This window comes from Gopherus flavomarginatus, chromosome 12 (genome assembly GCF_025201925.1).
Source record: "Gopherus flavomarginatus isolate rGopFla2 chromosome 12, rGopFla2.mat.asm, whole genome shotgun sequence".
In the NCBI taxonomy this organism is placed as follows: Eukaryota; Metazoa; Chordata; order Testudines; family Testudinidae; genus Gopherus; species Gopherus flavomarginatus.
In genome coordinates, this window is record NC_066628.1 from 22,433,185 (window position 1) to 22,505,273 (window position 72,089).

The window sequence follows — 72,089 nt, forward strand, 5'->3', positions numbered from 1 at the left end:
AATTACTTCTCGTGTCTCACATACATCACTCCTACTAATACATTCCAGAATGATGCTTTTTTTTTCCAACAGTGTTACACTGTTGACTCATATTTTGCTTCTGATTCACTATGAGCTCTAGATCCCATTCAGCAGTACTCCTTCCTTGGGAGTCATTTCCCATTTCGTATATGTGCAACTGATTGTTCCTTCCTAAGTTTAGTACTTTGCATTTACCCTTATTTAATTTCATCCTGTTTACTTCAGACCATTTCTCCAGTTTGTCCAGATCATTTTGAATTATAATCCTATCCTCCAATGCACTTGCAGCAGCTCCCAGCTTGGAATTATCCTCAATTATCCTCAAGCTTGATAGGTGTACTCTCTTTACATTATCCAAACCGGACCAAGAACCGATCCCTGAGGGACCTCACTAGTTATGCCCTTCCAACATGATTGTGAACCACTGATAACTACTCTCTGGGAACTGTTTCCCAGCCAGCTATGTACACACTTTATGCGAGTTCCATCTAGGTTGTATTTCTCTAGTTTGTTTATGAGAAGGTTAGGAGAGACACTATCAAGAAGAAATGAACGTGACCATCAAAAACTATATTGATATAGTGACATGATTTTGAAAAGAGCGACCTGATAGAAAATCAATGGAACTTTTGCTCCTAAGTCACTTAAACTCCAGCTCAATGGGATTTTTGACTCAATATTCTGCATGTCTGAGTATCAGGCTGTACATATAGTAGAGAAGTTATCCTGCCCTCCTGGAAGTGAATGGCTATTTTAACATAAGTTTTTAATGGAAAAGGCAATGAAATCAATGTTCTGTCCAATATCAAAATGATGTTTGTCCCCATACAATCCTAGAGAGAAACTGAACCTTTCCTCCATTATCAGCTCATGAGACAAATGCCTAAGCAGAGAGATGGACCTTGTACTAGAACCAGAATGTCAACACAGGCAGATTCTGTGCACAGGGAAATTCAGTTCCAAGGGCATTTTCCAGAGACTGCCCTTCCCCTGACCTCACACACACACACACACACACCCCTGCTCTCAGCTATTTCAGTGCTGCCTTGAGAAACAGAGAGAAAGAGAGAGCTGGGCGATTCAAGTAAATCAGTTTTGCCTACAATGGTCCCTCTGCTGTAACCAAGTCTGTGTGAGCAGACTGCTTCAGTCAGGCAGAAGTTAACAGAACTGAAGAGACTCACCCCTAGATAAGAGGGGCAGAATCTGGTCCTTTGAAATGAAAAGGATACAAAAATTTAAAACGAATAAAAATATGAATCAACTCACCTGCTTTTAAGCACAGATCATATTTATGGTGAGATCATTCTGACCTGTGATTTTCTCTTTGCTTAGTCTATCTACCTCCTTATCGACTTGTCTATCTAGTCTGTCTGTCTCTGGAATACAGCATCCAAGGAGATCCAATATTTTTTACCTGGATCAGTGAAACCCTTCAAGGTGTGTTGGGTTATCAGTGAGAGTGAAGCAAAGAACTTTTCCTTAGCTGACTCCAAGGCTAGGAGCTGATTCTCGAGAGTTGTTTAAATACTGTCTTGCTCCTCCTGGGACAATCCCTGGAGTTCACTCTCTGTAACAAGCTTCCAGTAACATTGTGCTGTGTCAGCCCTTGAGCAATAATATATTGTACCTTAGAATGAGAGCACTGAGGCTTGGGTTATTGTATGCATCCAAGTGACAGTCAATTTAGGCTCAGATTCATAAAGCAGCTGGAAGAGTTAGATGCACAGATAGCAGCACATTTCCTCTCCCTTAGACTCCTTTGAAGGTCCTAGTCTTAATGTATAATTACCATAAGAGCTCAGTGGAGGAAAATGAATGGGGACTGGCCAGTCATCCTTAAAAAATCACCAATAGCTGGATACACAGGTTAAGGAATGAGAAAGGAGCAAATAGACTGTATAAGATGGCAGGAAAGAACAGGAGATGAGACAAAGAAGATTTCCTGAATACATCTGGATAAAATTTTTCAGAGAAGTAGTTTAGTCACTGAAAAATGCAGTTTGGTTGACCCAATACTATTTGTGAATTAGAAAAAAAAGCCAAATTGTTTCATCCAGGGCAAAACAAACAAACAAAAAAACTAAGTAAAGTTACAAAGCAGCACAGGGCACCGTAGTGCCTCCACAGTACCTTTAACCTAGTGGTTAGGGAACTCATTTGGGTCATGGGAGATCCTCATGCAATTCCTTCTCGATCTGATATAGAGCAGAGATTTGAAGGGAGGTCTCTTATCTCTCAGGAAAGTGCTTTAATCTGTTTACTGTAGGCCTTGCTGGAAACCTAAGCATAAGTAACTTTTAACCAAAGGCTGGGAACCAGAGTAGACCGAGCTTTGACAGAATAGTAATGCATCAGATAGGCCCATTCCTGACCACAGAGGATGATACAAAAACATATAGATCTCTCAAGTAAGTATGTAAACACATTCGTAAGAGATGGTACAAGAGCACATTGACCTCTCATAAAATAAGGATGGGATGACAGGATAATGGGTGAGGATATTTTGTTCTATCTAGCAGGTACCAGGATAAAGGTGGTAACTAACAGCATCTAGAGTGTAATACGTCACTTGTTTGTATCAATGGATTAAAGAGGTCCTATGAGGGACATATTTGTATCGGCCGAGGGGACAGGACCCTGGTGTCCCATCTTGTCACAGAAATACACGTGTTAGTGTCCCTGTGACCCCTTGGACAGGACACAAATGCCATACTTTGCTGACAATAAACCTGGCCGAGGGCCTTCACCACCAAATAGAGCATGTGGTCTTTCTTTAGGAATAAAATCGAGGTCTGCTGAATTGGTAAGCTGCATTTCGTGCTCATGCAGCTCGCACCAGAGCTTCAAGAACAGCAGCACCGAGCAGCCTTAACAACTTAGCAGCCTTAACAAATCTCCTCAGCACTAAGAACTTGGTCAATAAGTTATTCTGAGGAAGGGCTTCCTAAGCGTCTCTGAAGTTGGTTTGCTTTGTAAAGTCTTCAGCACACCATAGCAGCAGAAACACATGGCTCTAACGCAGCCATGGTGGCACGTGGAATGGGTTTCCATCTTGAATGGTCCTTTGCAAGTCTTCTTCCTTTCACAAGAATCAAGATAGGATGATTTAGGTTTCTTAGATCCCACAAAATTGCATCTTTCAGTCTCATGCATGGTTGCACTGGTGCTCTACTTCCTTCTTCCTCATCTCTATAAACCTTCTGTAAAAGCATACTGTCTCCTGAACATTGCACATACCCCCACCATTGCAGTCGTCTTCTTCTCAACTAATGCAAGACTGCAACTTGCTGGGATCATTTAAGTATCTTCCTGCTTGTGATAAAATCAGATCAATGGATGTCAAGGATATGTCATAACTTTTCACACTGAAAACTGTTTAATTTCCTCTCCTGAGCTGTTGTTAATAAATACGTTTCTGTTCCATATAACAGAGTTGTCATCATTACCATATTGAATACTTGTCTCTTAGTTTTCACATAGACATTCTGCCTCCCAAACAGAGGCCCTTGAAGATGCTGAAATGTCATTGGCACGACCCATCAGATATGTGATTTCTTCAGATACAGAAACTCATTCCGTCAAACAACTACCCAGATAGAAAAATCTATTCACCCATTGTATGTGGTTGCCATCTATATGCACTATCAGCAGGTCATGAGTAAGCCCATGGCAAAAGAAATGGCCCATCCAAATTGCTATGTTTATAAGTTACCACATGTCTCTTTTTAAGCAAGTATGTTTTATTAATAAGGTAAAAGCACTACCAAGAAAACATATTAAAAATAATAAAAGAATCTATACATATGCTAATAAGATTACCAGTGATCACCCCCAACTGCAGCCTCGGCTCTGGCAGAAGCTCTCATTCAGTCTCCACTCAGAATTTTTCCTGCTGTTTCAAGAATATCACACCCTCTGCTCAGAACAAGAACAACTCCTGACTCTGTGAGTGACTCATTTATACACTTTAGCTCTTTGATGAGACCTTGAAAATGTAATCAGCCAGGCAATAGGTCTCTGCTCAAAATGCAGTTTCAAAATGCAGGATTCCAGAGGAGTCAGTCACATACCCTTCCTCCCTCCCTTAGAATTTCCTTGAAAATCCGCTTTACATGCCTTGTCCCCAAATGTCCTTTGAAGTTCCTAATGTATCCCAGAGATTGCACTAATCAGAACTTCCTCCTAAATGAGCTCCATAAAATACTGTAATAGTACATAAATATTCACATTTTAATACAACCAACTTCAAAGATATTTACCTTAATTCAACAAGGTTTAATTTAATTCATTAAAGTTTGTGCAGGATGTTACAGGACACTTTCATATCTGTCACAGTGACAATCTTGAAATATAATATCTCAACCTTTTACCGCACTTACTGGACTCAATCCTTTTTCCAGCCTTACTCCCTTCTATATGGGATTGGCTCTTTGTGCCCTTTTAATCCATTCCAGTCTGTCTTGAATGCTATTCCTCGGAAACTCTGCAGCTAATCAAATAATTTACTATGACATCCATTAACCTAGTTCTGGGTTTACCTACCCTCCCCTGTTATCTGATACTCTTTCTACATGGCCAAACCCTCTAAGCCTGGACTCCCTCAGCTTTTCTATAACTGGTACCACCTTCACACTTCCCCTACTTTGTTCATTCCAAACATGGTCAATCCTTGTAACTTCAATCACCCATCTTAATGTTTTTTTTTCCCCAATGTATTCAAGATCTGCTCCTGTCTCTTGCTCAGTACCCAGCATTCAGAGCCCTACCAAAGTGCAGGCCTAATTACCGACTTGTAGATCTCACTCTTCACTTCCATAGGCTTTGTGAAACCTCAGATGTTCGTATAAATAGTCACATAGTGCCCAGTCTTGCAAAAGGCTTACTTCAGTGAACAGCTAGAACAAGTTAATTGTGAGTATGCACCACTGCCATCACTGTGAATCTGTCTGCAGGATTGGGATGATACACAGTGTTCTTTGGGCTCAAGCCTGTAGGTGGTCTAAAAGTGAAAGTCCTGCTCTGCTCAGATGGATATCTACATGCAGAAAGGCTATGGGAATCTGTGCATTTAGTCTAAACACTTCAGTGCATGCAGTATCATGTCTACAGAGAAGAAGAAATGCACAAACCCCAGAATAGCTGAATGAAAAAAGCCCATTCAGTCAGGTCATCCTTTCTTTCTTTCTTTCTTTCTTTCTTTCTTTCTTTCTTTCTTTCTTTCTTTCTTTCTTTCTTCTTTCTTTCTTTCTTTCTTTCTGTAGAATCTGCATAAGATGATGGGGGTGATTTGGTGCATTAGTGTTGGAATGGTTTTCCATACATGTGCAGATGGTAGAAAGAAGACACATGATTAGATTGTGGAACTCCTTGCCACAGGGATACACTGAGACCATAAATGTAGTAAAATTCAAAAAGAGATAGGGTATGAAAAAACATCCAGATTTATTATGATTAATTATGATAACATTACTGAAAGGGATATTAAATATCAAGTCTATTGTAAGGTTCTTGAATCTTCCTCTGAACATCTGTTCCTGGTCACTATCAGAAATGGGCTAGCGGATTTAGGTGGCACGTCTGTCTCAGCATGGCTATTTTTATGGTTCTGTGACACAGACAATGGCATTATAAGAGTGCAGTGTTCTTCAGTAGCATCCTTGTCCCAGAAATCTCAAAATACTTTATGTGCATTAATATATTAACCTCTGCAATACATCTGCCCATTTATTTTCGTCAAATTACAGAAGATTATTACTATAAAGCATCTGGACTGAGGTGAAGATGGACATAGGAGACGGAAGTGTGGAGAGTCTCTGCGTTAGGCTAAAAGGGGTAAAAAACACGGGTGATGTCGTGCTGGGAGTCTACTACAGGCCACCTAATCAGGTGGAAGAGGTGGATGAGGCTTTTTTCAAACAACTAACAAAAGCATCCAAAGCCCAAGATTTGGTGGTGATGGGGGACTTCAACTATCCAGATATATGTTGGGAAAATAACACCACGGGGCACAGACTATCCAATAAGTTCCTGGACTGCATTGCAGACAACTTTTTATTTCAGAAAGTTGAAAAAGCTACTGGGGGAAGCTGTTCTAGACTTGATTTTAACAAATAGGGAGGAACTTGTTGAGAATTTGAAAGTAGAAGGAAGCTTGGGTGAAAGTGATCATGAAATCATAGAGTTTGCAATTCTAAGGAAGGGTAGAAGGGAGTACAGCAGAATAGAGACAATGGATTTCAGGAAGGCGGATTTTGGTAAGCTCAGAGAGCTGATAGGTAAGGGCCCATGGGAATCAAGACTGAGGGGAAAAACAACTGAGGAGAGTTGGCAGTTTTTCAAAGGGACACTATTAAGGGTCCAAAAGCAAGCTATTCCGATGGTTAGGAAAGATAGAAAATGTGGCAAAAGACCACCTTGGGTTAACCATGAGATCTTGCGTGACCTACAAAATAAAAAGGCGTCATATAAAAAATGGAAACTAGGTCAGATTACAAAGGATGAATATAGGCAAATAACACAGGAATGCAGAGGCAAGATTAGAAAGGCAAAGGCACAAAATGAACTCAAACTAGCTATGGGAATAAAGGGAAACAAGAAGACTTTTTATCAATACATTAGAAGCAAGAGGAAGACCAAGGACAGGGTAGGTCCACTGCTCAGTAAGGAGGGGGAAACAGTAATGGGAGACTAGGAAATGGCAGAGATGCTTAATGACTTCTTTGTTTCAGTCTTCACTGAGAAGTCTGAAGGAATGTCTAATATAGTGAATGCTTACGGGAAGAGGGTAGGTTTAGAAGATAAAATAAAAAAAGAGCAAGTAAAAAATCACTTAGAAAAGTTAGATGCCTGCAAGTCACCAGGGCCTGATTAAATGCATCCTAGAATACTCAAGGAGTTAATAGAGGAGGTATCTGAGCCTCTAGCTATTATCTTTGGGAAATCATGGGAGATGGGGGAGATTCCAGAAGACTGGAAGAGGGCAAATATAGTGCCCATCTATAAAAAGGGAAATAAAAACAACCCAGGAAACTACAGACCAGTTAGTTTAACTTCTGTGCCAGGGAAGATAATGGAGCAGGTAATTAAAGAAATCATCTGCAAACACTTGGAAGGTGGTAAGGTGATAGGGAATAGCCAGCATGGATTTGTAAAGAACAAATTGTGTCAAACTAATCTGATAGCGTTCTTTGATAGGATAATGAGCCTTGTGGATAAGGGAGAAGCGGTGGATGTGATATACCTAGACTTTAGTAAGGCATTTGATATGGTCTCGCATGATATTCTTATAGATAAGCTAGGAAAGTACAATTTAGATGGGGCTACTATAAGGTGGGTGCATAACTGGCTGGATAACCGTACTCAGAGAGTAGTTGTTAATGGCTCCCAATCCTGCTGGAAAGCTATAACAAGTGGGGTTCCGCAGGGGTCTGTTTTGGGACCGGTTCTGTTCAATATCTTCATCAACGATTTAGATGTTGGCATAGAAAGTATGCTTATTAAGTTTGCGGATGATACCAAACTGGGAGGGATTGCAACTGCTTTGGAGGACAGGGTCAAAATTCAAAATGATCTGGACAAATTGGAGAAATGGTCTGAGGTAAACAGGATGAAGTTCAATAAAGATAAATTCAAAGTGCTCCACTTAGGAAGGAACAATCAGTTTCACACATACAGAATGGGAAGAGACTGTCTAGGAAGGAGTATGGCAGAAAGAGATCTAGGGGTCATAGTGGACCACAAGCTTAATATGAGTCAACAGTGTGATACTGTTGCAAAAAAAGCAAACATGATTCTGGGATGCATTAACAGGTGTGTTGTAAACAAGACACGAGAAGTCATTCTTCCGCTTTACTCTGCGCTGGTCAGGCCTCAGCTGGAGTACTGTGTCCAGTTCTGGGCACCGCATTTCAAGCAAGATGTGGAGAAATTGGAGAGGGTCCAGAGAAGAGCAACAAGAATGATTAAAGGTCTTGAGAACATGACCTATGAAGGAAGGCTGAAGGAATTGGGTTTGTTTAGTTTGGAAAAGAGAAGACTGAGAGGGGACATGCTAGCAGTTTTCAGGTATCTAAAAGGGTGTCATCAGGAGGAGGGAGAAAACTTGTTCACCTTAGCCTCCAATGATAGAACAAGAAGCAATGGGCTTAAACTGCAGCAAGGGAGATTTAGGTTGGACATTAGGAAAAAGTTCCTAACTGTCAGGGTAGTTAAACACTGGAATAGATTGCCTAGGGAAGTTGTGGAATCTCCATCTCTGGAGATATTTAAGAGTAGGTTAGATAAATGTCTATTAGGGATGGTCTAGACAATATTTGGTCCTGCCATGAGGGCAGGGGACTGGACTCGATGACCTCTCGAGGTCCCTTCCAGTCCTGGAGTCTATGAGTTAAACACTAACCAACTTCTAGTCTTTGTGCTTCAGATAAAATTAAAGAAAGTCCATGACTCAAAGGAATTAAATATAACAAATAAACAACCTGGAAATACCACTTCTTCTTTTATTATTATTTTTTTTATATTACAATTAGTTGAGATTAAGGCCTTGTCATGCTTGATTCTGTACACATGTTAGAGATGGACAGAAAAAGAAATTTTCATCACCCAGTAAATTCCGTATTTCATCATTTGTTTTAACCCCAAAATAGGACAGGAAGTTGAAATGTCAACGTTTTTGTGAAAGAAAAAATCATAAAATATTGGAATGCAGAAATATCTAAACATTTCATTTTGTCTTTTTTTATTGAAACAAGCCAGCCTTTTGAAGTGTCAATTTCATTATCAATCAATATTTTGATCTAAATTACATTGAGATGAGAAATTTTGTCATTTTAAATCGAAATGCCAACTCAATTTTTTTTTATTTCAGCTTGACATTTTGAAAGAAAATCTGATTTCATTTTCAGAGGTCAAATTGAAATGAAATTTTTGTTTAGATTTTCCGTATGAAAAAATGAAATACTTTACTTCAAAATTCGGATTATCCAGCCTACACAACGAACACTACGTGCGGTACTCATTGCTCCATCTCACAAAAAGATATATTAGAATTGGGAAAAGTACAGTAAAGGGCAACAAAAATGATTATGGGTATGGAACAGCTTCTATATGAGGAGACACTAAAAAGACTGGGAAAGTTTGGCCTGAAAAAGAGATGACTGAGAGGAATTTGACAGAGGCCTATAAAATCAAGCATGGTGTGGAGGAAGTGAATAAGGAAGTGTTATTTACCCCTTCACATAATATACAAATAAGGGGTCCCCTGATGAAATTAATAGGCAGCAGGTTTAAACCAAACATAAGGAAGCACTTCTTCACACAACACACAGTCAACATGTAGAACTCATTGTCACAGGATGTTGTGAAGGCCAAAATAATAACTGTGTTAAAAAAAGAATTAATTGAGTTACTTAGGGTAATTGGCTGTTAGCCAAGATGTCCAAGGACTCATCCCCACTCTCTGAATGTCCCTATACGTCTGACTGCTAGACGCTGAGACTGGATAAAAGAGAATGGATCACTTGATACATTGGTCTCTTCTGTTCACTCCTTCTGAAGCATCTGCCACTGTTGAAAGACAGGATACTGGGCTAGATGGACCAGTATGGCCATTCTTATGTTCTTAATAAAGTTTAGAGCCTTCTCCAGATAATTCCTTACCCCAACATACTCAATCCCTTAAAACAAATACACACACACATACACACTCACTCTCCAAATAAAGAAACTACAGTTAACGTGCGCCAAATGAACTCAATTTTCTCAGTGCTGCCTTGAGAAAGAGAGAGAGAGAGAGAAAGAGAGATGAATGATTCAAGTAGTAGCTATGCTCTCATCCATGGCACCTGTGCTGCAACTCACTCTGTGTGAGCATAGAGTGGAGTTGTAGCTGTCTTGGTCTCAGGATATTCAAGAGACAAGGTGGGTGAGGTAATCTCTTTCATTGGACCTACTTCTGTTTTTGATCCTAACAGAACTCTTCTTTCTCATCAACAGAAGCTGGTCCATTTAAAGAGTTTACCTCACCCCCTATCCAGGCAGAAGTCAATGGGAACTTACTGAGAGACCCACCCCTTGATAAGGAGGGGCAGAATCTGGTCATTTGTAATGGAAAGGATAAAATAAGATTAAAAAGGAAGAACAATAAGAATCAACTCAGCTGACTTTTAAATGTGGATAATAAATACAATGAGTTCATTCTGACCTGTGGTTTTCTCTGTTTACTTTGTCTATTTAGACAGACAAATCAACAAATAGGTAGATAGTCTCTCTATCTGTCTCTGCAATACACCATATCAGGATATCAACTCTTCTTTACTACAAACACTTAAATCTGACAAGGTAGGTAGAGTTGTCCCTGGGAGTGGAGCAAAGAGCCTTTCCTCATCTGACTCCAAGACTAAGAATTTATTTTTAAGAGCTGTTTAAATGCTGTCTTATTCCCCCGGGATGAAATCCCTGCAGTTCACTCTCTGTAACAAGCTACCTGTAACATTGAGTTGGGTCAATCCTTAAGCAGCAATATTCCATGCATAAGAATGAGAGCATAGAGGCTTGGATTATCAAAGGAGCCTAATGGATTTAGGTGTCCAATCTCAGTGACAGGCTGTCAGGTTTCCCTCCTCACTCTGAATGTTAGAGTACAGATGCGGGGTCCCGCATGAAGACCCTCTAAGCTTATTTCTACCATCTTAGGTTAAAAACTTTCCAAGGCACAAATTCTTTTATACTTTGGATTAAGTAATGCTGACACCACCAAGTGATTTAAACAAACATTTAGGGAGGGCCACTTGGAGCCCTACCTTCCCCGAATATCCCCCCAAGTCCCTACACTCCTTTTTCTGGGCAGGCTTGAGAATAATCTCCCAAGCTCTATACCCCCTTTCCTGGGGAGGCTTGAGAATATATTCTCACCAATTGGGGCAGGTGAACACAGACCCAAACCCTTGGACTTAAAACAATGAAAAACCAATCAGGTTCTTAAAAGAAGAATTTTAATTAAAGAAAATGTAAAGGAATTTCCTCTATAACATTGGGATGGTAAGTAATTTACAGAATAACAAAAGACTCAAGATCATAGAGGATCTCCCCTCTAGGGAAAACCTCAACGTTACAAAATCAGGGATAAACCTCCCTCCTTGTACAAAGGAAATCACAAGCCAAAATAAAAGTAAGCTTATGCATTCCTTTGCTGGTACTTACTGTTACTAATGGAGTTGGATTGCTTGCTTTCTTGATCTGTTTCCGGCAAGCACACACAACAGACAGACAAAGCCCCTTCCCCTCCAGATTTGAAAGTATCTTGTTCCCTTATTGGCCCTTTTGGTCAGGTGTCAGTTAGGTTACCTGAGCTTCTTAACCCTTTACAGGTAAAAATTGAGTTAATCCTTTACAGGGTAAAGAGAGATTTTATGCTACCCTTAGCTGTACGTTTACGACACAGACTCAAGATTTTCAAAGTATCCTAGCAGCTAGACACCCAAACAACAACCATTTCATCTCCCACACGCTCCTTTGAAGATGCTAGCCATAATGAGAATGGAGTAAATAGATTGCATGAGGTGGCAGGAAAAAATAAGTGATGAGAGAAAGGAGGAGTTACAGTGTGTAGAGTTGGACAAAATTTTTCAGAACATTTTTTTGTGGACAAACTAAGAGTATTGGTTGAGCTCATATTAGTTGCAAATTTGACACCTATTCACCAAATATTTTCATGGAAGGGGAAAAACAAAGTCTAAATGGACAGCCCAGCATATGGACCCCAGCACTCACCCTAATACCTTGTGTCTATTTGTTGGGGTATTTGGATGTGGAAGAAACTCATTCACTTTCTACTTCTGCTTGCTGTGGAGCAGAGATTTGAAGCTAGGTCTCCCATCTCTAAGGAAAGTGCTTTCTCTTTGGGCTATAATGCAATTTAGGGCAGGGCTTTCTCAGGCTCTCCAGATGAAGCTGTTCACATTGTATAAATCAGTAGCAGTAGATATACATCACAATAATGCAGCCATGGTGGCATGTAGAATGGATTACCATCCTGAGGCATTCCATGTGAGACCGCTTGCTTCCAAAAGACTCAGTATGGGAGGATTAGTTTTCCTAAATGTCTCAGAATTGCATCTTCCAATCTTATTCATGGTCACCCTTATAACCTCAGCTTTCTAAACTTTCAGAAAAGTGTACCTTCTTCAGCGCAGGTCACTCATTTCCGTTTTATAGGCGGCATGGATGGTTTTCATTTTATCATCGTAGATAAAGCACTTTTTCTCAGTGCATGGTCAGTAGTCTCTCCAAGTAAGGCAATATCATCCTCATATTTAAGATCCACTCAAGATGAATCTTTAAATAGTACACCTCTATCTGAGCCACAATCAATCTTGTCATCTGATAGTCTATTATAACATTGAATACCGAGGTTTGGAGAAACATACTTGATGCACCCCTGCTTCTACAGAAAACCAGTCTGTAATACAACCATTGACCCTCGCACAAGTCAGTGTACCATAGTACTCAGGTGCGCTAGCAGCCTTTTTGGCTCCCTCGGAGGTGGAAGGTCCCGCTCCCAAAAAGACGCCCCCAACAGAGGCAGCAGAAGGTCCCACCCCAGAAATACTGCCGACAACTGCGGCGGCCGAACATCCGGACGCTGCGGTTGCTGCACCCCAAATGTCAGTGCCCTTGATGACCACCTAGGTCTCCTAATGGGTTGCACTGGCCCTGGTAGTATTGTTTCTCTATGTGGCACACTAAGACCTCATACATCCCGCAATGGTGAAGCTGTATCCACAGCACTGATTGATGCAGTGAGTCAACACCAGCAACAAAGTCTATAAACATGAAGGTAACGTCCTTTGGTCATTTTAGGAACTTTTCAGTAACATTCTATCAAATGTGACACCTGGGTTTTATCTGTAGAAATTGTAAAGATTGTTTCAGGGTCTGTCACTACAATGGTGCTTTTTGTACTACTTAATGGCATTTGTATTTCACCCAACAGGTTTATCTAGGAACTAGAACCTACCACCCTAGAGAAAGAGAGAGGAAGCCCTTTCCAACAGTTGCCTAACACCTTATACTTAGTGTGTCTACAAGTCATCTAGGGGTGTGATTCCCAGTTTATGCAGACTCACTGATTGTAGCTCTCATTGAGGTCACTCACTCTAAATAGTAATGTAGCTGCTGTAGTACAGGCAGTGGTAAGCGTTGGCATGGACTAGGCATGTCAAATACATACCCATGAGTTTCATACATGTTTCTAGTCAGTGAAAATAGTCTGTGCCTCCACTCACTGCTGTCCATGATACTACTGCTACACTGCTAATTTTGGAGTGCTAGCTTGATGAACTGGGAATCCCATCTTTAACTCATAGTGTAGACGCAGCCTTAATGAACATTGTGAGTCAATGAGTTAAAGGCTGTAGCATGCTGCCTGGGGGACACTGGAAACAGTTTGAACAGGCTGGGTCACACTAAGGGAACCACACTGAGAGTTATATGGGCACACAGGAGAATCTGGGCAGGTCAAGAGAATGCAAATCAGACAGGTTGTGTTCTTCTAATTTAAGAGTGAAGTCAAATTAATTTAGCTTTTAGCGTAGTATGAGATTAGATGAAATTAAGTATGTGTGCAGGGCTCTGGCAGGAGCTGTACTTCAACCCCTACCCAGAGGTTTTCTTGTGGTTTCAAGGTCATTATATCTCAACTCAAACCAAAATCATCTCCTGACCCTCTGTCATTGACTTCTCCGATATGGCTCTTTGAAGAGACCTTGACTAGGTAATCAGACAAACATTGAGTATCTGCTCAAAGTGTAGCTTAAGAAGAATGGATTTTAGGTGAGTCCATCCCGAAGAATTTCCTTGAAAATCCACATCAGGCATATTATCCCAGAAAGTCCTTTGAAGTCCCCAATATCTCCCAGCAATTGCATTATTCATGTCTTCCTCCTAAAGAAGCACCATGCAACCCTACAGAAGTACATAAACATTTGCATGTTTAATACAATGATGTCCAAGGATGTGAAACTTAATTCAATAGCATTTCTTCAAGGATCTTGTTATATCTGCAATACAGTGTTTTGCACGCATGCACTCTATATTGCGCTCTTGTAATACAGTTTCTGAACATCTTGCTGCACTTACTTAACTCAAATCTTCTTCTAACCTTACTCCTATCTATATGGGGGTTGGTTCTTCACATCCTTCTTCCCCATTCCAATCAGTCTTGAACGCTATTCTTTGGAAACTCTGCAGCTAATCCTGTCCTTTAGTATGACACCCATCCATCTAGTTCTGGGTCTGTCAACCCATCTCTTTCGCTCCACTTCTAAGTTTAACTCCCTGTTTCCTATATATTCTTCCAATTTTCTTTTCACATGGCCAAAGCATCTATGCCTTGATTCCCTCAGCTGTTCTATAACTATAACATTTCCCCTACTTCATTAGTTACAAACATGGTCCATCCATGTAACTCCAAGTATCCATCTTTACATTTTCATTTCCATTGTATACAAGATCTGCTCCTATCTCTTCTTCAGTGTCCAGAATTCAGAGCCCTGGGAAAGTTCAGGCCTAATTAACATATTGCAGATCTCACTTTTCAGTGGGGTCAGTTTAGTGAAAATACAAATGATCATATAAATAGGCATACAATGCAAAATCCAGCAAGAACGTTACTCCTATGAAGATGTTGTACACATGAATAATATTATTGAAATTACACGTAAGTACCGACTCCTAGCACAAGGGTGAATGTATCTGCAGGATCGGGATCATGCATAATGTTGATTAGATTCAGTCCTGCCGGCGGTCTGTAAGTGGAAATCTTCTAAACCTCAGTTGGAGGTTTGAAGGCAGACAGGCTGTAGGAATATGTCCATTTAGTCTAAACGTTCAAGGGCATGCAGTATCATGTCTCTAGAGAAGAAGAGATTAACAAAAACATAATAGGGAAATGAAGAAGCCCACTCAGTGGAGACTTCCTCCCTTTCTTCCTGTATGATTTTCATAAGGTGAGGTTGATGGTTTGGTGTACCGCTGTTGGGAGGGTGTTCCATGCATGTGCTGATGGCATGAAGAAGAAACATAATTAGACAGTGGAAATTCTTGCCACATTTACGCTTTGAAGACCAAAAAATGTAGCAATATTCAGATAAGATTTGGATAAGACAAATATTCAAGGTTATTATAATTAATTAGGACAACATATTTTAAGGGATATTAAACGTTATGTTTCAAGGATTAAGCCACATAACCCAGTCATTGTCCCACATTAATCAGTTTTAAACAAGGTTCAGGGTTCACTTTGCAAAGACCTCAGTCTGTTTAGTACCTTAGCAAACACATCATTAAAAATCTTTTTTTATAACTTTTTATTAAAGACAAGAAGTAAAAATTCATTTGAACTGTAAAATATTAAATCAGGCTTTCATTTTAACAACATCTCTTGTTCCCTTTTTTTGATCTGGAAACAGTTTTTAAAAAACAATTACATAAGTTCATGGAGGATAGGTCATCAATGGCTATTAGTCCAGAAGGCCAGAGAGGCAACCTCCTGTTCTGGGTGTCCCTAAACCTTTGACTACCAGAAGCTGGGACTGTGTGACAGAGGATGTATCACTCAATAATTGTCTGTTCTGTTCATTCTCTTTGAAGAATCTGGCACTGGCCATTGGCAGAAAGATGATAGTGGGCTAGATGGACCATTGGTCAGACCTGGAATGGTCTTTCATTTGTTCTTATGTTCTAACATGATAATAGGTGGTTCACTAGGCAATGGGAGATGCTGAGGAGTGGGGTGTGATTTAAGCCCTGCCACTGTCAAAGAGTTCAGTCCCCGTATCCCTGTGAGGGAGACAAATCCTTTTGCTTGTCATTCTCAGCTAGGAACTCTCTAACCCCATCTAAGTTTTTTTGTTTGTTTTTTGGTTTTTGTTTTTTTACACATGAAGCTAGGGATGAAGGAGGAAGAAGAAGGAGGAGACCGCTCATAACTTTAATCTCAATGGTCAGGGTAATCACCTGGAATGTGAGAGAGCCCCACTTCAAGTGCCTGATAAAGAGACGGGATTCAAACAGGGGAACTCTCCCGACTCATGTGGATGCCCTAACCACTGGGATACACTCATTTGGGCCTCTCTCTAACTCTCCTGTTGAAGACTAAGTTCCCCAGGGAGTAAACCCATTGGCTCCAATGATTATTATATTATTCTTATTAATTATTATTGAAAATCCTTGAGATTATAGTAGGATATTAAACTGATATTAAATGGAGTTTCAATAAATTAGTCAAAACAACAAAATAAGAGAGATTAATAGATTAAGAAAGATTATTTTTTTATAGAATTGGCCAGAATCTCAGCTGCCATTAATTTACCATAGATCCCCCGAAGTCAGTGGGCCAGATTAAAGAGATATGGAGATAGAGGAAAGGAAGAAATGTGTGACTGACTGTAAGGGTACGGACTCACCCCTGCGGCGCCTCCTGCTGGTCACTTATGGGAATTAGCTCATTCCAGCTAGGAGGACTCCCTGCAGGCAGGTGATCTGCCTGTCCTCTTGGCCGCCGTGTCCCTCCCTGGACCCCGGTTCCCTTTTAATTGGGGTGCTGCCCCCTGGATCTCCCCTCCCAGGGTAACCCCCAACCCACTATCCCCACTTTGCCTCAATATATTGCTACTGCCCAGTGTCCATATAGCCCCAGTTCACTGGGGCAAACTGCAGTATCAGCCACTCATCATAGGCAAAGGGGTTTGGACCTGCTGCCTTTGCCTACCCCTGGGCTGCCCCCTGTAATCCCTAGTACCTCTTGGCCTTAACCTAGGCCTCAGCCTGTGGCTTTCCAGGCAGGAGCTGCCCAGCTCCTCTGCTTTTCCCCAGCCCTGCTCCTTTCTGGTACCCTATGTCTAGCTCCCTGCAGCCAGGCCCTTCTCCCTCTACAGGCAAAGGGAGACTGACTGGGCTTCTGCCTCTTATAGGAGCCAGCAGGGCCTGACTGGGACCTGGCCACAGCTGAGCCTCCTTTTTCCCAATCAGCCCAGGCTTTCTGCCTTAGCCACAGCCCTCTCCTTGGGTGTTTAAAGACCCGAAAGGCAGGAATGGGTAACCACCCAGCTACACTGACTCTACAGAGCACTCACTCTGGATTTAGGAGACCTAAGATCCAGTCCCCAGTGCTCCAGTGGCTCTTGTACAACTGGGAACCTGGTCTGCTGACTTCAATGCAGCCACACTCATATAGACCAACTGAGATTTTGTCCCAATTTGTCTCAGTTAGCTGAGCTGAGAATTTCCCAAACATCAGTTGTCCAGAGTTCTATGCTCTCTAAGGTAAAAATATGTAATTTAATTTATTTAACATCATCAACATTACTTGAGAAACTTTAATTTCCCCAACATTTTCCTTAGAGCTGTTTTCACCTCCTTGTTTTTCAGGCTGTAGATGTTGGGGTTTAACATGGGGGTCAAGATGCTGTACTGGATGGAGAATATTTCATCCAGCACCACAGAAGAGACTGAGCTGGGTTTTGTGTACTGGAGAAAAGCTGTCAGGTACAACAAGCCAACCACAATCAGGTGGGAGCTGCAGGTGGAGAAGGCTTTATTCCTGCCCTCAGCAGAGCGTATCCTCAGGACGCTGAAGATGATGTGAATGTAGGAGATTAGGGTGAGGAGGAAGGAGATTGAGGCAAATGTCAGAACCGAAGTATGAAGCACCACTTCAGTGGTGAGGGTTTCAGTGCAGGACAGTCGTAAGAGAGGAGGGAGCTCACAGCTGAAATGGCTGATTTGACTGGGTCCACAAAAATGCAGCTTGAGGGCAAAAACAGTGTTTAGCAGGTCATGGAAGAAGCCTATTGCCCATGCTCCATTCACCAGCTGAACACAGATCCTTGTGCTCATTGTTTCCATGTAATGCAACGGGTCACAGATGGCAGCATAGCGGTCATAAGCCATGGCTGAGAGAATGAAAGCTTCAGTAGCAGCTGAGAGGAGCATGAAGAACATCTGAGCAATGCAGCCAATGACAGAAATAGTTTTGCGCTCTGCTAGGAAGTTCATCAGCATATTAGGCACTGTAACTGAGGAATAACAAATATCAACAAAGGATAAATGGAAGAGGAAGAAGTACATAGGGATGTGAAGGTGAGAATCAGCTCTTATCACCACCATGATCACTATGTTACCACCCAGAGTGATTAGGTAAATAACTAAAAACACCGAGAAAAGGAAAATCTGCATCTGTGGGTCACTGGAAAGTCCCAGGAAGATAAATTCGGTCACTGTTGTTTGATTCTTCATTGCCATTTATTCAGGAAATCTCTGGATTGGAAGACCAGACAAAATGAAATTAACACTTATTATGAAAATAAATTGAAATAGTATGTGGAGATTATCTGTTCCAGAGGATGAATGTAAAGATGTAAAATGTGTGTTTTAAGTAGACTAAATTTAGAGAGAGAGAGAGAGAGAGATGCGAGATGGTATTTGTGTGTTTTAAATAGGCAAAATAAGCTGGATACACAAAAGGACTTGGGCACTTAACTACCACTTTAGATGCCTAAATCCAAGAATCATATCCTACTGGTATTCACAAATTCCCTGCTCAGCTCTGACTAAGCGATAGTCTGACGTGAGGCTCCCTCAGTCTCTCCTCTTGAAGCTGGTTCTCTATGGATTAATCATAAAAGAGGCAGTGCAGGGTTACTGAATACCTGGTCTTCTGCCTGCAGGGTGAGTGTACTAACCACTAGGCAATAGAGGAATTTGTTCTCTCTCTGCAATCTGGCCTTATGACTTCAGTAGAGCTACAGCTGTGTCACACCAGTATGGGATCTGGCAGATTGGCTGCAATGAAACTATGGCCAATTGACAATTGCTGGACATCTGGCCAAATCTATATAAATAATCTCCACCTCCATTACAGTCTGTCGGTTGTTCTAGAGTATTTTGTTGAAAACACTATTTAATATCTGCAGTGTGTAATTGGATTCTTACCTATTAAAATTATTAGGATTTTTCAAGAAGAAGAATAATCATAGAATCATAGAACTGGAAGGTCATCCAGTCCAGTCCCGTGAACTCATGGCAGGACTAAATTTTATCTAGATCATCCCTGGCAGGTATTTGTCCAACCTGCTTTTAAAAATCTCCAGTGATGGAGATTCCACTACCTCCCATTTTCCTAATGTTCGAGTCTAAACTGACCTTGCTGCAATTTAAGCCCATTGGTTCTTGTCCTATTCTCAGAAGTTAAGAACAATTTTTTCCATCTTCCCCATAGCAACCTTTCATGTACTTGAAAACTGTTATCCTGTCCCCACTCAGTCTTCTCTTCTCCAGACTAAACAAGCCATTTTTTTCCAATCTTCCCTCATAGATCATGTTTTCTAGACCTTTAATAATTTTTGTTGCTCTTCTCTGCACTTTTTCCAATTTCTTCACATCTTTACTGAAATGTGGCACCCAGAACTGGACACAGCAGTCCAGTTGATGCCTAATCAGCACAGAGTACAGTTCAAGAATTACGTCTCGTATCTGGCTTACAACACTCCTGATAATACATCCCAGAACAATGTTTGCTTTTTTTGCAACAGTGTTACACTGTTGACTCATATTTATCTTGTGGTCCACTTTGACCTCCAGATCCCTGTCTGCAGTTCTCCTTCCTAGGCAGTACTTTCCCATTTTGTATGTGTGCAACTGATTGTTCATTCCGAAGTGGAGTACTTTGCATTTGTCCTTATTGAATTTCATCCTATTTACTTCAGACCATTTCTCCAGTCAGTCCAGATCATTTTGAATTATAATTCTATCCTTCAAAGCACTTCCAACCCCTCCCAGCTTGGTATCATAGACAAATATTATGTGTACTCTCTATGCATTTTCTAAATCACTGATGTAGATATTGAACAGAAACAGACCAAGAACTGATCCCTTCCGGATCCTACTCATTATGCCTTCCAGTATGACTGTGAATCATTGACCAATTCTCTCTGGGAACTGTTTTCCAACCAGCTATGCACCCACCTTATACTAGCTCCATCTACGTTGCGTTTCTCTAGTTTATGAGAAGGCCATGAGACACTATCAAGGAGAAATGAATGGGACCATCAAACATTATCTCGACACAGTGACATAATTTTGAGAAGAGGGGCCTGATAGAAAATTAATGGGACTTTTCCTCCTAAGTCACTTAACTCCGACTCAGTGGGATTTTGTACTCCTTTTTCTGAATGTCTGAATATCAGGCTGCCCTTCTGGAAGTGAATGACATCCTTTATTAATGGAAAAGGGAATAAAATCAATGTGCTGTTCAATGTCAAAATTATGTTTTTCCTCATACAACTCTAGAGAGAAACTAAACTTTTCCTCCATTATCAGTTCATGAGACAAATGTCTAAGCAAAGAGATGGACCTTATACTAGAACCTGAATGTCAACACAGGCAGATTCTGTGCACAGGGAAATTCAATTCCAAAGGCATTTTCCAGAGAATGCACTTCCCCTGACCTCCCCCGCGCACACAGAATACAAACTACTGCACCAGCTGATCTCAGCTATCTCAGTGCTGCCATAAGAAAGAGAGAGCTGGGCGATTCAAGTAAATCGGTTTCACTCGCCATGGTCCCTGTGTTGTAACTGAGTCTGTGTGACTCAGTGCTGCAGCCAGGCAGAAATCAATGGGACTCTTCAGAGACCTACCCCTAGATAGGAGGGACACAATCTGGTCCTTTGAAATGAAAAGGATACAAAAATTAAAAAGGAATAAAAATATGAATCAACTCACCTGCGTTTTAAGCACAGACCATAAATATGGTGAGATCGTTCTGACCAGTGATTTTCTCTTTTCTTAGTCTATCTACTCCTTATTGATTTGTCTATCCAGTATGTCTGTCTCTGGAATACAGCATCCAAACAGATCCAATATTCTTTACCTGGAGCACTAAAACCTAACCCCCCAAGGTGTGTTAGGTTATCAGTGGGAGTGAAGGAAAGAGCTGTTCTTTAGCTGACTCCAAGATGATGCTTGAGAGCTGTTTAAACACTGTCTTGTTCCCCCCGGGACAATCTTTGAGTTCACTCTCTGTAACAAGCTCCTAGTAACATTGTGCTGTGTCAGCCCTTGAGTAAAGATCTATGGTGCCTAAGAATGAGAGCATTGAGACTTAGGTTATCATATGCATCCCAGTGATATAGGTACCCAATCTCAGTGACAGTCTATTAAAAAGGCATGTGTTTAGGCTGAGATTCTCAAACAGCTGAAGGAGTTAGATGCATAAACAGCAGCACATTTCCTCTCCCTTAGACTCCTTTGAAGGTCCTAATCTAATGAATAATTACCAGCGTAGTGGACGAAAATGAATAGGGACTGGCCAGCCATCCTTGAAAATTCACCAATAGCTGGATACACAGGTTAAGGAATGAGAAAGGAGCCAATAGACTGTAAAAGATGGCAAGAAAGAACAGAAGATGAGACAAAGGAGGGCTTTTCTGAATACATCTGAGTAAAATTTTTCTGAATGCATCTGGGTAAAAAAAACCTGAAAAATGCAGTTTGGTTGACCCAATACTATTTATGATTTAGAAAAAAGAAAAGCCAAATTGTTTCATCCAGAGCAAAACAAACAAACAAACAAAAACAGGTAATGTCACAAAGCAGCACAGGACTTCTTAGTGCCTCCCCAGTACCTTTAAGCTAGTGGTTAGGGAACTCACCTGGGTCATGGGAGATCCTCATGCAATTCCTTCTCTGCCTGATGTAGAGCAGAGATTTGAAGTTAAGTCTCTTGTCTCTCAGAAAAGTGCTTTAATCTCTGCGCTGTAAGCCTTGCTGGAAACCTAAGCCTAAGTAACTATATTAACAAAAGCCTTGGAACCAGGGAAGGCCAGGCTTTGACAGAATAGCAATGCACCAGGTAGGCCCATTCCTGACCAGAGAGGACGGTGCAAAACCACACAGTTCTCTCAAGTTAACTTTGTAAATACATTCTTAAGAGATGGTACAAGAGCACACTGACCCCTCGTAAGATAAGACTGGCATCACAGAATAATGGGTAAGGGTGTTTTGTTCTAACTAGCAGGTACCAGGGTAAGGATGATAATTAACAGCATCTGTAGTGTAATACATAAATTTTTAGATCAGTGTATAAAAGGAGAAGTCCAATGAGAGGCATCCTTTTATCGGTCAAGGGGACAGGACCCTGATGTTCCATCTTGTCTCAGAAATACATGTCTTAGTGTCCCTGCGACCCGCTGGACAGGGAGCTAGTACTGTGCTTTGCTGACAATAAACCTGGCTGAGGGCCTTAGCCACCAAACCATGCCATGGTGGCATGTAGAATGTATTTCCATCTTGAATGGTCCATTCCAAGTCTTCTTCCTTTCACAAGAGTCAGGATGGGATGATTTAGGTTTCTTATATCCCACAAATTGCATTTTACAGTCTCATTCATGGTTGCAATGGTGCTCTGCTTCCTTCTACCTCAACTCTTTAAACCTTCTGTAAGAGCATACAGGCTCCTGAACATTGCACATACTCCAACCATTGCAGTCGTCTTCTTCTCAACTAATGCAAGATGGCAACTTGCTGGGATCATTTAAGTATCTCCCTGTTTGTAACAAAATCAAATCTATGGATGTCAAGGATATGTCATAACTTTTGACACTGAAAACTGTTTAATTTCCTCTTCTCAGCTGTTTTTAATGAATATGTTTCTGCTCCATATAACAGAGTTGTCATCACTACCATATTGAATACATGCCTCCTAGTTTTCACATAGACATTTTGCCTCCCAAACAGAGGACTTTTGAAGGTGCTGAAATGTCATTGTCACAAGAGCCATCAGATGTCTGACTTCTTCAGATGCAGAAACTCATTCCATCAAGCAAGTACCCAGACAGGAAAACCTATTTACCCATTCAATGTGGTTGCCATCTACATGCACCATCAGCAGGTCATGAGACACCCCATGGCAAAAGAAATTGTCCATCCAAATTATTTGTCAAAGCATTCAGAGAAATCAGGATGAGTTCACAAATAACTCAAGGCCAACATTCATTGCTAACATTTGGTAGACTAATGCTGTCCAGCAACGTGTCTATGCCATTTTCAAAAGATCAGAAACTGCTCCTGTCTCTTGCTCAGTACCCAGCATTCAGAGCCCTACCAAAGTGCAGGCCTAAGTACCAACTTATTGATTTCACTTTTCACTTCCATAGGCTTTGTGAAACCTGAAATGTTCGTATAAATATTCACATAGTGCCCAGTCTTGCATAAGGCTTACTCCAGTGAACAGGTAGAACAAACAAGTAATTAAAATTAAGTGTGAGTATGGACCACTGCCATCACTGTGAATCTGTCTGCAGGATTGGGATGAGACACAGTGTTGTTTGGGCTCAAGCCTGCAGGTGGTCTAAAAGTGAAAGTCCTGCTCTTCTCAGATGGATATCTACATGCAGAAAGGCTGTGGGGATCTGTTCATTTAGCCTAAAAACCCCAGTACATGCAGTATCATGTCTATAGGAAAGAAGGAATGCACAAAAACCAGAAGAGCTGAAAGGAAAAAGCCCATATAGTCAGGCCTTTCTTTCTTTCTTTCTTTCTTTCTTTCTTTCTTTCTTTCTTTCTTTCTTTCTTTCTTTCTGCATAAGACAATAGGGGTGATTTCATGTAGCACATGATTCAGCTGTGGAATTCTTTGCCACAGGGATACACAGAGACCATAAATGTAGCAAAATTCAAAAAGAGATTGGGTAATAAAAATATCCAATGTTGTTATGATTAATTACAATAACATTACTGGAAGAGATATTAAATATCATGTCTATTCTGAAGTTCTAGAATCTTCCTTGGAACATCTGTTCCTGGTCATTGTCAGAAATGGAATAGTGCATTTAGATGGCAGGTCTGTCTCAGTATGGCTATTTTTATGGCTCTGTGACTCAGAAAATGGCATTATAAGAAGAGAACAGTGTTCTTCAGTAGCACCTTTGTCCCAGAGATCTCAAAATATTTTACGTGCATTAATATATAAAGCTCTGCAATACATCTGCCCATTTATTTTCCTCAAATAACAGAAGATTATTACTATCATGCATATGTTAAACACCAACCAACTACTAGTCTTTCTGCATAAGAGAAAATTAGAGAAAATCTATGGCCCAAATGGCTTAAATATAACAAATAAAGAACCTGGAAATACCATTTCTTTTATTAATATTTATTATATATTACAATTAGATGAGATTAAGGCCTTGTCATGATTGGTTCTGTACAAATGTTAGAGATGGCTAAAAAAAAAAATTTCCATCACCCAGTAAATTCCATATTTCAGCATTTGTTTTAAACCCCAAATAGGCCAGAATGTTGAAATATCAATGTTTTTGTGAAAGAAAAAAATCATAAAATATTTGAATGCAGAAATATCTAAACATTTCCTTTTGTCCTCTTTGATTGAAAGAAGCCAGCCTTTTGAAGTGTCAATTTCATCCTCAATCAATATTTGGATTTAAAATATCATTGAGATGAGTAATTTTGTCATCTTAAATAAAAATGTCAACTCAAGTTTTTAATTTCATTTTGACATTTTGAAAGTAAATCTATGATTTCATTTTGAGAGGTCAAATTGATATGAAATTTTTGTTTAGATTTTCCCAGTGCAAAAATCAAATGTTTATTCAAAACTCAGATATTCCAGGAAAACAGAACAAAACAAAACACATTCTAACATGATGAAACCATATTTTGAAAATGGAAAAACAATCATGGTAAAAATGTTGACCAGAGCTAACAAACTTAAAAGTTCCCATTATTGCTGCCATGAAGAATTGACAGTATAACAGAGAGATGCTTAGTAAGCAGGACACCCTGAAAGAAATGAAGACTAGAGTAGCTAAATAGGGCTACTTTTTATTCAGGAAGCAGATTGAGGAAGTTTTGAATTTGGATAAGAAAGACGAATGTGGTTTTTTGTTTGTTTGTTTTTTTAATGAAAATAGTCCTATTGTTCAACAAGCTCTTTTTATTTTGTGTAAAGAATCTGAAAGAAGAAATTCTCCCTGTGAAAATGAGAGCAGAGGGTGGTGTCTTTCTTAAATGAGGCAGAGAGTGCATGCCATCTGTACTAGGATAGGATGGGAAGAGAGATGGAAGTGAGCACATGTATGGAATTTTGCCTGAACTCACTAGACAGGGAATGAAGAGATCAGGATTCCATATCTTGCTTGCCACAGACTTTCCGGCTGACCTTGGCCATGAGGCTGGGACTAGTTTTTCCCATAGAATAGGAATTGAACACCTGATTCCCCTAAACACTTTTGAATAGCTCAGTCTATTGGTTGACTCTTCATTTACCCCAGACCATAGCTCTATAATTCAAACATTGGCAACGGGTGAATTAAAAGCCAAATCTTTTTTCATTGAGACAAGATCCTCAGCTGGCAGGTATCAGAGTAGCCCTGTTTATTTCAGTGGAGCTATGCTGCTTTTCACCAGCTGGGGTTCTGCATCTGAAGGTGAATTGCACTTGGGTGCAGAGTAGCAGTGCCACTTCCTACTATGTTTATGATGTCCGTGGACACTCTGCGATACACAGGGCTTTCCAACTCGACAGTGAGTGAAATTTGAGGAAAACAAAATCACTTTACAATATGAACACTATGGTCAGAGCCCCATTTGATGTAAATCCATGTACCTACATTGACTTAATGGCACCAAGTCAATTTACACATAGGGGTAGGTTCACAAAGGGACATAGGAGATGTGATGCTGAACATTGCAGTGCTCAACTTTGAAGTGCCTAGAAAATCACGGAGATTCACAAAGCCAGAGTTTGGAACTCCGGCTGCCTCCTCAATGGAAGGGGAGAGATAGGTCATGTCCTAAATAAGCCAATGGGAGATGCTGAGAAGTTGGGTGTGCCCTAACCACCTTACGCTTTCAGGAAGTGCATTGCCTTAACCTTCTGGAGGCAAACACTTTTTCTGCTTGATATTTCCATTTGGGAACCCTTTAACCCCAACTAAGGTATATTTTGCAATAAGCCTGGATGTGGTGGTACAGAGACTACTGAGAAGAAATTAGGAGGTAGAAGTCCCTCCTTAATTTTAGCTCAGTGGTTCTGTTAGTCACCCAATATGGAGAAGACCCCTGGTTCAAGGGCCTGATGAGAAGAGATTTAAATGGGGATTTGCCCCCTCTCATATGCATGACCTAACTACTGGGATATGGGATATCTTGACATGGTTATCTCTCAATCTGTCCTGTTCAAGTCAAAGTCTCTTCATGAATCTAGCCACAGCTCTGGATCTCACCCATTGGCTAAAATGGAGCTCTGCTGATATACATGTGCAGGATATCTAGCTTAAGTATGTGTGCCGGGCTCTGTCCTGGTACTCCTACCAGGGATGTCTGTAGTTTCCAGTTCATCATATCTCACCTCAGACGAAGAACATTTCCTGCTCCGTCAGTCATTAATTTCGCCAGTTTGACTCTTTAAAGAGACCCTGATTAGGTAATCAGACGGACAATGGATATCCACTCAAAGTGTAGCTTCAAAATAATGCAATTTAGGTGGGTCATTTGCATAATCTTCACCCCCAAACAATTTAGTTGAAAATTCAGTTCACAAATATTATCTCCAAAAGTCCTTTGAAGTCCCCAATATCTCCCAGCACTTGCATTATTCACTTCTTCCTCCTAAAAAAAGTGCCATGCAGTCCTACAGAAGTACATAAAGAGTTGCATTTTTAATACAATAAAATGCAAGAATGTGAAACTTAATTCGATAAGATTTGTTCAGGATGTTACAGGATCTTGTCATATCTGCAATATAGTTTTGCACTCTTGTACTCTATATTGCACTCTTGCAATATAGTGTCTGAACCTCTTGCTGCACTTACTTAACTCAAATCTTCTTTTAGGTTTACTCTCATCTATATGGGGTTGGTTCTTCATATCCTTTTATCCATTCCAGGCTCTCTTGAATGCCATTCCTGGGAAACTGTGCAGCTAATCATATCCATTAGTATGATATCCATCTCTCTAGTTCTGGGTCTGCCAACCCTTCTCTTTCCCTCTACTCCAAATTTTAACTCCCTGTTTCCTATATATTCTTCTGATTTTCTTTTCACATGGCCAAACCATCTATTCCTCAATTCTCTCAGCTTTTCTGTAACTGGTACCAACTTCACATTTTCCCTAATAAATTAGTTCCAAACATGGTCCATCCATCTTTCTATTTTCAATTCCACTGTATTCAAGATCTGCTCCTGTCTTTTCCTCACTGCCGAGAAATCAGAGCCCTATGAAAGTGCAGGCCTAATTAAGAATTTGGTAGGTTTAGTGACAATAAAAATGTTCATATAAATAGGAATATAATGCCCAATCCGACAAAACACTTTACTCCTGTGAAGATGTTGTCTACATGAATAATTGTATTGGAATTACGAGTGAATACAGACTCAGAGCATGAGTGTGAATTTGTCTGCAGGATAGCGATCGTGCATAATATTGATTAGATTCTGTCCTGCAGGTGGTCTATAAGTAGAAGTCTTCTAAGCCTCAATTATCAGAGGGGTAGCCGTGTTAGTCTGGATCTGTAAAAGCAGCAAAGAGTCCTGTGGCACCTTATAGACTAACGGACGTTTTGGAGCATGAGCTTTCGTGGGTGAATACCCACTTCGTTGGATGCATGTGAGCCTCAGTTGGAGTTCTGAATGCAGATAGGCTGTAGGGGTATGTCCATTTAGCCTAAACATTCAAGTGCTTGCAGTATCATGTATATTGAGAAGAAGAGATTCACACAGGATTTTCATAAGGTGGGGGTGATGGTTTGGTGAACCACTGTTGGGAGGGTGTTCTATGCATGTGCTGATGGCATGAAGAAGACACATAATTAAACAGTGGATCTTCTTGTCACATTTAGACTTTGAAGACCAAAAATGTAGCAATATTCAGATAAGGCTTGGATAAGACAAATATTCAGATTTATTATAATTAAATTATGAAAACATATTTTGAAGGGATATTAAACAACATGTTTTAGGGATTAAGCCACATAACACAGTAACTGTTCCACATTAAACAGTTTTAAACGAGGTTCAGAGTTCACTTTACAGAGACCTCAGTCTGCATAGTACCTTGGTAAACACGCCATTATTATTATTATTTTTTATAATTTGTCATTAAAGACAAGAAGGAAAAAAGGCATTTGAAATGTAAAATATTAAATCAGGCTTCATTTTCATATTAACAACATCCTTTGTTCCCTTTCTCTTTAGGTAGAGACAGTTTTTAAAGAAGAATTAGGTAAATTCATGGAGGATAGGTCCATCAGTGGCTATTTTAGTCTAGGCCAGGGAGGCAACCCCATATTCTGGGTGTCCCTAAACCTCTAACTGCCAGAAGTTGGGAGCAACAGGGGATATATCACTCGACAATTGTCTGCTCTGTTCATTTCATGTGAAGAGTCTGGCACTAGCCACTGGCAGAAACATGATACGGGGCAAGATGGTCCATTGGTCTGACCTGGGATGGTCTTTCATTTTTTCTTATGTTCTAACATGATGATAGGTGGTTCCCTAGTCAATGGGAGATACCAAGGAGAGGGGTGTGTTTAAACCATGCCGCTGTCAAAGAGTTCAGTCCTCATATCCCCAGTCATGAGGAATATGGGAGGGGCCCACTTCAAAGGCCTGATAAAGAGACAGGAGTTAAAAAGGGGATCTCTCCGCACCCATGTGTGCTCCCTAACCACCGGGATACGCTCATGTGGGTCTCTCGCTAACTCTCCTGTTTAAGCCTAAGTTTCTTTGTGGCTCTAACCCTCCCGGGGGAGTAAACCTATTGGCTCCAATGAGAATTATAATATCATAATTAATTATTATTATTGAAAAATCCTTGAGATTTTAATAGGTTAGAATAAGATAAATGCTATTAAATAGAGTTTCAGCAAATTACTCAAAAAGAAAGAACAGAAATTAATAGATGAAGAGATTCTTTTTATACAATTGGCCAGATCTTCAGCTGGTATAAATTGGCCATAGCTCCCCTGAAGTCAGTGAGCCAGATTAAAGAGTTATGGAGAGAAAGGGAGAAATGTGTGAATGACTCTAAAGCCTACTGCTCAGAGCACTCATTAGGATTTAGGAGACCCAAGATCCAGTGACTCTTATACAGCTAGGAATCAGGCCCGCTGACTTCAGTGGAGCCACACTCATTGAGGCCAACTGAGCTATTGTCCCAACGTGTCCATCTGTTACCTGAGCTCAGAATTTCCCAAACACAGGTTATCTACAGTTCTATGCTCTGATGTAAACATAAGTCATTTATTTAAGATCATTGACATTACTCAAGAAACTTCAATTTCCCCAACATTTGCCCTAGACTGTTTTCACCGCCTTGTTTTTCAAGCTATAGATAATAGGGTTTATCATGGGGGTCAAGACGCTGTACTAGATGGAGAATATTTCACCCAGCACCACAGAAGAGACTGAACTGGATTATGTGTACTAGAGAAAACCTGTCAGGTAAAATAAACCAACCACAATCAGATGGGAGCTGCAGGTGGAGAAGGCTTTATGCCTGCCCTCGGCACAGCGTATCCTCAGGATGGTGGAGATGATGTGAATGTAGGAGATCAGGGTAAGGAGGAAGGAGCTTGATCCAAATATCAGAACAGAAGTAAGAAGCACCACTTGATTGGTGAGGGTGTCAGTGCAGGATAGTTGTAACAGAGGAGGGAGCTCACAGCTGAAATGGCTGATTTGACTGGGCCCACAGAAATGCAACTTGAAGGTAAAAACAGTGTTTAGCAGGCCATGTGTCATAAACAGATAAGAAAAGTTAATAGCACAGAAGTAGTTTATATCTCTGACTGTAAAGGGTTAACACGTTCAGTAAGCCTGGCTGTCACCTGACCAGAGGACCAATCAGAGGACAAGATACTTTCAAATCTTGAGGGAGGGAAGTTTCTGTGTGTGCTGTTAGTTTTTGGTTGTTGTTCACTCTGGGGGCTCAGAGGGATCAGATGTGCAACCAGGTTTCTCTCCAATCTCTCCAATACAGGCTCTTATAAGTTCAGACTAGTGAGTACTAGGTAGATAAAGCGAGTTAGGCTTATGTTTGTTTTCTTTATTTGCAAATGTGTATTTGGTTGGAAGGAGTTCAAACTGGTATTTTGCTGAAAAGATTTTAATTTGTACTTGTATACTGTGGCTGGGAGAGTATTCCCAGTGTCTATAGCTGAAAGACCATGTACCTATTCCATTTTAAATTTACAAAGATAATTTTTACTGTTTTTTCTTTCTTTAATTAAAAGCTTTTCTTGTTTAAGAACCTGATGTTTTTTTTTATTCTGGTGAGACCCCAGGGGACTGCATCTGGATTCACCAGGGAATTGGTGGGGAGAAAGGAGGGAAGAGGGAGAGAGAGGCTTATTTCTCTCTGTGCCAGGATTACTTTCTCTCAGGAAGAGTCTGGGAGGGGGAAAGAGAAGGAGGGAGGAAGGTGAATTGTCCTCTCTGTTTTGTGATTCAAGGAGTTTGAATCACACAGTGATTTTCCAGGGTAACCCAGGGAGGGGAAGTCTGGGAGAGGCAACGGTGAGGGAAAGGGTTTACTTTCCTTGTGCTAAGATCCAGAGAGTCTGGGTCTTGGGAGTCCCCGGGCAAGGTTTTGGGGCGGGGACCAGAGTGTACCAGGCACTGGAATTCCTGGTTGGTGGCAGCACTAAAGGTTCTAAGCTGGTAATTAAGCTTAGAGGAATTCATGCTGGTACCCCATCTTTTGGACGCTAAGGTTCAGAGTGGGGATTATACCATGACATGGTAGGCAGCATATGGGATCAGGATCAATAAGCCAGTGAGGTTTTTATTTCTCTCCCTGCTAGCTATCTGCAGGAAGACTGAGAGGTTTGGGTTTAAAAGCAAAAGTCGGTAAGATTTTTTCTTTCTCTTCCTCTGCTAGCTGTGTGTAAAGCAGGCTAGTGGAGATTGTGTTAAAAGCAAAGGTCTGCAAGTTTTTTTGGTCTCTCCCTTCTGAGTACTCTGAAAGCAGAGGCACTAGGGTTTAACAAGGATCTTTTTTAAACAAAGAGACTCCAGTTGTGAATCACTATATACCAGCAAAACACATTTGCAAATGAATGGTTTTTTTTCTTTCTAACTCTGTCGGGAATAGCTAGGTAGAAGGAGTTTAAAAAAGACTCTGTTGCTAAGCAGCCCTAAGGAGGCAACAGAGAAGCAGCATTTCAGGCAGTAAACAGCAGAGGGCGTCCCAACACAAGAAAGCAGAAACCATGACTACCAAAGACACCCTGAAACAGGAACAAGCAAAACTGGAGGCAGAAGAACAAATCAAAGATGCAGACCACAGGCGAGACATGGAAAAGAAACAACAAGAACTAGAAATAAAACAAAAAGAAATGGAGCTGAGAGAAAAAGAAATGGAGCTGAGAGAAAGAGAAAGAGAGGTTGCCCACAGGAGAGAGCTGGAGATAAAAGACAGAGAGACAGAAGAGAAGGAACGAGAGAGAATGCATGAACTGGAATTAGCGCAGGCTAGGCAGCATGCTTCAGTCAACCCTAACAACCCTTCTCCAGTTATTGTTCCACATCCAAAGAAATTTCCCACCTACAAGGCAGGTGATGACACTGAGGCCTTCCTAGAAAATTTTGAAAGGACCTGCCATGGGTACAGCATCTCTGAAGATCAGTACATGATAGAGCTAAGGCCACTGCTCAGTGGACCCCTAGCAGATGTGGAGGCTGAAATGCCTAAGGAGAACATGAATGATTATAAACTTTTTCAAACCAAGGCCAGAATCAGAATGGGGCTAACACCTGAGCATGCCCGTCAGAGGTTCAGAGCCCTAAGGTGGAAACCAGAGATGTCATTCACCCAACACGCCTGTCACATTGGAAAAAATTATAATGCCTGGATATCAGGAGCCAATGTTAACTCTCTGGATGACATGCACCTCCTAATACAATTGGAGCAGTTCTTAGAGGGTGTTCTTGAAGAAACAGAAAGGTACATCCTAGCTGGGAAGCCCAAAATGGTAACTGAGGCAGGGGAGATTGGAGCCAGATGGGTGGAAATGGCAGAAAAGAAAAAAGCTACTATCAAGGGGAGCGAATATCACAGGGGTCACACCGAAAATAAACCCTATACCTGAGGACAACGCAAGTCACCACCTGCAACCCCAGGAAAGCCGCCGACTCCCTATTCTCTCACCTCACCAATCTCCAGTAACCCAACTCGGCCCAGTGACCAGTCAGCTGGGCGATGCTTCAAGTGTAATGAACTGAGACATATAAAAGCTAACTTGCCCAAGAACCCCAACCGAGTACAGTTCATTATATCTCCAGCACTCCAAAGATCCCCAGGCCCAGATGCCTCTCAAATACCCCTGGAGAGAAGGGAAATTTTGAGAATGGGCAGAAAGAAGGTTATCGCATGGAGAGACACGGGGGCACAAGTGTCAGCTATCCACCAATCCATGGTGGACCCCAAATTCATCAACCCAAAGGCCCAACTGACAATTTACCCCTTTATGTCACAAGCGGTAAACTTGCCTGCAGCTAAACTGCCTGTCCAGTACAAAGGCTGGTCAGGAATGTGGACATTTGCAGTCTACGACAATTATCACATCCCCATGCTACTCGGAGAAGACTTGGCCAACCAGGTAAAGTGGGCCAAGAGGGTGGGAATGGTTACTCGCAGCCAACAGGCAAGCTTCCAGACCCATCCCTGTTCCTGAGCCATCCACAGGGGCCCCTTCTGTGTTAGCAGAGACCCAGACAGAGGTAGTGGACCCGGATCCCCTGCCAACGACTGCAACAGCCACAGTACTTCCAGTCCCAGACCCGGACCAGGAAACACAACCAGCACCAGAACCATTGCCAGCACTGACGCCAGCGCTTGCAAACACATCTTCAATCCCAAAGCCAGAGGGCGCCAGCGAGCCTGAACTGGCAGAAGCAGCAAACAACCAGACGTAAGAGGCTCATCCAGAGCCTGAAATACCACCTGGTGCACCAGCGGAGAGCGGTTCACCAGCCACGAAAACAATCCCATCACCTACATTGCTTCCCGAAGGACCAAGCCGAAGTCCACAGTCTGAGGAGGAACTGGTGTCTCCAACCTCCAGGAAGCAGTCCCAGACTGAGCAGGAAGCAGATGACAGCCTTCAGAAAGCTTGGGCGGTGGCACGGAGCACCTCACCACCTCTCATTTCTTCTAACAGATCTTGATTTGTTATAGAACAAGGACTTTTATGTAGGGAAACTCTTTCTGGTGCACACCGGGAAGACTGGCATCCAAAAACTGTTGGTGGATCCAACTAAGTACCAGAGGAAGCTCTTAAGCTTAGCCCATGATCATCCCAGTGGCCATGCTGGGTGAATAGAACCAAAGACAAGTTGGGGAAGTCCTTTCACTGGGAGGGGATGGGCAAGGATGTTGCCAAGTATGTCCAGTCTTGTGAGGTGTGCCAAAAAGTGGGAAAGCCCCAAGACCAGACCAAGGCCCCTCTCCAGCCACTTCCAATAATAGAGGTCCCATTTCAGTGAGTAGCTGTGAATATTCTGGGTCCTTTCCAAAAAAAGACACCCAGAGGAAAGCAGTACATATTAACTTTTGTGGACTTTGCTACCCGATGGCCGGAAGCAGTAGCTCTAGGCAACATTAGGGCTAAAACTGAGTGCCAGGCCCTAATAGACATTTTTTGCCAGGGTAGGTTGGCCCTCCGATATCCTTACGGATTCAGGGACAAATTTCCTGGCAGGGACTATGACAGAACTATGGGAAACTCATGGGGTGAATCACTTGGTTGCCACCCCGTACCACCATCAAACCAATGGCCTGGTGGAAAGGTTTAATGGAACTTTGGGGGCCATGATATGTAAATTCGTATATGAATACTCCAATGACTGGGACCTAGTGTTGCAGCAGTTGCTCTTTGCTTACAAGGCTGTACCACATCCCAGTTTAGGGTTCTCACCATTTGAGCTTGTGTATGGCCACGAGGTTAAAGGGCTATTACAGTTGGTAAAGCAGCAATGGGAGGGGTTTACACCCACTCCAGGAACTAACATTCTGGACTTTGTGAGCAACCTACAGGATACCCTCCGACACTCTTTAGCCCTTGTTAAAGAAAACCTAAAGGATGCTCAAAAAGAGCAAAAGGCCTGGTATGATAGACATACCAGAGAGCGTTCCTTCAAGGTAGGAGACCAGGTTATGGTCTTAAAGGCGCAACAGGCCCATAAAATGGAAGCATCATGGGAAGGGCCATTCACGGTCCAAGAGCGCCTAGGAGCTATTAACTACCTCATAGCATTTCCCAATTCCTCCCTAAAGCACTGAGTGCACCACGTTAATTCTCTCAAGCCCTTTTATTACAGAGACTTACAGATTTGTCAGTTCACAGCCCAGGGAGGAGATGCCGCTGAGTGGCCTGACGGTGTCTACGATAAAGGGAAAAGTAACGGTGGCATGGGAGAGGTGACCCTCTCCACAACCGGGAACGGTCTGCAGTGGCAACAGATCAAGCAGTTGATGCACTCTCCTGTGAAGGTTCCCTAACATCAACTGGTTAAAAATTGTCCTTACAATGTGAAAAATCTTGTAGTTTTACTTAATTAGTGGCATATGTAAGGATGCATGTGTTTATTGATCTGTTTATTTTAAAGTTCTAGGGAGAAATTACTGCCAGTGTACTTCCACACTGTCAGCGATTTGGGGGGCGTGTCATAAACAGATAAGAAAAGTTAATAGCACAGAAGTACTTTATATCTCTGACTGTAAAGGGTTAACAAGTTCAGTAAGCCTGGTTGTCACCTGACCAGAGGACCAATCAGAGGACAGGATACTTTCAAATCTTGAGGGAGGGAAGTTTCTGTGTGTGCTGTTAGTTTTTGGTTGTTGTTCACTCTGGGGGCTCAGAGGGACCAGACGTGCAACCAGGTTTCTCTTCAATCTCTCCAATACAGGCTCTTATAAGTTCAGACTAGCGAGTACTAGGTAGATAAAGCGAGTTAGACTTATGTTTGTTTTCTTTATTTGCAAATATGTATTTGGTTGGAAGGAGTTCAAATGCGTATTTGGCTGAAAGGGGTTCAAATTGGTATTTTGCTGAAAAGATTTTAATTTGTACTTGTATACTTTGGCTGGGAGAGTATTCCCAGTGTCTATAGCTGAAAGTCCCTGTACCTATTCCATTTTAAATTTACAAAGATATTTTTACTGTTTTTTCTTTCTTTAATTAAAAGCTTTTCTTGTTTAAGAACCTGATGTTTTTTTTTTTTTATTCTGGTGAGACCCCAGGGGACTGGGTCTGGATTCACAAGGGAACTGGTGGGGAGAAAGGAGGGAAGAGGGAGAGAGAGGCTTATTTCTCTCTGTGCCAGGATTACTTTCTCTCAGGAAGAGTCTGGGAGGGGGAAAGAGAAGGAGGGAGGAAGGTGAATTGTCCTCTCTATTTTGTGATTCAAGGAGTTTGAATCACACAGTGATCTTCCAGGGTAACCCAGGGAGGGGAAGCCAGGGAGAGGCAACGGTGAGGGAAAGGGTTTACTTTCCTTGTGTTAAGATCCAGAGAGTCTGGGTCTTGGGGGTCCCCAGGCAAGGTTTTGGGGGGACCAGAGTGTACCAGGCACTGGAATTCCTGGTTGGTGGCAGCACTAAAGGTTCTAAGCTGGTAATTAAGCTTAGAGGAATTCATGCTGGTACCCCATCTTTTGGACGCTAAGGTTCAGAGTGGGGATTATACCATGACAGCATGGAAGAAACTTATTGCCCATGAACCACTCACCAGCTGAACACAGATCCCTTTCCTCATTCTCTCCATGTAAAGCAATGGGTCACAGATGGCAGCGTAGCAGTCATAAGCCATGGCTGAGAGAATGAGAATTTCAGCACCACCTGAGAGGAGGATGAAGAACATCTGAACAATGCAGCCATTGACAGAAATAGTTTTGTGCTCTGCTAGGAAGTTCCTCTGCGTATTAGGCAACGTGACTGAGGAATAGCAAATATCAACAAGAAATGGAAAAGGAAGAAGTGCATAGGGGTGTGAAGGTGAGAATCAGCTCTTATCACCACCATGATCACTACGTTACCACTCAGAGTGATTAGGTAAATAACTAAAAACACTGAGAAGTGGAAAATCTGCATCTATGGGTCACTGGAAAGTCCCAGGAGAATAAATTCAGTCACTGTGGTTTGATTTTTCATTGGTATTTATTCAGGAAATCTGTGACCTGGAAGACGAGAGAAAACAAATTAACACTATTCCAGGCTGTATAATGTTTATTTGAAATTTACTAAATTCAGTGAGAGAGAAACAGAGAAGCTGGATAGATTTTGTGTGTTTTAATAGACAAAACACGTTGGATACACAAAAGGACTTGGTACCTAAATGCCACTTTAGCTGCCTAAATTGCAGAATCTAGCCTCATTGGCATTCACAAAAGCCCTGTTCAGCTGCGACTAGCAGACAGACTGATGTTGGGCTCCCTAATTCTCTCCTCTTTAATCTGATGCAATATAACTCAAATATTAGAGAGGACGCACAGCAGGATTACTGGATACTCGGTCTTGTGCATCCAGGATAGGTCTCTAACCAGCAGACTATACAGTTAGTCTCTCTCTCTCTCTCTCTCTGTCTTTATGTTTCTTTAATCTGGCCTTATGACTTCAGCAGAGATACAACTGAGGTACACCAGGATGAGAACTGACAGATTCACTCCAATGAAACAACTATGGCCAATTTACAATAGCTGGGCATGTGGACTAATGTATAAAGAAAATCTCCCTCTCTATTGTTTTTTGTGACTTGTTCTAGACTATTTTGTTGAAAACACTATTTAATCTCTGTATCATATAATTGGATTCTTACCTATTAAAATCATTAGGATTTATCAAGAAGAAGAAGAAATGAATGTGACAAGCAAACATCCCCTCGGCACAGTGACATAATTTTGAAAAGAGGGGCCATATAGAAAATTAATAGGACTTCTGTTCCTAAGTCATTTAAACTCTAACTGAATGAGGCTTTTGATTCATTGTTCTGCACATCAGAATATGAGGTTTTACACATGTAGAGAATCTATCCTGCCCCCATGGAAGTCAGTGGTTATTTTGACATCAGTTTTCATGGGAAATGGGAATGAAGCCAATGTTCTCTCCAATGTCTAATCTATAGTCATCTCCATATGATCTCAGAGAAAAAATTACCTCTCTTTCATTATCAACTCACTAGACAAATACCTAAGCATAGAGGTGGATCTTATACTTGATTCTGAATGTGAACACAGGCAGATTCTGTGCAAAGGGAAATTTGGCCAATTCTATAAGAAGTAACTGTTTCTATTACATTTTATAATTTTGTAGGTCAGTGCTTTCTAACTTTTCATTTACAGACCCATAACAAATTTAAAATGCAGGTACAGACCACTTTGGAAATCTTATGCATGGTCTATGGACCACCAGGGGTCTGCGGACTTAAGTTGAAAACCACTGTTGTAGAGTATTTAATATCTATAGTACCTTATTGGATTCACCTCTATTAAAATATCTAGGATTTCTATAACAAAATAATAACAAACTCCCCAAAACTAGAAAGACTGGTTTTGGCATAGGCTGACAACCCAATCAAATACAGAGAATATAGGCAAATTGATAAATATTACAACTGCCATGAAGAAAGCCTTAGAAGATCTTAGCTGTATGACAGGCTTCTCCACTGCCAAAGTGTGTGTGTGGAAGTGGGTAACTCCAAGTTGATATCATGCAACTGTGCAAACAATTCAAGAAAACCAGTGATCATTTTCAGCCAAAGAGGGAAAAGAACTCATAGTGCAAACCAAGAAGTGACCAAAGATTGGATTTTGGCAAAACCAGAAGAGAGAGGATGGAGTCCATGAATGCTCCAAGACTTGAAGGAGAGAAATGACAACACCGAGAAAAAAAAAACTTTTCTTTCATTATCAACTTATGAGACAAATACTTAAGCAAAGAGGTGGACCTTGTACTAGAATCTGAATGTCAACACATGCAGATTGTGTGCAAAGTGAAATTTCATAGTTAGAAATGTAAATATTTGGGTATCCCAAGGATCTGTACTGGGACAACTGCTCTTCAACATAGTCGTAAATTATCGGGAAAAAGTTAAAAATGATACAAAATGTTTGCATATGGTACAAAATTATTCAAGATAGCTAAGCCCAAAGCAGACTGAGAAGAGTTACAAAGGGATCTAACAAAACTGGGTAACTGGGTGACAAATGGCAGACGAAATTCAATGTTGATTGATGCAATGTAATGCATATTGGAAAATATGATCTCATCTATACATAAAAATGATGTGGTCTAAATTATCTGTTACCCCTTAAGAAAGAGATCATAGAATCATCATGCATAGTTCTCTGAAAACGTCGGCTCAATGTGCAGTAAAAAAAAAAAAAAAGCTAACAGAATGTTAGGAACCATTAAGAAAGGGATAGATAATAAGACCAATAGTATCAGAACGCCACTATATAAATCCATGGCACATCCACACCTTGAATACTCTGTGCAGTTGTGGCAGCCCCATCTCAAAAAACAATACATTAAAATTTAAAAAAGTAGAGACAGACTCCAAAAAAGATTATGGGTATGGAACAGCTTCCATATGAGGAGAGACTAAAAAGATGTTTAGCTTGGAAAAAGGCGACTGAAGGGGGACATGATAGAGGTGTATAAAATCATGAATGGTGTTGAAAAAGTGAATGAGAAGTATTATTTACCCTTCACATACCACAGAAACCAAGTGAGTTCATGGAGGACAGGCCCATCAATTTTCTATTAGCCAGGTGGGTCAGGGATGTCACCCCATGTGCTGGGTGTCCCTAAACCACTGACTGCTGGAAGCTGGGATTGGACAACAGGGGATGGATCACCGATAAACTGGCATGTTCTGTTCACTTCCTCTGAAGCATCTGGCACCATCTATTGGAGACAGGATACTGGGCTAGATGGACTATTAGTCCGAACAAGTAGGGCCATTTTTACATTCTTATTAAAACTGTCTTCTCCAGAGAATGTCCTACTCCCAACCTATACCAATGCCCCTCTCTCTCTCTCTCACACATACACACACTCCAAAAATAGAAATTAGTGCTAACATTCATCAACTGTCTTAGTTGCCCTGCCTTGAGAAATAGTGAGAAAGCGAGCTGTTTGATTCAAGTAGTTGCTGGGCTGCTAATCCTGGCCCCTATGCTGCGACTGACTCTGTGTGAGCAGACTGCCGCTTCCCAGCAGAAGTCAGTGGGAGGCGATAGAGAGACCCGTCCCGAGATGAGGTCGGGGAAGGGGAGCAGAATCGGGTCCTTTGAAAGAGAAAGGATAAAAATATGTAAAAAGGAATAAAAATTTGGATCAACTCACCTGACTTTTTAATATGGATCTTAAATATGGTGAGATCATTCTGACCTGTGGTTTTCGCTTTCTGTTTTCTTAGTATGTTCGTCTACCTTCTTACTGATTTGTCTGCTAATCTCTCTATCTACCTTTGGAATACAGCATCTAAGGAAATCCAATATTCTTTATCCAGAGCAGTGAAACTCCTCAAGATGTGTAGTAGGAATTGAGCAAAGAGCTGTTCCTTAGCTGACTCCAAGACTAAGATCTGATTCTTGAGAGCTGTTTAAAAGAGTTGGCTTGTTCCGCCAGGACCAGATCCCTGAAGTTCGCTCTCTGTAAGAAGCTACCAGTAACACTGTGTTGGTTCAGCCCTTAAGCTCCGCTCTACCATGTGTAAGAATGAGAGCAATGATATTTGGGTTATTAAAAGAGTCTAATGGATTTAAGAATCTGTAGTGGTAAGGGACTCACTCCTGTGGCACTGCCTGCTGGTTCCTCAGGGAATTAGCGTTTTCAGCCTCCGGAGAGCCCTCTACAGGACGGTGTCCCACTGCTGCTGGCCTGTGTCCCTCCCTGGACCCAGTCCTCTTGTCTTTGGGGTGTTTCCCCCCTGGCAATACCCCCGCAGTCTCAGGGTCTTCCCACACAGGGGAACCTCCAACCCTCTATCCACACCTTGCCTCAGTCATGGGCTATGGCCAGTCACCATCTAGCCCCTGCTCACTGGGACAGACTGCCGTGTAAAAGCCACTCATCATAGGTAAGGAGTGGGTTGACCTGCTGCCTTTCCCTGCAACCCAGTACCTCCAGGGATCTTGTAAAAGGCCGTGCAGCTTGGGGAGTTGCTGGGCCAGAGCTCCCCAGCTCCTCTGGCCTTTCCCCAGCCCCGCTTCACTCCAGTACCCTTTAGCACTCAGGCAGCTAGGTCTATCTCCCTCCTCAGCTAGAGAAAGCCTGCCTGCTCCTGGCCAACTGCCCTTTTAAAAGGGCCAGCTGGGCCCTTATTAAGCCAGCTACAGCTGTGGCTGCTTTCCCAATCAGTACATAGGGGTGTGAAGGTGAGAATCAGCTCTTATCACCACCATGATCACTATGTTACCACCCAGACTGATTAGATAAATAACTAAAAACACTGAGAAAAGAAAAATCTGCATCTTTGGGTCAGTGGAAAGTCCTAGGAGAATAAATTTGGTCCATGTGGTTTGATTTTCCGCTGATATTTTTTCAGCAAGAGCGTGACCTATAAGACAAATAAATAAAATTAACACATATCATAAAAATGAATTGAAATGCCATGTAGAGATCATCTCTTTAGTAGGATGATTATAAAGAGGACCTTATTCTATCCTGTGAAATAATAAGCTGGTTGGAATAGGTGTGTTCTACAGAGACAAAATGGGCCAGATACACAACAGGACTTGGGCCCCAACTGCAACTTTAAGCACCTAAAACACAGAATCGGGCCCCACAGATATTCACAGAATCTCTGCCCAGCTGGAACTATGAGAAAAATCTGATGTGGGCCTTGCTTCTCCTCTCCAGTTGAATCTGTTTCATTGTGATTAAATAATTAAAGAGGCACTGGAGAAAGAGGACTGGATACTGGATCTCCTGCATCCAGGGTGAGGGCCCTAACCACCAGGATATAAAGTCACAGACTCACTTGCTGTTCCTCTCTGGCCTAATAACTCTTTCATCTATCCCTCTAACATCAGCAGAGATACAACTGTTTTTACTCCAGCTGGGGATCGCCAGTGGGTGTGACTCAGCCATAGCTCCATTAACTCTAATGGAGCTATGGCTGAGTCACACCCACTGGGGATCTGGTCAATTCTATAAGTACCTCTTCATCTATTACATTTTGTAATTTTTGTAACCAGTGGTTTTTGGCCTTTTCATTTGCGGACCTCTAAAACATTTTGAATGGAAGTGCAGATCCCTTTGCAAATCTTAGACAAGGTCTACAGACCCCCAGTGGTCTGTGGTCCAGAGGTTCAAAACCACTGTTATAGAGTATTTAATATCTATAATATTTTATTGGATTCGTCCCTATTAAAATATCTAGGATTTCTATAATAATTAAATAATAACAAAAATACCCCCCAGGACCTAGAAATACTGGTTTGGGCATAGGCTGACAACCCAATCAAATACAGAGAACACTGGCAAGTTGATAAATATTACAAGTGCCACGAAGAGGGTCTCAGAAGAGCTTAGCTGTATGACAGGCTCCTCCTATGCCAAGATGTGTGTGTGAAAGTGGGTAAAGCCAGGATGATATCATGCAACTGTCCAAACAATTCAATAAAACCAGAGATCATTTCCAGCCAAACAGTGAAAAGGACTCACAGTGCAAATCAAGAAGTGATCTAAGGTTGGATTTTGGCAAAACCAGAAGAGAGAGACTGGAGGACATGAATGCTCCAAGACGTGAAGGAGAGAAATGACAACACTGAGAAAAGCAATGACACAGGATCAATAGTAGTGTGGCACACTGCCGGGGTGATCAAGTGGAATCAAGGGGATAAGTAAAAATTTGACATCCAAACAAAATAGCTAGTAGTGATGCAACAAGTTTTGAATAGCAGTCAAGACACAGACAGGACGTCCAACAGTGTGATAAAGGAAAAAGTCTGTTATCTCTGGAGGAGGAATTTGATAATCAAGAATACAACATGAAAACATAGTAAAAATGAGAGACAAAAAGATCATCTAGTGGTGATAAATAGCAATGACCGAGAGTGCATTCCAGCCCAAGGAATCATGAAAGATAGTAGAAAGGAAATCCCCACAGAAAGACTCCAATGTTTTACACAGAAATCAGTGCATGGACAGTGGTGGAGAGAGATCAAACCAGAAGATGCATAAACTAACAGTATCTAGAAGGATATTAGAAAAGAGACAGAGAGCCTCAATATGAGTGCACAAGGGAATTCCTTAAGGATTATTTACATAGAATTAATATCAAACAACATAACTGCTCCCTGAAATGCACAATGTGTTTTGAAAAGGAAGAGACTGTGGACTATCTGCTGAGCCTGGCTAGGAGAGAGCACACACATGAGGCCACCAAGTTCCTGCACTGGAGTCTCTATGGAAGTATGGATTTAAACAAATCATATGTTAACACAACCACCAAATCAAAAGCACTCGAGAATGAAGTGACTAAGATTTTATGGGATCTGGCAATTGTTACAGACTGAGCAGTGCAGAAAAAACATTCCAAATGTTACTAGACATCACCCTACCAGCAGACAGGGTCAAAAAATAAAAAAATAAACAAGAAGACAAGATGGCAAAGTATGAAGAACACTTTCATAAAGTAGATTGATTATGGAAAAATAGAACAAAGATGATAGCAGCAATTATTGGAATACTTAGAGTGATCCCTAAGGGTCTGATTGAGCAGCTGAACAATATGTAAAGAGGGTAAGACATCATGGTCAGTGACTTCAAGCAGACAGAGATCTCAGACACTGAAAAAACTTTAAGGAAAGTCAAAGGAAAGAGTATTTGAGCATCTAAATTGTAGGAATTGTGCAATGGCTTAGGATTAAAACTCCTGAGTAACCAAACCTACAAAGTCAGTCCAGGGCAGGATTTATTGGTAACTCATGGGGATAATTTTTAGACAGTAACTTTATCCTTTTTATGCATAAAGATCTTGTATATTGTGAAAGCAATTTGTTTTTAAAAATCCCCATTATGTAATATTAAGGGACAGTAATAATGATCATAATAAATGAATGTGCCCAGCAAACACTCTCTAGGCACGCTGACATGATTTTTAAAAGGGGGGTCTGATTGTAAGTTAACGGGAATTTTTTTCCTAAATCATGTAACCCCTCTGAAAATTCAACCCAATGGGACTTTTGACTCAGGATCCCGCACACCTGAATATGAGATTGTTCCTACATAAAAGAATCTCTCCTGCCCTCATGGAATTGACATTGATTTGCAGTGGAAATGGGAAGGAAGTCAATGTTCTAACCAGTGCTAAATCTATGTTTATCCCATATGTACCCCAGAGAGAAAATCAATCTTTTCCCAATTATCAGCTAATCAGACAAATACCAAAGCAAAGAGATGGACCTTGCCTGAATGGTAACAAAGGCACTGTGCACAGTGATACTAAAAGCTAAGTGCCTTCTCTAGAGAATGTCCTTTCCCTAATCTACTCATCCCTCAACACACAGACTCCGGAAGCAGAAACTACTGTTATCCTGCACCCAGCTGATCTCAGTTTTCTCAGTGCTGCCTGAAGAAATACACAAAGAGTGATAGGGCTGGGTTGCCAGCCATGACCCCTACACTGCTACTGACTGTGTGAGAGCTGACTGCTGTATCCAGGCAGAAATCAAAGGGACTATGCAGAGTGACCCATCCCTAGATAATGGGGGGCAGAACTCGGTCCATTGAAATTAAAAGGAAAATAAAAGATCATAATGGATAAAAACATGAATCAACTAACCTATCTTTTTAATGTGGATCATAAATATGGTGAGATCATAGGGGTAGGTGCTTTACATTTTCAGTCTCAGGGACAATCAATTAAAAAGGCATGTATTTAGGCTCAGATTCTCCAAAGAAAGCTAAGGAGTTAGACATCCACATAGCAAATCATTTCATCTTCCTAGACTCCTTTGAAGATGAAAGCCATAATGTATAATTACCAGAAAAGGGCAGTAGAGGTGAAAGCATGGGAATTGGCCAGTCATCCTTAAACATCACCATTAGGTGGATACATAGGTTAAGGAATGAGAAAGGAGCAAATAGACTGTAAGATGGCAGGAAAGAGGAGAGGAAACAAAGGAAAAGCTACATTGTATAGAGATGGGTGTCATTTCTCAGACAACCAGCTGATTCATGGAAAAATGTTGTTTTGATTGATCTGATACATTTGTGAATTTAAAACAAGCTTGCCAAATAGTTTCATCCTAGGCTAAGGGGAAAAAAGGCTAAAGAGGCACAGGGAACCTCATTTACTTCTAGTACCTTTAACACGTTGGTAAGGGAACTCATCACCTGGAACGTGGGAGACACTAGTACATGACCTATGGAAGGATTAAGATTTCCTCAATCTCCAAAATTGCATCTTCCAATCTTATTGTTAGTCAGCCTCGTGCTCTATTTCCTTTGACCCCAACATAAAAAGCTTCAGTAAAAGCATAACTTCTTCTGAAAGCTGAACAGGAGTCTACCATTGTAGTCATCTTCTCAACTGATGCCAGACTGCAGCTTGCTAGGATCATGTAAGTATCTCCTCATTTGTGGCAAATCAAACAAATGAAAGTGAAGAATATGCTGTAACTTTTGACACTGAAAACTGTTTATCTTCCTCTCCTCAGCAGTTTTTAATGGATATGTTTCTTCTGCATATAAGGGTACGTCTACACTACGAGATTATTCCAATTTTACATAAACCGGTTTTATAAAACAGATTGTATAAAGTCGAGTGCACGTGGCCACACTAAGCACATTAATTCAGCGGTGTGTGTCCATGGTCCGAGGCTAGCGTCGATTTCTGGAGCTTTGCACTGTGAGTAGCTATTCCATAGCTATCCCATAGTTACCGCAGTCTCCCCTGCCCCTTAGAATTCTGAGTTGAGAGCCCAGTGGCTGATGGGCCAGAAGTCATTGTCGCGGGTGGTTCTGGGTAAATGTCGTCAGTCATTCCTTCCTCCGGGAAAGCAACGGCAGACAATCATTTTGCTCCCTTTTTCCCTGGATTGCCCTGGCAGATGCCATAACATGGCAACCATGGAGCCTGTTCAGCTTTTTTTTTTTTACAGTCACCGTATGTGTACTGGATGCCGTGGACAGAGGTGATACTCCAGCGCTACACAGCAGCATTCATTTGTTTTTGCATGATAGCAGAGATGGTTATCAGCTGTTCTGTATTGTCTGCTGCCACTGTAAATTGGCAATGAGATGACGGTTATCTGTCCTTCTGTGGTGTCTGCTGCTAGCAGGGGTGCCCCTGGCTGAGATCGGCCGGGGCGCAAAGGCAAAACTGGGAATGACTCCCCAAGTCAATCCCTCCTTTATGGTTTCTAAAAATAGAGTCAGTCCTGCCTAGAATATGGGGCAAGTGTACCAGAGAACCAGTGTATCAGAGAGCACAGCTGCTTTGTGTCAGATCCCGCAGAAATGATGAGCTACATGCCATTCACGGGGGGGTGCCTCTGCAACAACTCCACCCGTTGCTTCCCTCCTCCCCCAAACTTCCTGGGCTACCATGACAGCATCCTCCCCCATTTGTTTCATGAAGTTATAAAGAATGCAGGAATAAGAAACAATGACTTGTTAGTGAGATAAAATAAGGGGGAGGCAGCCTCCCGGTGCTATGGCAGTCCAGGCAGGACATTAAGCGGTGCAGGGGAGAGGAGCCCAGCATGCCGTTGCTATGATAGTCCAGGCAGGACAGAATCTTTTCTTTACACAGGAAAGGGAGGGAGCTGATGGAGCTCAGCCCCCAGTTGCTATGATGAGGATGGTTACCAGCCGTTCTGTACCATCTACTGGGAATGACAGAGAATCATTCCTATTTTCACCCAGGCCCCCCCAGCCAGCCTCACCTGAATCCAGCCAGGAGCACTCACGGGTTGATAATAAGGAGGGTTACCAGTCCTACTGCACCATCTGCCACCGGGCAGGGGAGAGGAGTGGATACTGCTCTTCACTGCTGCAGCATCGTGTCTACCAGCAGCATTCAGTAGACATAGGGTGACATTGAAAGAAGTCAAGAAACGATTTCTTTCCCTTTTCTTTCAGGTGGGGGGGGGAGGAAATTGATGATCTGTTCCCTGAACCACTCCGGACAATGTGTTTGAACCTTCAGGCATTGGCAGCTCAGCCAAGAATGCAAATACTTTTTGGAGACTGCTGGGGACTGTGGGATAGCTGGAGTCCTCAGTACCCTCTTCCTCTCTCCCTCCATGAGCGTCCGTTTGAGTCTCTGGCTTCCTGTTATGCTTGTCACGCAGCACTGTGTAGCCTGTAGATTTTTTTTTCAAATGCTTTGGCATTTCGTCTTCTGTAACAGAGCTTTGATAGAACAGATTTGTTTCCCCATACAGCAATCAGATCCAGTATCTCCCATACGATCCATGCTGGAGCTCTTTTTGGATTTGGGACTGCATTGCCACCCGTGCTGACCAGAGCTCCACGCTGGGCAAACAGGAAATGAAAATGAAAATTTCTCAGGGCTTTTCCTGTTTACCTGGCCACTGCATCCGAGTTCAGATTGCTGTCCAGGGCGGTCACAGTGGTGCACTGTGGGATACCACCCGGAGGCCAATACCATCGAATTGCGGCCACACTAACCCTAATCCGATATGGTAATATCGATTTTAGCGCTGCTCCTCTCGTCAGGGAAGAGTACAGAAATTGGTTTAAAGAGCCCTTTATATTGATATAAAGGGCCTCGTAGTGTGGACGGGTACAGCGTTAAATCAGTTTAACGCTGCTAAAATCAGTTTAAATGTGTAGTGTAGACAAAGCCTAAGAGAGATGTCATCACAAGCTCTAAAACTTGTTTCTCAGTTGTCACATAGACATCCTGCTACCCAAACAAGGGCCTTTGAATGATACGGAAATGCCATTGACACAAGACCCATCAGACCTGTGACTTCTTCAGATATAGACCCTCCTGCTGTCATCTGACTACCCAGATAGATAAAACTATTCACCCATGTAATATTGTTCTCAGTTACATGCTCCATCGGCAGGTCATGAATAACCTTGGGGAAAAGAAATCACATATCCAAATTATTTGTCACAGCATTCAGTGAAATCAGAATGAGTTCATAAATAACTCAAGGTTACAAATCAAGGCAACATTCGCAGCTAACATTTGATTGACTAATGAAAACCACTGACAAGGGTCTAAGCTTTTTTCAAGAGATCAGATACAGCCCCCTACATTTCTGAACATTTCTGAATAGTATACTTTTTTATTTATTGTATAATTTGTTACATCATGATAAACTATCAGCATTATTTTCTTTATACCTCTCAGTGTATCATTTATCATTCTATCAGCAACTCTCTCTCTCTTTGTCTCTCTCTCTGACAAGTTGGACCATTTTATTAGTGAAAAAGACAAGCTTTTGAGCTACATGAAGTTCTTTTTCCGGTCACTGTTCAATGGGTAGAACATCCCCTATGGGGCAGAGACTCCATATCTTGTGGACATGAAGTGAGCCAGCACTATTTGGAAAATAAACCTGCATCAGAAGGACATTGTTTTCCCTAGGAAAGGAAGCATGGGGCTGGGAGTCATGAACTGGATGGAGATTCTCAGGATCTGCTGAGTGGGGGTATGCCTTACCAGGGGCTGAATGTTCAATGATTGGTAAAATTCAGGAGAACTGCACCTGTGTTCACCCTCTATGGTCCAATGAGGCCACCCAGTCTCAAGCTTCCTTCTCCCCAGCCATTACCTCTCTTGGGTGGAGACCTGTATTGCTCTTCCTCCTGAGAGGGGTATTCCCAGGCTGACCAGCTACCTGCCTTCTTTGTGTTATTCCAAGCAAAAGATACTCTGCCTAACAGAGCAGCTTCACTTCTCTTCTTAGAGACACTACACAGTGTAAATGCTGTGTTTGTAAGTTACCACATGGCTCTTTCTAAGCAAGCATATTTTAGTCTTATGGCAAATCGCCACACACAAAAATATATTTAAAATAATAAACGAAACCTATACAACAAGCTTACCAGAGGTCACCCCGACTTCAGCGTGGGCTTTGGTAAGAGCTGTCTTTCAACCCCACTCAGGGATTTTCCTGTGGCTTTATGTTCTTCACATCCGTACCTCAGAACAAGAACAATGCCTGACTTTGAGTGTGACTCATTTATTGAGTTTGTCTCTTTGAAGAGTCCTTCCATATGTAATCAGCCAGACAATCTCTGCTCGAAGTGCAGCCTAAAAGAAGGGTTTACAAGATCATCATTTGCATAGGGCCGGACCTAGACTAAATGGTGCCCCAGGCGAGAAGTACCTTTAGTGCCACCCTACATTTGTTAAACTTTTGAATATCTTATTTTTTATTGCATTTGTAGCCTATTTCATGACTTTGGTGCATGATTTGTGTGCATGATTTATCCCGGTCATATAAGAAGATAAATTTGCACACTAGAAATTGTAAATCTGTATTTTGTTGCTAACAACAAAACAACACCCTGAGTGCTGCGCCCCCCAAACCCTGGGTCATGTGCCCCTAAATCTGGGCATGCATTTGCATTCCCTTCCCCTACACAAAATGTCCAAGGACAACCATTTCACTCATAGTATCCCCAATAGTGCTTTGAAGATCCTAATAGCTCACAGAGATTTCATTATTCATGACTTTCTCTTGAAGAATCTCCATGCAGTCCTACAACAGTATATAAACATTTGCATTTTTAATATAACAAAGTCCAAAGATGTTAGACTTAATTCAGCAAGGTTTTTCCAGGATATTGTCATTTCTGTCACAATGACAATCTTGCAATATAGTGTCTGAACCCCTGGCTGCACTTACTCAACACAAATCTTCTAGCCTTGCTCCCATCTATATGTGGTTGGGTCTTCAAGTTCTTCCTATGCTTTCTAGTCTGTCTTGTATATATTTCCTCTGAAACCCAGAAGCTTACTAAATTCTTTACTATGTCATCCATCCATTTAATTTTGGGTCTTCCAACATTTCTCTTACCCTGCACTTCTACATTTAACTCCCTCTTTCCTATATGTTCTGCTGATTTTCTTTCTGCATAGCCAAACCATCTAAAGCTGGATTCCCTCAGCTTTTTCTTCATAATTGGTATCACTTTCACACTTCCTTAGTTTGTTCTGAACATGGGCCATCTTTGTAACTCCAACCACTTATTTAAAATTTTCATTTCCACTGTATTCAAGATTTCCTCCTGTTTTTTCCTCAGTGCCCAGAATTCTAAGCCCTGCAAAAATGCAGATCTAATTACCATCCAGTGCATAGGATGAACACATGAATAATCATATATCAGTTAAGTGTGACTATTGACCACTACCATGATTCATAATCTCTCTGCAGGATTGGGATAATACACAATCCTGATTGGGCTCAATCTCTCAGGAAGTCAAAAAGAGGAAGTTCTGTTAGCGTCCATTTATATTAGGTTGTAGGGATACAACCATTTAGTCTAAACACTCAAGTGCATGCAAAATCATGTCTATAGGGAAGAAGAGATGCACAAAAACATTACAGATGAATGAAAAAGCCCATTCAGCAAAGTTATACTTTCCTTCTTTCTATAGGATTCACATAAGGTGACGCTGTTTGTTTGGTGAACCACTGTTGGGAGGATGTTCTATGGACACATAAGACACAAAAATAAACTGTGGAACTCCTTGCACAGGGAGATATAGAGACCAGAAATGTAGGAAGAATCAGTAAAGGATTGCAGAAGAATACCCAGAGCTATCATAATTCTTTATGATAAGATTTTTGGAAGGAATATTAAATATCAAGCTTCAAGGCTTAATCCAAACTCCAACAATTAGAGACTCTGCTATAGGGGACAGATTATCCCACATCTGTGTACTGTCAGATTATTGACTCTTCCTCTGAACAGATGGTTCTGGTCACTGCCAGAAAGAGGATTCGAGACTAGATGGCATGTCTCACTCAATATGGCAATTCTTATGTTCCCTGATACAGACAATGTCAGTATAAGAAGTGAGTAATTTTCTTCAGTAGCTTCCTTTATCCAAAGATCTCAAAGAACGTCATGTGTATCATCATATGTTCTATTAATTTAGATGGAATATGTGGCCTCAAATGCGTTAACATAACCCAGTCACTGTCCAGCATTAAACAGTGTTAAACAAGCTTCAAAATTTGGTATACAGAGAGCTCAGCCTACTTGTTACCATGGCAAACACACCATTAAACATCCTTTTTAGCTTTTATTAAAGACACAGAACAGAAGGAGAAACAATTAAAACCTTTGAAAAGGAAAGTGTTAAATAAGACTTTCATTTTAACATCATCTGTTATTCCCCCCGCTTTAGCTGAAGCAAGTTTTCTAAAGGAAAAAAAATCTTGTTTGTCAGACTTTTAGATGGCATTAAAGATGGTAATGACTTCTTTTTGGGGAAAGAGAAGAAGTTAGTAGTGCTGGGCAGGAGCTATCGTTGCTGTTCTTGTTTAAGTCCGATCCCATTTCCTAGAAGACAAAACAAGAGAAACACACACACACAACGGGAGAGAAAGGAACAGCAAATATAGAAAATGCAGCTTCAGTCTCTGGGGTTGACTCTCATTTGCAACCTCATGGCTGGAGAAACACTTGGCACTGCTCACAGTCTTCTTAGCCATTTAGAGACCTGGCAACCTTGTACCAGCATCCAGCTGTTTAGGGCTGTCATAAACAGATAAGTAAGAGTTAATAGAAGAGAAGTACTTCATATCTCTTTTGCCTGTAAAGGGTTAACAAGATCAGTGAGCCTGGCTGTTACCTGACCAGAGGACCAATCAGGGGACAGGATACTTTCAAATCTTGAGGGAGGGAAGTTTTTGTGTGTGCTGTTAGATTTTGGTTGCTGTTCACTCTGGGGGCTCAGAGGGACCAGACGTGCAACCAGGTTTCTCTCCAATCTCTTTTGCTGTTTCTCCAGCCATGAGGTTGCAAATGAGAGTCAACCCCAGAGACTGAAGCTGCATTTTCTATATTTGCTGTTCCTTTCTCTCCCGTTGCGTGTGTGTGTTTCTCTTGTTTTGTCTTCTAGGAAATGGGATCCTGTCAATAGGTCCAGTATAGTGAGTACTAGGTAGATAAGGCGAGTTAGGCTTATGTTTGTTTTCTTTATTTGAACATGTGTATTTGGCTGGAAGGAGTGCAAATTTGATTTTGCTGAAAGGATTTTAATTTGTACTTGTATACTTAGGCTGGGAGGGTATTCCCAGCGTCTATAGCTGAAAGACCCTGTATCATATTCCATCATAAATTTACAAAGACCATTCTTACTGTTTTTCCCTCTAATTAAAAGCTTTTCTTGTTTAAGAACCTGATTTTTTTTTTATTCTGGTGGGACCACAGGGGACTGGGTCTGGATTCACCAGGGAATTGATGGGGAGAAAGGAGGGAAGGGGGAGAGAAAGGTTAATTTCTCTCTGTGTTAGGATTACTTTCTCTCTCAGGGAGAGTCTGGGAGGGGGAGAGAGAAGGAGGGGGGAAGGTGAATTTTCCTCTCTGTTTTTAAGATTCAAGGAGTTTGAATCACAGTAACCTTCCAGGGTAACTCAGGGAGGGGAAGCCTGGGAGAGGCAACGGTGAGAGAAAGGGTTTACTTTCCTTTTGTTAAGATCTAGATGGACTGGGTCTTGGGAGTGCCCGGGCAAGGTTTTAGGGGGACCAGAGTGTACCAGGCACTGGAATTCCTGGTTGGTGACAGCGCTACAAGTACTAAGCTGGTAATTGAGCTTAAAGGAATTCATGCTGGTACTCCATCTTTTGGACGCTAAGGTTCAGAGTGGGGGTTTATACCATGACAAGGGCATTACTTTCAGTGGCCTTTTTCTGGTCACAGGGTCACAGCAGTGCTGCTAAGTATACAGCCTTGTCCTGCTAAGTCATTAGACAGAAGGGACAAGGGGAGGGGTAGGAAAGAGAAGAAATAAAGTGGTGAAGGAAAAGGAGGTGGGTGAAGGGGAGGAAGACAGAGTAAGAGAAAGTCTCACATTTCAGGTGGTATTTGAGATTTAGCTGGAGGCAGTGGTGGTGTCATCTTCCTCCCCCTCTCTGGACCAGTCTGGTCAGGACATCTCTCAGGATTAGGATGAAGAAGTTCTGGGGCCTCAGGAAATGGTTAGGGTGTCAGTCATTATGGTGACTCTCACTCCAGTAGCCAACTTTTCTACGAAAAGTCTCTTTCTTTAAGAACCCTTAAAGGGACTTCTGGATGCAATAGCCCATCCCCTCATTACTTTGCTCACCAATTAGGACTAGTTTGATACACTGATTTTGGTTCATTGATTTTTCGGTCTCACACTTTTTTATGAGGCATGATATCTGTAAGTTCTATCAGGAGACCTTTCCTTTGGACTAATTCAGTTTTTCTTTCTCCCTCCCTTTAGTGATTTTTCCCACCACCATTTGCTATTATAGGCTATAATATGAACTGTCATATACTTTTTACACTTGACCTCACAATGAGTACATTTGTAGGCTGAATTACTACAACAATCTGCAGTCCATCTGTGAGGTTCTTTTCCCCAAATTACAGAAGGTTATTACCATCAATCATCTGTTAAACACCAATGAAATACTAGTAGGTGTGATTAAAATGAAATAAAAGAGTTTCTATAACCCAGAGAGCCTTAAATATAATGGACTGAGATGCTGGAGAAACCACATTTTTATTATCTATATATAAATATATAATCTGGCCTAGGTCAAACTAGGGGATCACAGTGGTCCCTTCTGGCCTTTTAAGTTATGTAATCACTTCCTTGTTATGCTTGGTAGTGTACAAATATTAGGAATATAGAAATTTCCATCACACAGGAAGCTCCATACATTTTATTTAATCTCAACAGAGGCCAAAAAGATGAAATCTCTTGCAGAATATCTAAACAGATGCAGAAATGTCTAAACATTTCATTTTAAAATTTGACTGTAACAAAACATTTCCTATTAAAGTGTCCATTTCAATTAAATCTTTCATGTTGAATGAATATTCTTATTTACAATGAGCTTGAGATGAGTCAATTTAAGTGAAAATATCAATTCAAAATGCATGTTCTCATTTCAGTTGGACATTTTGAAACAAAAAACTTTCATTTCATTTTGAGATGTCAAATTGAAATGGAATCTTCCCCCTTGCAACAAATAAATAAATAAATATTTTTCTTCCAAATTCACATTCAAACAACATTTTCAGATTTTGTTTTCCAAACATGGGAAAAACTAGACAGTGAAAGGAGAGATATAGGCAACTAAGAATGAGATTTTAAAACACGATAGAGGGTTCCTTAGCCAATGGGAAAGGCCAAGCAGAGGGTTGTATTCTAAATCCCGCAGCTGTCACAGGAGTTCAGTTCTTATCCTCTCAGTGGGAGCACAACTCTTTCGCCTTAGGATTCTCAGCTAAGAAGTCTCTAACCCCACCTAAGGTGGCAAGAAATCATGGTGAGAGAGGGGAGAGAAGAAGGAGGAATTAGGTGGAGAAAACCCTTCAGCTTTTATCCTAGCAGTTAGGGCTGTAGCAGACCCTCTTCAAATGCTTGGTAAGGAGAAAAGTTTTAAAAAGGGATCTGCTTCCTCCCATGTGGGTGCCCTAACCACTGCGGTATGGGACACCTGATCTATGTCTCATTCTCTCCTAGTAGAGCATTAATTCCTTTGTGCATCTTGGCCCTGCTAGGGATCACATTCATTATTAATTATTGTTGGAGACAGAGATATTAATATGAAGGAATCCTATCAAATACTACAGATATTAAATAGGGTTTTCAACAAAATACTCTGGAAGAACTACAGAATGCAATAGACAAAGATGTTCTTTTCATAGAACTGGCCAGATCCTCAAGTGATATAAATTGACTATAGCTCCATTGAAGACAGTGGGTCAGATTGAAAGAGATATTGGCCCAAAGAGAGAAAGAGAGCACATGAATGGCTCTAGATCCTGGTGATTCTATCACTCACCCTAGATGGAGACCCAGGATCTCGTTCTCTTGGCTCAGTGTCTCTTCTACCCAGTGGGGATATGGCCTGTTGAGTTTGATGGAGCCGCACTGATTCAGACCAGCTGAGGCTTTGGCTCAAAGTGTCAGATGCCAGTGCTAGATGCCAAACACAAGTTATCCACAATTCTATGCTCTTTGTTTTGGTTGTTTGTTTGTTTTTAAATAAGATCGACAGTACTTGAAAAAATTGTATTCCCCCAACATTTTCCCTATAGCTGTTTTCACATCCTTGTTTTTCAGGCTGTAGATGATGGGGTTTAACATGGGAGACAAGATGCTGTACTGGATGGAGAACATTTCATCCAGAACCATAGATGAGACTGAGTTGGGTTTGGTGTATTGGAAAAAAGCTGTCAAGTACAACAAACCAACCACAGTAAGGTGGGAGCTGCAGGTGGAGAAGGCTTTACGCCTGCCTTCTGCAGAACGTATCCTCAGGATGGTGGAGATGATATGAATGTAGGAGATCAGGGTGAAGAGAAAGGAGCTTGATCCAAGTATGACAACAGAAGTAAAAAGCATCACTTGATTGGTGAGGGTCTCAGTGCAGGACAGACGTAATACACTAGGGAGCTCACAGCTGAAATGGTTGATTTGATTGGGCCCACAGAAATGCAGCTTGAGGGCAAAAACAGTGTTAAACAGGGCATCTATGAAGCCTATCGCCCATGCACCACTCACCAGCTGAAAACAGATCCCTTTGCTCATTGTATCCATGTAATGTAATGGGTCACAGATGGCAGCGTAGCGGTCATAAGCCATTGCTGAGAGAATACAACCTTCTGTAACAGCTAGCAGGAAAATGAAGAATATCTGTGTAATGCAGCTATTGACAGAAATGGTTTTGTGCTCTGCTAAGAAATGCACCAACATCTTAGGGACAATGGCTGAGGAACAGCAGATATCAACAAAGGATAAATGAGACAGGAAGAAGTACATTGGGCTGTGAAGGTGAGGATCAGCCCTTATCACCAGCATGATCACCATATTTGCCAAAAGCGTGATTAGATAGACAACTAAAAACATCAGGAAGAGGAAAATCTGCATCTGAGGATCATTGGAAAGTCCCAGGATAATAAATTCAGTCACTTCGGTTTGATTTCCCATGGATCCTTACTCAGGAAAACAGACCTGTCAGACTGGAAAAAATAAAATTAACACACAAGTAAATTGAAATGTCCTGTGGAGATCGTCTGATCAGTAGGATGAATGTAAACAGGCCTACTACATCCTATAAAATGTGTGTTTAAAATAGACAAAAATGGGCTAGATGCAGAAAAGGACTTTGGTGCCAAACTACAACTTTAGTCCCCTAAATCCCAGGATCAGTCCCCACTAGTACTCACAGAAACTCTGCTCAATTCTAAAAATATTGTACAGAAACTACAGAATATAATATCTGTAGTATCTTATTGGATTGATCCCTATTAAAATCTTTAGAATTCCAGAAGAAGAGGAAAAAATCTGTGAGGTCTAGAAATTCTTGGTTTTCTACCCAACAGAGTATATAGCCTGTCAACCCAAACCAGTATGGAAAATATGGCATTCATAATAATTATCAATTACCTCTAAAGTGGGCCTCAGAAGACCATATCTGGATGACAGCATCCTCCCCAGCAGAATGTTTTGTGTGCAGGTGGGCAACCTCATGAATCACGCAACTGTCCAAACAACCAGAGGTCATTGTGACAACAGAGTGAAAAAGATTTGTCTTATAAACCAAGAAGAGATCTGCGGTTGTTTTTTGACAAAACCAGAGGAGAGAGCCTGGAGAAAACTAGTGCTCCAACACTGGAAGGAGAGAAACGACAACACCGAGAAAGAAATGACCGAACATAGACTCATTGCACAACTGAGAGCTTCATTCCAAAGAGGAGAATTTACACAAATGAAGATTGAAAGCCTGAAAATGGAGATTAGTCATATAGAACTATGTACAAATGTTTTGATGGGAGCAGTGACATAGGATAAACAGAAACCAGAAATGGAAGTAAATGTGAGGACAAATATGAGTGAAAAGGCACCTGAAGAAAGTACAGAAAATCTGAAGGATTTGTTGATCAAGATAATGCAGAGCCTAAGAGACATTGAGCATCAGCCCTACCAATTGTGAAATTTGTAGACCATCACATGCTGGATAATACAATGAAAGCACTTAATGAAATAGTCAAGGAAACTGGAGAAAAAACAACAAAGATTAGCCAGTACAATTACATAATTTATGCTACAGTTACAGTAGCAGCTCTTTGGTTTAGCATCAAGCCATCTGAACATATGAACCATTGAAAAACTTCCTATCTTCAAAAACCTTCATGAATGTTAAAACAGAAGAGTACGGTTTTATATTGAGATACCAGCCTACTGGATGAATACGAGAAAAATCATTTGAAGAGAAAAAAGCAGCAAACAGCCTTGGAGATGAAATATGTGAGAGCTTTGAAGTAACAATGTAAAGAGCAGCTGATCGCTAGTGTCATGGACTTGAAAGATTTCGGTACAAAGTTATTAGTATCAAGAGAACAGCCACTTCACCAGAGACCGTAGGAGATTCTTTCATCTAATTGATACTGAAAAAAAGAATAGGCAAAAATAGAGAGCCAATAAATGATGTTGGAGAGTTACTCTGTTTCTGGAAGGAAATCTGGTCTGAGACTGTACAACATGAGCAGAGAGTGAACCGGATTAGAAATGAAAGAAAAAGTTCACAAAACACACCACAGAGGAATACACAGAAAGACCAAAGAAAGAAATGAGGTACTAAGATAAATGAAAAAATGGAAATCAGCTGGACCAGACAGGATACATGGATTCTGGCCAAAACACCTTACAATACTCCATAATTGTTTATTTGAAGAACTTAATAAATGTTTGAAGAATGGATTTCCAAGATGGATGGTGACAGGGACAATTCTTCTCATTCAGTGGAAAAAAAAGAATGAAAGAAGCAGGTTGCAGTGATCCTATGAATTATAGACTGACCACATGTTTACCAACTATATGGAAACTTCTAACAACGATTCTGGCAAAGAAGATCTGGATAAGGCTAGCTCACAAATGGAATGCTGGTTCCTGGGCAGAATCTGGTCCTTTTAAATTGAAAGAATAAAGAGATTAATAGGATTAAAATTATGAATCAACTTACCTGCCTATTAAACATGGATCATAAATATGGTGAGATCATTCTGACCTGTGGTTTTCTCTTTCTGTTTTCTTAGTCCACCTAGCTACTTATTGATTTGACTATCTAGTCTGTCTGTCTGTGTCTGGAATAGAGCATCTCAAGACATCCAGTAGTTCTATGGATGCAGCCCTTGGGCCTTTCACTCGGAGGAGTGAAAGCACTGAAGGTGTGCAGGGTTATCTGTGGGAGTGGAGCAAACAGCATTTCCTGAGCTGACTCCAATACTAAAAGCTAATTTCCTGAGAACTATTTAAATGCTGTTTTGTTCCCCCTGGGAAAGTTCCCTGAAGTTCAATCTCTGTAACAAGCTCTCAGTAACACTGGGTTGGTTCAGTACTTAAGCAATGCTCTGTAGTGCCTAAAAATGAGAGTAATTAGGCTTGGATTATCAAAGGATTTAGGTACCCAATCTCAGCAACAGTCAATAAAAAAGACAGGTATTTAGGCTCCTATTTTCAAAACAGTCTCAGGAGCTAGATGTCCTAATAGCAAATCATTTCATCTCCCCTACACTCCTTTGAAGCTCCAATCATAATATATAATTACCACAAGATGATAACATAGACAGATAGCCTTAAACTTCCCTAATAAATGGACACAGGCTAGGGAATGGGGAAAAGGAGTAAATAGACTATATGATGACAGTAAACAGCTGTTGAAACAGAGGAGATAAACTGTATGTTTTTTAGATGAATCATTTATTCACCAAAAAGGAAGTTTTGGTCAACCCCACATTATTCATGGTTTTACCAGAAATTTTACTGAATTGTTTCAACCAGAAAAAATAAATATTGGGCTAAATTCACAAAATAGCAGAAGGAAGCGGAGTCCTTCTGCTGCTGCTTTTCTTGTAACTTCAGTCCATTGGTTAGGTTACTCCTTTGGCATGTGGGGGACCATGGTTCTCTTCCCATGGCTACCTGTTTGGGGGGCAGAGATCTCCCATCTCTGAGGAAAGTGCCTGAATTTCTGGGCTATAAGGTATTCTGGAATATTGAAGCTGTTCCATACTGTATAAATAATTTAATAAAATACTCAATGGATCACAGAGTTGAACCTACCAAAGGAGTCCCCTAACACTGAGCTTCAGTGTAATTTTCCTCAAGCCTTCTAGCTCAATGACAGCTTCGACAGGAAATCTTGAGAAAACTCCACTCCAGTGTACCTATAAACTGGTGGTTAGACCCTTCAGCTCGGAGGTAGAAGTTTTGTTCCCTGCTCTACAGGTGGTAGAACGAGGAAGTGAACCCACATCTTCCAGAACACCAGTAATTAACACTGGGCAATGGTTGGAAGAAGGAGCACCACCTCCTCTTTCAGACATTTTGGTCAACCAAGACCCATTGACTTGTGCTTTACATAATTCAGGTGCTTCTGTCAATGCCAGTCGCAGTTTCCATTTCATGAGGGAAAATGCTGTAATTTGTTATATTGGGGAAACACTCACGGTGCTCTCAGGCAACTTGACTTTGTTTTTCCTTGTTTTGTTGTTTGCCTTAAGGTCCTCCTGAGAAGAGTGTGATTGTGATTTGTGTGTGTAAAGCAATGGAGGCTGGGATTTTTCAAAAGAGCCGATGGGATTTAGGCATACAACTTGCATTGAAATGCAATTTTCACTCCGTCAGTGGGAGTTTTGCAGGGAATAAGGCCTGAGTAAAAAGTGAGATCAAACCTAAGGATTTCGGTATTAAAAAGTACATTGGATAGGAATCTTGTTCATGAAGATTCATATTTTGAAAACCAAGAACTGGGGAGACTGAAGTATTTGAAGAAGTCTCTCTCTCTCCCAAAGTGGAGATGAAAAAAGGTTGGAAGACAGCTGACTTATAAGTTAGAAGGCTCAGGGGGAGGAAGGCATGATTCTATTTGAGAAAACTTTACAGGGAGCAATGCAAAGAAATTAAGGAGAATATTTAAAGTGTGAGTCTAAGGGAGACCAGTTGGATGTGGTCTTATATTTTAAATGGAACTTAAGGGAGTTAGGTACTCGAATCCCATTGACTGCCAACTAACTCCCTTAGGCTTCTTGAAAAATCCCAGCCAGTGTATATGTATTTAGACTAGTAGATATCAACAAGGTGAGTGGGAAGGTAGGTTGGCCTACCAGGAGGGTATAAAATGGGGTAAGTTAAAGTAGGCTGCTACCTATTTTAATGTTCACCTTTATGAAACCCCTTCAGTGTTCTAGAACCCCACAGGGTCCCACTTTTCTTTAAGTCTCTGTGGCCTTTCACTCCATGAGTTCTGCACAGCACGTCCAGTTGAGAGAGACTTCTGGTCACACAGACTGTTACACTCTTCAGGAACCCATGCGCCTCAGCAAACATTCACAGTGACACCAGGAAGCCTTTTCAACTGGAACACAGCATCGGGGAATCCTTGTGTTGGCATAGAGGAGCACAGCTAGCAGTCCATCCTGGCTAAGCCAGCGCTCCACCCGGCCAAGATGCCATGGAATCCTTCCTCTCTCTCATTCTCTGTCAGTGCTAGGTGAGGGCTGCTGAGCCGCCCTTAACCCAGCCACCTGACACTTCTTGGCCCATCCTCCTCCTCCTGCAGACCCATGCTGATTTCACATGTCCCGCCTGCCCAGAGTTGTTCATGGGCAGGTGTAAATTGTTCAGTCCTTGGGGTTCTCATTGTCTTTCTGGGTCCTCCACTGAAATAGGTCAGTTCCAGATGTTCCTTAATGACTTCCCCCTCCAAGACAGTGATTAGAGTTAAGCCCCAAGAGCCTTTTAACCCTTTTACATCCACTTGGTAGCAATGCCTAAGCAAGTAAGTCACTGCCATGCATGTCATTTATCAAACTATTACAGAAAACCTCCACTTCATCACATATAAATTTTGACTACACCTCACAGAATACACCCAGATCACTCTACACAAACTGCCCAGTCCCCAGTGATATTTGAAAGATTATCAATGTCAGGATCTCAACAAGGGCAGTCAAGGCCAAGGTTCAAAGCAGGGCAAACCTGAGGCTAGGAGTAGCCAAGGAGTTTGTGGTCAGTTCCAGGCCCGAGTCGGTATTGAGTGTTAAAATCCAAGTCAGGTTTCAGGGTCCGAGTCAGGAGATAAAGTCCAAGCTCAAGACAGAAGTTCAAGAGCATAGAACAAGAACAGTCATAACAGCTACAGAGATCCACATTGTTGTTTGGATGATCCTGGAGTGTCCCTTGGGTTTACGTAGGGCAGGGAGCCAATGAGGAATCATTGGCCTGCCGTCTGTCAAACCCTGGAGATGGAACTTCCTATGATCTGTGTAGACAGAGAGTCATGGGAAGTGGAATGCAAGCTGGTTATAGTTGCTGTTGGGAGGCACCCTGGAGCTATTAACTGCCTGGTAGCTCTGCAGATCTGGGTTCTGAACATCTGGGGGTTTACATTCAGATAAAGAGAACTAGTAGACTTCTTCTAGTTTAGTGTTTTAAAGTCAATTGGAGAATTAATAGGATATAAGCCCCTTGCTCCCTTCCAAACCTTTAAAATCCCAAACTTGAGCTCTCTAACAACCAGGGTAAATCTTCATTGCCAGGGCTGGATATAGATTTTTTGCCACACCATGCAAAAAAATTTTGGCTGCCCCTCACCCTAGCCCTGGGCTCCCCCCCGCACTCCCCTGCTCCTCCAGCCCTAGACTCCCCCCCCACACCTGCAATCCCCTGCCACCCCAGCCCTGGGCTCTCCCACGCAACCTGCACCCTCCTGCCATCCCAACCCTGGGTCACTGGTAACTCCCTCCCAGGCTGGGTCATTCAGCAGGAATTCTGGATGTGCACAGAACACACATAGGACTGGTTCCCATATGGTTACAGGACTGCAGTAAAGGGGAACAATTTTCAGCTTGTGTGATTGGAGGATATCTGTTGAAAATAGCAATTCCAATCCTAAAAACCACTGGGAAGCATTTCTTGCTTCTTCATTTCTTATCCTACTTTTTCTACAGCAAATTACAGTGGATCAGTATATTTGATTTGGGAGAAATGAAGTAACACCTGCCCAAATTGAGCATGAGCACTCCTGAATTTTCAGGGTGTTCAAATCTGGAAGGTAGGTGCTAGATTCCCTTTCTGAATACTAACTAAATCTGGAAAAGAAAAGTCAATTTCTGCTTCCATGGCTCAAAAGTGGAAATACTCCTACGTGCCTGGTACTGTATCTAAAGCTGCCGAAGTCCACTAGCAAAGCCTCCCCTCCCTTACTTTTCATTTTAAATTCTACTGCAGAGTTTGGCAACCTTTCAGAAGTGCTGTGCCGAGTCTTCATTTATTCATTCTATTTTAAGGTTTTGCGTGCCAGTAATGCATTATAACATTTTTAGAAGGTCTCTTTCTATAACTCTATAATATATAACTAAACTATTGTTGTATGTAAAGTAAATAAGGATTTAAATGTAAATAACGTGCACTGTCCATTTAGACCACCCACTTCCTTCTTTGTGGGCTGCAAGCTGAGGTCACACCAGTATCCCTAATGCAGTCTGGGGAAATCTTCTGAAGGGGATATCTGGGACAAAGCCTTTTACTCCTTGGGCACACTTCTTCCCCATTCACAGTGCCATACCTTTCGACTCACAGCATGGCTCAGCTACTTCACTCCCTACCCCTCCCTTTCCTGTTGATAGCAGCCAAGGGATTACTGGGAAGTATAGTTCTTTCCCTGCTCCAGGGCTGGCTCAATAGGCATGGGGCAAGGCAACGAACTACAGCTCCCAGGGTCCCGTGCATTCTCAGCTCCCATGCTGAGTCCCCAGCTGCTCCGTGGCTCCACTTCTCCAGGGTTGTGAGAGAGGAGGAAGTGAGTTAAAAAAAAAAAGGATGGCCAAAATGCCACCCCCTGGAAATATGCCGCCCCAAGCACCTGCTTGTTTTGCTGGGTGCCTAGAGCCGGCCCTGTTCATTGCTCATGTAGGCTGAGCTGAATGTGTTATCCAGTATTTTCAGTGAAAATGACACTGGTTTTCTGAAAACAAAAACAAACAAAACCCCCACATATATACAATAAGCGTCCTCACAGCTCCCCATGGAAGGCTGTTCCAGAATTTCACTCCTCTGATGGTTAGAAACCTTTAATTCATAATTGGACATCTCTTTCTAAAAAGATAAACTCTAGCTCAACCACAGTGTATGGGATTGATGTAGGAATGACCGGGTGGCTCTCTCTGGTTTAAAGTATCAGAGGGATAGCCATGTTAGTCTGGATCTATAAAAGCAGCCAAGAGTCTTGTGGCACCTTGTAGACTAACAGACGTATTGGAGCATGGGCTTTCGTGGGTACCGACGAAGTGTGTATTCACCCACAAAAGCTCATGCTGTAATACGTCTGTCAGTCTATAAGGTGCCAGAGGACTCTTTGCTGCTCTCTCTGGTTTGTATTACACAAGAGATAGAGCTGAGATGATTGTAATGGTCCCTTCTCGCCTTAAAATCCATGAATTAAACATTGATATTGTCATAGCTCCTAGAAGCCAACAACAACGGATTCCCATTGTGCTAGATGCTGTACAAAGAAACATAAAATGGCAATCCCTAGTTCTGATTTACTAGAGTTTTACATTGCATTGACATTACATTACAAAAGGGCAATGCACAGGGAGGGAAGGCCAGGCATAATCAAGACCTGTAAGAGTGGTGTGCTCTTCCCTCATTCATCTTAATGAGGTGCAAACTCTGAGACCTCATGATTTCAAATTACATACCAGCAATGTCATTTTTGCAGAAACATCAAACTCTGTGGGTTTATCTCATCTCCTTGAGGTGTTAAATCTAGAACACAATGATCACAATGTTAATGTCATTGCTGGTCATTTTTGAATATGTGTTTGTGTCTGCTGAACGTAATATCAAATATTTGGGTGTAGGAAAGTAAGGCTACTGGTTGTGGCAAATAGGAAACTAAGGTCCTTGTTCTATAAATTGCTTTGTTTGTGTGTACACCTGCATTCATATGGAACCTAGCTGAGGTCAGTGGCGAGGCATGTGGGCACATGGTAGAGGTTTTGCTGACAATATTTGGGTGAAGTATTCCCTATGTCTAATCACTACCGGCACTGCCCACAAGGGGCAGGACATACAAAATCCGCATCTCCCCTCTGCTGCTAAATACATAATTTGCCTCCTGGGTGCCAGTCCAGGTGTAAGCACAGAATAGCTCTCTGCCCTGTTCTGAATAGTTTACCAAGGGTTGTAGTGGAATCTTCATCACAGACAATTTTTAAATCAAGCCTGGATTTTGTTTTTTCCCTAAAAATCTGCATTAGGAATTATATTGGGGATTATTCTATGGCCTGTGTTATACAGGAGATTGGACTAGGTGATCACAATGATCCCTTCTGGCCTTGCAGTCTGAGAATTTAGCCAAGCTCACACAGGAAACATGTACTTGAGCAGGGAACTGAAAGTAGTTTTCCCAACTTCCAAGCTAGTGTCCTAGCTACTGGCACATCCTTTGTTTGGTACTAAGTAGTATATGTATAGGGAGGGCATCCAAATCCCTTTATCAGCTTTGAAAAAGGTTGGACTTTGGGTTATTGACTTCAATGAGACTAATTGTGTGTATAAGGTGAGAAAGGATTTAGCAATCAAGATAGGACAGAGCCCCCGGTCATGCACTTAGCATGGATTTTTACTGAAAAGCTTTCTCAATGTCTCTTTGAACTCTGTATTTCTCAGGCTGTATACGATGGGGTTGATCAGTGGTGTCACCACTGTGTACAACACGGAAAAGGTCTTGTTTAAGTTTGGCCACCGGTTGGCTATGGGAGCTGCGTAGACCACCATAAGTGTGCCATAGAACACAGACACCACAATGAGGTGGGAGGAGCAGGTGGAGAAGGTTTTCTGCTTCCCAGAGGTGGAAGGGATCTTCAGGATGGTGGAGATTATTTTGTAGTAGGACAGTAGGGTTAGAAGGAAAGGCAAGAAGGACACAAGGGAGGCTATGATGAAAGCCGGTATCCTGACCATGTAGGTATCCCCACAGGAGAGTTTAATGATGGGTGTCAGGTCACAGAAGAAATGGTCGATCTCCTTGGAAGCACAGAAGGGTAACCTAGAAACCATGGGCATGGTGATCACCAGTGAAAGGAACCCAATGACCCATGACCCCACTGCCAGCTGAAAGCAAAGCTGGAAGCTCATGGTGGAGGCATAATGCAGTGGTTTGCATATGGCCAAGTAACGGTCGTAGGACATGGCAGCAAGCAGGAAGCACTCGGCAACCACCAGAGATCCGAAGATGTAGAATTGCAGGAGACAAGAAGAGAAGGAAATGTCTTCTTGCACCACCAGGAGGGTTTTCAGCATCTTAGGGGTGATGCTGGTAGTGTAGCAGACTTCCAGGACAGACAGGTTGCCCAGGAAAAAGTACATGGGGTTGTGCAGGTTGTGGTTATATGATACCGTCACAATGATCAGGATATTCCCAGTGACTGTTACTATGTAGATAGCCAGGAACACCATGAATACAGGGATCTTCAGCTCATGAAGGTCACCGAATGCCAGGAGGATGAACTCTGTGATGGTCGTTTGGTTTTCCCCCTCTACATCAGGCATGTCTTCACAGAGAGAAAAAGAAACTCAGAAGAATATTGTTAGCTCTGAGAACAGGGCTTTATTAATAATAATTATTAATTACTATTTATTTTATTATCATATCACATAAAAGTATCAGTACTGGACCAGGACCCAATTGTACCAGTTGCTGTGCAAACACAGAACAAAAAGGCAGTTTCTGCCCCAAGGATTTTACAGTCTAATTATCAGACTAGGGACAACAGATGGAGACATACATACGGGAGAGTACAAGGAAACACTGAGATTGTATTCTTTGATTCCAAAGCTGGAAGGGACCATTGTGATCATCTAGTCTGACCTACTGTATAACACAGGCCAGAGAAGTTCTCCAAAATATTTCCTAGAGCAGATTTGTTAGAAAAAAACATCCAATCTGGATTTAAAAATGGTCAAGTGATGAAAAATCCAACATGACTCTTGGTAAATGGTTCCAATGATTAATTACTCTCATTGTTAAAAATTGACACCTTATTTCCAGTCTGAATTTGTCTAGCTTCAACTTCCAGCCACTGGACCATGTTAGGCCTGTCTCTGCTAGACTGGAGAACTCATTATCAAATATTTCTTCCCCATGAAGGTACTTATAGACTGTCATCAAGTCACCCCTTATTCTTTTCTTTGTTAGGCAAATAGGTTGAACTCCTTGAGTCTTTTACTATAACACATGTTCTCAATGGTCACACCAGTACCAAATACGGAGGTAAAATAACCTCTCTGCGCCTACTGTTTATGCATACCAGGATTGCATTAACCCTTTTGGCCGTAGCATCGCACTGGAAGCTCATGTTCAATTGATAGGCATTGGTCTCTGCATACCAACAGCCTTACCATTTTCAAGTTTTTTGTAGATATCATGACAAGGAAGTGTCTTGAGGAGGGAATAGAAGGTGGATAATGAAGTAGATTTGTGGGACAGCACTGGAGAAAGCATAAAGTTGCCGGTTTTACTTTTATGAATTATTAGTAAACTTGGTCATATCTTTTTTTCTCTGTAACATTTTTGAGAACTTTCATTGAAAAACTGCAGATTTTTAGCTGAAGCCAATTTTTTTTAGTGAAAACCTGAATATTTTCTGCTGAAAACTGCTAAAAATGTAAACATTTTGACCAAAAATTGATAGCGTTTGATTTTCAAATTAAAAATAATGGGTCAGGATTATTATTATTTTTCTTGGGGGGGGGTGTTTGTTTTGAGGAGCAGATACTTTCATCTATAATTTTAATTTTTTCAAAAACCCAGTTTTCTGCAGAAAAAAATGTTTTGATGGAATTTTTTGACTGGTCCTAATTATTGGTGTTCCCCCTTTCCCTCTTTATTCTTCATAAATAAGAGTTTTTCCTCCAGTAGAAAATTTAATTTTGCCCTTTAGTTTCAACATGCAAAAACTGTGTAATTAAAATTGAGGCTTTGCAGACCCATATAAGCTTACATTGATTTGTAAAGACACATTTGATATTTTCCTTTTTTTCACCCATCATGGTGTCAAGTGTACAGAGTAAGGAAACATGGTTATAGTTCACATTGACCAAACCTGAGAAACATTTTTATTTTAAATGAACTCCTCTGGTCCACACAGACTCTTTTCTTTTTTAAGGGAAAAAGGTGGTGGTAGACATGATAAATGTTAACCAGCATTGATAATATCTGTATATGATTGCACACAATAGTGAGTAATTCTCAGACATGGTCAAAATTGGATCAACAAAAATTTTCCCAACTTAAAATGTACTTTAAATGAAATTGAAAGGAAAACAACTGCAAGATTTTTTTTTATTTTCATGAAAAATAGTGTTAGATTTACATTTCAACTTAAAATGTCATTTAAGTCAAAATGTCAATATCAAAATACATTTTTCATTTCATTTTGACATTTCATTTTTTTCATTTTGACTTATCATTTCAAAATAAAATGTTTTTTATGTCAAAAGAAACATTTCATATTGATAAAAATGTCATTTTTTTCAATTTAAAATACAGAAATTTTTGTTTGACAATTTTTAAAATATTTCAATAATTTGCCTCAATTTGGGTGAAAACAAATGTTGAAGTATCAAAATTTCCTACCAGATGCAAATTCCATTTTTTGAGGAGCTCTACTGATTCTGCAAACCCTATGACATATAGGTCAGCTTTGAAGAATTAAATTTTTTTGGCAAATGTTGGTAAATTTTGATGTCACAGTAGACATACAGATTGAGGAGAAATATTTCCATCTATACTAATTGAAATGTATAGGTAGGCAAAGTTAAAAAACGACCAGAAATCCTTCAATAACTACAAAAAACTTCAATAGAATTATGCCAATTTGCACCAGCTGAAGATGTGGAATTCATGTGAATGGATGCTCCCCATAGTAAGCACTAAGCATGTTTTTAATAGTAGAAATCTTAGGGTCTAATTTTCAAGCCCATATCCACTGAAAAGTCTCATCACATTCAATGGGAACTTCTGTTAGTTAAGACTGCAGAGTCAAACTCGTGCAAATCTTACATAGTGTCTTCAATGGAGTTTGGCCAATTTGAAAGTGTTAAGGATCTTGTCTTGCATATGTTTAAGAAAACCAATTCAACAAACAAAAAATGGCAAACCTTTCTGTGCAAAAGACAGGGACAACAGAGCTTAATACAAAAAGGGAAAACTTTGAAATGCTGCCAGATGCAAGGTTTTGAGACATACACACAGTTGATTCATTTCACAATCAAGACAAGAGGTTCTTTAGGAGACTAAGTCCTATTTTTAAAAGTAACAGGCTCTTAGCGGTTGAAATCCTTGCCTAAATGGGACGTAAATCAACCAGCATATCTATTGTGGAATAAGCTATCTGCAACAGCTATTCCAGAATCACTCCCCATGTGAACACTCTATTCCAGAATAAAAATTACTTTATTACAGAATAATTACTCTGCTTACAAAGCAGAGTGATTTTTTGAGACTAAAATAACTTTTATTCTGAATACAGTGTTCATATGGGGGAGTTATTCCATGATAGCTAAATTAGTCCAGAATAGTTATGCCAGTTAATTTCCCCTATCTAGACAAAATCTAAATCCCATTGACTTTCAATGAAAAAAAACAAAATTATTTTCTGGAAACAAAACTCTGAAGTTGTCTTTATTTCACTCATTTTTCCCCTATTTTCAATATTTGTACTGATTTTTTAAAAGATATTTTTGTTTTAATATAATTTTTCACATTTTTTTCAATTTCCCGTGGTAAAATGTCAATTTTGATACAAAGCCATTTTTTGGGCAAAGAGGGAAAAATGTGTTCAAAATATTTTGACCATTTATACTATGGACTTTAGAGGGAGTTATTTCAGATTTATAGATCTGTTATGTGATATCAGAATCTAGAACTTTGCTTTCATTTCTAAGTACCTTAATAATAAAAACAGTATTTCAATTCACAAATTCCATATTTTCTGTACTTATAAATGCTTAACTCCGTTATACAGAGACACTAAATATTATGGCAATTGATGTGGTTTGAAAAGAATAGAAAATGAGGTGGTTTACTCTTAACTAAGAATGATCATATTTTACCTTCAAAAGTGCTGTTACCAGAATGCATCATTTAACTCTTCTCAGAAATTCAGCAGGCAAAGTTGTCTTATGTGGATCTAACACTACTCACTGTTTTCTCTGTGCATATGCAGTTATTTCAACAAATGATCTCATGCTTCTTGCAGTGGTTTCGTATTGTGTAGATGCACACAGTAAAGAACATCAGTGTCACTGGTTGCCTTTATCTGCAGGGAGTAGTAGAACTGAAGACTATGGACGGGCCCTAGTGAGCTGATTTGTTTTATTAACTATTATCCATCAGGGAATTTCTAGCAGCAGCCCGATGTCAGCACAGTGTAAACAACATTGAATTGTTGCACCACAGTTCTATTTCCAATTGGGAATATTTACCTTTCATGTGATAGACCAAAGCTCTGGTGGATGAAGATGGAGGATGCTCTACACCTACTGGCCCAGCAGCTGCATGAGAAAGACAAAAAAAACACCCTATCACTCATGGGTGAATACTTGTCACTCCATATCTGACCTCATAGTCCTTGTCCTCAAAGGAAACCTGAACGACACCCTCAAAGGATGAGTTTGGGAACTTAAATTTATAACTTTGCTAGAAGCTAAAAATCATGGATTTAATAAAGATACTGGATCTATGGTTTATTACAACAATCTGTAACCCACTAATCCCCCTTTTTTCCCCCTGGATAAAGATCTGGGGAAGAATGCAGTGCTTAGATTAATAGATTCTAATGACAGAAGGGACCATTGTGCTAATCTAGTCTGACTCTCTGTATAACAGAGGCAACATAACTTCTCCAAAATAATTCCTAGAACATATCTAAGAGGCTGCTCACACTATATATGTCCTGTGGATGAATATAAAGTTTAAGTTAAGCAAGTGTATTTTATCTGGCCAGCCTGATCCAGCACATCCAAAACACACAGCTTGTGATTTTCAAGGCTGTCACAGGATGTGATTTACAGAAGGGGCCTAAGGGAGCTAGGTGGGACTGAATTTCCGTGGGATTGGGGACCCGATTCCCTTACACTCCTCTGTGAATCCCAGCCTAATGGATTTGGATTCCCACTTCAGTTAAGGGAAACTGATGATCTTTGAAAATCTCAACCACAGCAATCTACTCAGGAAAATGGTAACTGAGATTTTGAAAAGGAAAGAAGGGAGTTACGTGTCCAAATCCCACAGAGAGTCAATGGGTCAATGGGAGCTATATGTTTAACTCCTTTATACTTTGCCTGCCTGTGATAAAGAATCAGATCTGGAATTTTAGTCATCACTAGATATATCAGGCCAAATTCTCCCATCACTTTCACTGAGGTAAATGGTGAGTGGCTGCATTAAAGTCATTGGAGATAGATCAGTGCAAAAAACTGGTGTGAGTGAATTATCAGGGCAGTTGTTTGTCCTTCTTTTAACCACAGAAGTTAGGGGCTGAGTCCTGCAAACACTCAAATGGGCCTTACTCATGCGAGTAGCTCTGCGGACATCAGTGGTTTCACTGATAACATTGGGATCTCTGAGGTAAGTACTTTCATGAGTAACAGCTGGCAGGGTCAGCCCACTGAATAGTTCTTAGTCAGGAAATACTGATTGTGCCAGATATTCAGCTGCTGTAGACTGACATAGCTCTGTTGGTTTCCACCATCTGGGCATTTCATCCCATTGACCTCAGTGAAGCTATGCTAATTTAAAACAGATGGGGAAAGGGCCCATTGAATCCAATGGAGCTATGAAAATACACACCAGCTGAGGATCTGGTTCCACCGACTTCAGTGGAGGTACGGCCAAGTTGCACCAGCTGGGGAACTGGCCCGTTGATGTAAGGGTAACTATTCCTGATTTAGACTAGAGAAACCAGGAGGGAGGGAGATCAGGCCCACAGACACTGACATCTATATTTTTTTGAAATAATAATGCCTAGCACTGTTCAAGTGGGATTCTCAAATAGATTAAGTGTCAATATCCCCAGATAGGGAAGGTGAGGCACAGACGTCTATGATGATTATTTCATTCCCATGCTGCTGGGGGAAGAGTTGGCCAACCATGTTAAGCTAGCCAAGAGTATAGGAATATGGTCACCCGCAACCAGGGTAAGCAAGACTTCACACCTATCCCTGTTCCTGAGCCTTCTACCAGGGCCCCATCTGTGTTATCAGAGACCCAGACTGAGGTGGTGGAACTGAACCCCATTCCAAAGCCTGCGACAGCAGTAGTAGATCCAGTCCCAGAGACCCAACCAGAACCAGTTCCAGAACTGGAACTGATTGAGCAACCAGCACCAGAACCATTGCCAGCACTGAATCCAGCACTTGCAACACCATCTGCAACTCCAACGCCAGAGTGCACCACTGAGATTGCACTGGCAGGAACAGCTAAATCTGAACAAGAGGCTCAGCCGGAGCCTGAAATACAACCTAGCGCACCAGCGGAAAGCGGTACACAGTCAACAGAAACAACCCCATCACCTACATCACTTCCAGAGGGACCAAGCCCAAGTCTACAATCCAGTAAGGAACTGATGTCTCCAGTGTCAATGGAACAGTTCCAGGCAGAGCAGAAAGCAGATGAGAGCCTCAAGAGAGCTTGAATGGCAGCACGGAGCAACCCCACCATCTCTCCGCTCTTCTAATAGGTCCTGATTTGTTGTATACAAGGAAACTTTCTGGTGGGCACAGGAGGACCAACATCCTCAAAGACAGTTGGTAGTTCCAGCTAGGTACTGGGTAAAGCTCTTGAGCTTAGTCCACGATCATCCTAGTGGCCATGCTGGAGTGAACAGAACCAAAGACCATTTGGGGAAGTCATTTCATTGGGGGTGAATGGGCAAGGATGTTTCTACCTATGTCCAGTCTTGTGAGGTGTGCCAAAGAATGGGAAAACCCCAAGACCAGGTCAAAGCCCCTCTCCAGCCACTCCCCATCATTGAGGTTCCATTTCAGAGAGTAGCTGTAGATATTCTGGGTCCTTTCCCTAAGAAGAGACCAAGAGGAAAGCTTTACATACTGACTTTCATGGATTTTTGCCATCTGAGGGTTGGAAGCAGTAGTAAAATTTAGCACATAAATAGTGTTTGCAGAATTGGAACCTAAATGTGAATTAGTAATATCCACAAAGGGCCTGATTCAAAGCCTATTGAACTCACTGGAAAGATGCCCATTAATTTCAATGCGCTGGTGATCAGACTCAGATTATTTTTAGGGCCACATTTTCAAAGGAATTTAGGTGCAAGAATCAAAAAGGGGTTTAGGTGCCTAACTTCCACTTTAGATATCTATCCCAAGATCAGGTACCACTCAGATTCAGAAAAACCCCGCTCGACTGCCACCAACTCTATAAGCACCTAAAATAACTTGTCACCTGTATTTTTACAGGAAAAGATCCCTAGACATCTATGTTTCTGCCTCTGGGCGTGTACATAGCTGCTTCCCTCTAGGTGTCCAAACCACTATGCCAGAATGTGATTCAGGAATCAGGGGAAGATAGGCTTTCCTCTGCCTAACTCAGCTGTGTGGCCTGATCCCGTAGATAGGCTCAGAGGCCGTTTATCAGATTGGGCTCCTCACATGAGCTCACACAAAGTGAGGATGGGAAAAAAAGGAGAGTCTCCCTTGTATCTTTCAGCTTAGTGGTCAGGCACTCGTTTGGGAATGTGAGAG

At 41.4% G+C, this 72,089-nt stretch overlaps 3 protein-coding genes and 1 pseudogene across 3 annotated transcripts; all 4 read right to left on the reverse strand.

The window, feature by feature from the left end:
* Window positions 1-17,385: 17,385 nt before the first annotated feature.
* LOC127032523 (olfactory receptor 1009-like) lies at window positions 17,386-18,324 on the reverse strand. Its single transcript, XM_050919828.1, has one exon. The coding sequence runs from the start codon at window positions 18,322-18,324 to the stop codon at window positions 17,386-17,388; it is 939 nt and encodes a 312-aa protein (XP_050775785.1).
* Window positions 18,325-29,294: 10,970 nt separating this feature from the next.
* LOC127032593 (olfactory receptor 8S1-like) lies at window positions 29,295-36,255 on the reverse strand (annotated as a pseudogene).
* Window positions 36,256-54,263: 18,008 nt separating this feature from the next.
* On the reverse strand, window positions 54,264-55,244 carry LOC127032156 (olfactory receptor 1009-like). The gene has a single exon (XM_050919166.1). It carries the CDS (start codon window positions 55,242-55,244, stop codon window positions 54,264-54,266), a length of 981 nt encoding a protein of 326 aa, XP_050775123.1.
* Window positions 55,245-63,932: 8,688 nt separating this feature from the next.
* On the reverse strand, window positions 63,933-64,874 carry LOC127032157 (olfactory receptor 11L1-like). The gene has a single exon (XM_050919167.1). The coding sequence runs from the start codon at window positions 64,872-64,874 to the stop codon at window positions 63,933-63,935; it is 942 nt and encodes a 313-aa protein (XP_050775124.1).
* Window positions 64,875-72,089: the final 7,215 nt, after the last annotated feature.

Coding starts and splice junctions, on each gene's coding strand:
- LOC127032523 (XM_050919828.1), bottom strand. CDS start 18,324: ATGGCAATGAAGAATCAAACAACAGTGACCGAATTTATCTTCCTGGGA.
- LOC127032156 (XM_050919166.1), bottom strand. CDS start 55,244: ATGGGAAATCAAACCGAAGTGACTGAATTTATTATCCTGGGACTTTCC.
- LOC127032157 (XM_050919167.1), bottom strand. CDS start 64,874: ATGCCTGATGTAGAGGGGGAAAACCAAACGACCATCACAGAGTTCATC.